This window comes from Ranitomeya variabilis, chromosome 5, assembly GCF_051348905.1.
Source record: "Ranitomeya variabilis isolate aRanVar5 chromosome 5, aRanVar5.hap1, whole genome shotgun sequence".
NCBI lineage: Eukaryota > Metazoa > Chordata > Amphibia > Anura > Dendrobatidae > Ranitomeya > Ranitomeya variabilis.
In genome coordinates, this window is record NC_135236.1 from 478,125,297 (window position 1) to 478,197,385 (window position 72,089).

The 72,089-nt window shown below is 44.0% G+C and overlaps 1 long non-coding RNA gene across 1 annotated transcript; it reads right to left on the reverse strand.

Annotated features, from left to right (window-relative positions):
* Nucleotides 1-16,417: 16,417 nt before the first annotated feature.
* LOC143776287 (uncharacterized) lies at nucleotides 16,418-26,749 on the reverse strand. The gene is made up of 3 exons (XR_013215800.1): nucleotides 26,650-26,749; nucleotides 24,420-24,647; nucleotides 16,418-16,635 (listed from the first exon to the last, which is right to left on the reverse strand). It is a non-coding gene; the product is annotated as an uncharacterized LOC143776287 (long non-coding RNA).
* Between the last annotated feature and the right edge of the window lie 45,340 nt (nucleotides 26,750-72,089).

Genomic DNA, 72,089 nt, shown 5'->3' on the forward strand with positions numbered 1-72,089 from the left:
CTTTACATGGTCAGCAAGACCCCTCCAAAAAACGGGGATCAGGACCTTATCTGACCACTCCAGCTCGGAAGCTAAAGTCCGGAACTGGATGGCAAACTGACTGACCATGGAAGAGCCCTAGGTTAATACCAAGAGTTGGAGCGCGACATCATGGGTAATCCAAGGTCCCAAAAAGACCTGTTTTAGAGCACCCAGAAAACAAGAGATGATCTGGACCACCTGATCATTACGCTCTCATAATGGCGTAGCCCACTCCAACGCCCTGTCAGGCAAAAGGAACACCACAAATCCCACCTTGACCTGCTCGGATGGGAATCGTGAGGTCAGTAGCTCTAACTGAATTGAGCACTGATTCACGAAAACCCTGCAATCCTTGCTGTCCCTGAGAACTTATTGGGCAGCGAGTAATGAGAAAACGGTGGGACAGGTGTAGCAGCAGAAACCATAGTAGCGGCTTTGCTGGCTGCTTTTGCTGTCACAGCTGTAGTCATCAGCTCAAGAAAGGACAACCTGCCCTCTATCTGCTGGATAAAACGCTGGAGTCACTGCTTGTCCGGCATTTGCTAGCCAGACCCTGGCGCTAATGTACTATTAGGGGTGGCGGATTGCACTATGTGAAATATAAAATAAAGTGCAATAGCAACACGGGGTCCATCGTGCAGAAATGAACCTGCTGCTAGTGTGAACAATGACGGAACAAACCAGCAAGCATTACCTCAAACAATGCGATAACGCCACACAGTGCGAATGGAACCCTGTGTGTCATGCCTTTATACAAATGCATATAATCAGTTTTGCTATGCTTTGTATTGAACTGTGGTTCTCATTCCTAAAATCTCTAATAAGAGCTTTCACATGCTTAGAGAATTGAGAGACCTCTTGACAGAACTCCAAGTCGCCAAGACAGAAGGAGACTTACAAGGCCTCACGTCCCTAGACACAGCCAGGGGCATCAAACCCATAGTTAAGAAATTACCTTACAGTTTGCAAGAAAAATGGAGCAACAGAGGTTCAGATTACAAACAGAAACACAACGTGCTGTTCCCTCCATTCTGCTTCTTTGCAGATTTTGTGCACCAGCAGGACAAGATCAGGAATGATCCCAGCTTCGACCTTTCCACCGCAGATCCTGTCAACCCAAGAACAGATAAGCCTGCTCCAGTCCGTAACCCAAGAGGTACGCCTACCACCATGCACAAAACGAACGTGTCTTCTACAGATTCATCACACAAGACCCACAGTACAGCAGAAGCCGAAGAGTCACTGAGAATAGACCCAGACAAGGAGTGCCTCCTGCATAAGAGGCCTCACCCATTACAAAAGTGCAGGAGGTTTAGGGAAAAATCCCTTAAAGACCGTAGAACCTTCCTCAAATATCTATATCTCACTTAGCTAGACACTGCAAAGTTAGCATTACATGTTCAGAGTGAAACAGCCAAGAGCACAATACAACCCAGGGCTAGCGCAACAGACTCCCTCTCCCATAGACTGACCTACAGAGCATGGTGGGGAGGAGAAAGCAGCTTACCTCCTGAAGTGTCACCCCAGTGCACTCAAGTTTGCGGAAAAGGTCTTTGGAACAAATTGTGTTCAAAGATTTGTCTTGTTACAGTTTACCTTACAGGCCATAGAGAAAAGGCTGTCAAACTCTATACTATCCTCAATGTTCAAAGCAATAGATCGCTTGCCAGCTCAGCTTTCTTTGACATCTTTAAAATCGACAGACTCAGCTCATCCTACTCACTTAAAACATGCACAGGAGTGAATGAAGAATCTTGGAGAAGAGCCACAGGTTATCAGATTGAATCCCTGGATGGCCAAATATCCTTACCCCTTCCTACATTGATTGAGTGTAATTCTATCCTGAACAATAGAGAAGAAATTCCCACACCAGAAGCATCTTTACATCATCCTCACTTGAAAAGCATAGCGCATCTCATTCCCACTCATAATCCTCAAGCCAAGTTGGTCCTTTTGCCATGGAGAGATATCATCAGAGTCCACAAGGTGAGGAAGCAGATAAACGGTCCTCATAACTCGCCCTGTGCTCAGAGGCTAGATCTGGGATGGGTCATCATAGGGGATGTTTGCCTAGGAAATGCTCACAAACCAAACAACGTGAACTCTCTCTACACGAACACATTAGAGGGTGGGTATCCATCTCTTTTCCTACCCTGTCCCAACAAATTCCTTGTAAAGGAGAAGCTCGTCAACTCGGGAAACTTGAATGACAGGGAAGACAGGTATGCCAAGGAGTACCTATGCGATCACCTAGGGTGTGCTGTCTTTCAAAGGACTAAAGAAGATTATAAATTAGCCCATTCCATCAAAGATGAGACATTCCTGGAAATAATGGATCAAGGATTTCACAAGGATGAAAACAACAGCTGGGTGGCTTGGCTACCGTTCAAGCCACAGAGACCCTGTCTTCCTCACAACAAAGAGCCTGCACTAAAGCACCTTGCTCTTTTGTATCTCAGCTTCTCTCTTCCTCTACAATGCAGTTTAAAGCTCATTTGGGACTTAAAGTATGATACCTTTACATTTCAGGTCAATCTAGAGCAAAAACCCTTCACAAACGAGGCGTCCTGTCTACAATAAGTAGTCTATATGATCCCTTTGGATTCGCAGCATCGGTGATCATTCAAGGTATGACTTTGCTACGCAAATTAATTGTAGACTCGGTTGATTGGGACACCCCACTTTCTCAAGAGAAAGAAATGTAGTGGGTAATCTGGAGGAATTCTCTAAAGTCATTATCTGATCTGCAAATACACAGCCCATACACATATATCTCCTCAGAAGAAGTTTTTCTAGGAAGCTGTATGTATTTTGTGATGCCTCAGTGAAAACCATAGCCGCAGTCGCCTACTTGAGAGCTATAGATGTTTTGGGTAATGTCCAAATAGGGTTTGTCATGGGTAAAGCCAGGCTGGTACCATGTCCTGCATCTACCATACATACCTAGACCAGAACTCTGCGCTGCTCTTCTTGCCGTAGAACTGGTGAAACTTATCACATCAGAACATGACCTACAGCTTGAAGACACAGAATTCTTCACTGATAGCAAAGTAGTGTTAGGCTACATTCATAATTAGTGTTGAGCTTTCCGATACCGCAATTATCGGGTATCGGCCGATATTTGCTGTATCGGAATTCCGATACCGAGATCCAATACTTTTGTTGTATCGGGAATCGGTATCGGGATCGATATAATGTGTAAAATAAAGAATTAAAATAAAAAATATTGATATACTCACCTCTCCGACGCAGCCTGCACTTTACCGAGGGAGCCGGCAGCCTTCTTTGCTTAAAATGCGCGCGTTTACTGCCTTCCGTGACGTCACGGCTTCTGATTGGTCGCGTGCCGCCCATGTGACCGCGACGAGACCAATCACACAAGCCGTGATGTAATTTTCAGGTCCTGAATGCCTAATTCTAGGCATTCAGGACCTGAAAATTACGTCACGGCTTCTGATTGGTCGCGTGCCGCCCATGTGACCGCGACGCGACCAATCACACAAGCCGTGACGTAATTTTCAGGTCCTGAATGCCTAGAATTAGGCATTCAGGACCTGAAAATTATGTCACGGCTTGTGTGATTGGTCGCGTCGCGGTCACATGGGCGGCACGCGACCAATCAGAAGCCGTGACGTCACGGAAGGCAGTAAACACGCGCATTTTAAGCAAAGAAGGCTGCCGGTTCCCTCGGTAAAGTGCAGGCTGCGTCGGAGAGGTGAGTATATCAATATTTTTTATTTTAATTCTTTATTTTACACATTAATATGGATCCCAGGGCCTGAAGGAGAGTTTCCTCTCCTTCAGACCCTGGGAACTATCAGGGATACCGTCCGATACTTGAGTCCCATTGACTTGTATTGGTATCAGGTATCGGTATCGGCCGATACTTTCCGATACCGATACTTTCAAGTATCGGACGGTATCGCTCAACACTATTCATAATGAGACTAGGAGATTCTACGTTTATGTAAACAACTGAGTACTCAGAATTAGGAATTCTTCACAGCCTTCTCAGTGGAGATATGTCCTGACTGACCAAAATTCTGCAGACCAGAGCGGTACCAGCATCAAGTCTTAAAGACACTACCTGGCTCATCGGGCCTGTATTTCTGTATCAACCAGTACCCACTGCTCACGAGACACATACACATGAACTCTTCGAGCCCGAATCAGATGTAGAGATTCGTCCTCAAATTTATACACTTAACACAACAGTTATCAAAAGGCACCTTGATTTCAGCCACTTCCTCAGATTCTCCACCTGGAGGTCAATTTACAGAGCATTAACTTGCCTGATTCATGTTGTTAAATCCTTTGAAATTACACAAACAGGGTCAGTTCTATGCAAAGTCTGGCATCATTGTCATAAAGCTTACACAGTGGACGAGTTCATGCAAGCGAAACATGCTATCATCCGTTGTGTCCAGCATGAGGCTTATACCCAGACTCTGGAGTCCCTCCGAAATCACAGAGATGTCCCTAAAGATAGTCCTCACTCATCTCATATGGGAAGCGTGTGGGAGTGCATGATCAACATTGCTCGCAGAATCCTCGATTCTGTCTTTCTACAACTAGGTTCTTCAAAGCTCACCCATGAGACTCTCGCTACCTTCATGGCAAAGGTAGTAGCCATTATAAATTCTAGACAACTGGTTACCATATCCAAAGATCCTGAAGACTCATCTCTGCTTACTTCCCCAGAAATTGAATGTAATACGCATACTCCTGGGGAGCTTTCTACGAAAGGCTTGTACAAACCCCAGAGAAAGAAAGTACAAATGCTAGCTGACCTTTTCTGGACCAAGTGAAAAAATCAATACCTATCTACATTACAGACAAGAGACAAATGGCAAGCTAGTAAGCCCAACATAGAACCTGGAAATATTGTCCTAGTAATGAACACTCAGTCTGAAAGGAACCAGTGGCCTCTAGGATTGGTAACCAAAGTCTTCCGAAGGTGGAGATCAAGATCCCCAAGCAAAATGGAAAACTGTTTCTTAGACCTGTTTCTGAATCTATTCTCTTGCTCTCTAGCTAAAGTTTATTTGGCATCCCCTGGATACCAGACGGGGAGTGTCATGCCTTTATACAAATGCATATAATCAGTTTTGCTATGTATTGTATTGAACTATGATGTATTGTGGTAACTTATCCAACATCGCAATCTATTGACAATGTTCTCATTACAGTTTACTTTCTATTTCATTGCTTACTGTGCAATTTAATCTCTAAGGCTCATCAAGGCTTCCGTAGTTTCCCATCAGTCTCTGCATTAGTCTTGCCCCCTTCTTCTCCAGCAGCCATTTTGGCTTCATGGATACTGACATGCTGATTATCTCTCCCTGATTTTCAGCCCATCTGGTTGTTTACCTCCACATAGCACAGTCAGTGAGTTATTTTCCCCTTGTTAGAGCTCACCATATTGTATTATGTAGCTACTCTGTTCCATATGTTTTATATCAAAGTAGTCTTTTGCCATTACAGATATTTACACTACAGCCATGCTGTGCAATTACACTGTGAATATCCTGTATCATCCATAATGCTATGTATTTAGATATGTTGTATGCCTTGTACTGAGTACTTTCATTTTTTCTTATAGTTTTTCACTATCCTATTAATAAAAGTTGTAAAGGACCCCCTGCGTCTACCTCAATGCATCGATAGGAAAGAGTTTAGCTGTCTGTCAACTCGTTTTTCTTAAGCACAAAGTTGAGGGTGCTAGAACACTGAGAATGCTTAGTACTATACCCTGTTAATGTTAAAGAGATGTTTGTACGTGGATAGAGCTTGCTCTGCAACTAAACTGTGCTAAGCGCACATGCAAATGAAGCAGATGCTGTGCCCAGAGAAGGGACTCTTATCTCTTATGACGCTAGGTACAATATCCTGTCGCATTCACTTGGAGGAAGGATATTGGTTGAGCTTGCTCTGTGGTTCAAGTGTTTTTATTAAACTTTTAAACATAACAACAAACTTTATGCATTAATTTTGTATTGATATATGCTTCATCTATAGATACATATGAAGGAACATGGGGAAGGGAAGTGGTGAGATGGGGGAAGGGGGGAGAAAGGGGGAGGAAAGGTAAAAGAAATAACCGTAGTGTAGACAGACTATTATTGCTTGTAAAGATTTGTCTCCTAATCTGTCTTGTTGTCACCAGCTTCGATTTTCCTATATTAAAGGTAAACTTATATACACGTAAGGAATGCATCAACATTCCGTAACTCCACAATTAACAATTAACTTTGGTATATGGTGTTCCAAATATTCCACTTTTTTTTATATTTATGTATACAATCGTTCATTATAGCAAATTTAAGATCAAGCGCATTGTGTTTTTGTAGCCTGTCCACAACGTCATGGAGCTTTGGGGGTTCAAGTCTCTTCCAGAATGCAGCAATCAGATTTTTTGCAATCAACAGGATATGGATGATGACATGTCTTGTGGAAGGGTGGATGTCTTCCAAGTTCAATGAGAACAGTAGGCCTAGCGAAGAGAGAACAAAGTCTCTGCTAATCAGTTTGCTGATGTATTCCGAAATTTCTCTCCACAAACCCCCAAGTTTCGGGCACGACCAAAAGACATGCAACATGTCACCTTTTCCTCCACAACCTCTCCAACATAATGGGGACTCGTCCTCCCTGAAATGTGCAACTCTGGAAGGTGTGAGATACCACCTGGTTAGAATCTTGAGATAGGACTCATGCAGAGGAATCGAAATTGTTGACGCATAAGTGTAGTTAATGGCAATCTCCCACTTTTTCCTAGACACCCTAAACTGTAATTCCTTCTCCCATTTTTGTATGTACCGATTTTTCCCAAACTCACTGTCCTTATTAAAAAACCTGTATATGAATCTTGTACTCCAGAAAATCTTATGTGTAGTATTTTTGAGGAGGTGGGAAATTTCTGATTTAATAGTAGCTCTACCCAAGAATTTTTTTATTAAATCCTTTATTATGAAGAACTGCATGATTTCTTCCGATGGGATGTTAAATTTTTTCTTTATTTCTGAAAAGGTCTTGATCTTATTATCACAGACCAGATCACCCATCTTGTCTATACCCCCCTTTATCCAGTTTTCTGGGAAAGTGGTCCCGAAGGCAGTAGCTATTAAAGTCAATGGAAGTTTGTCTCCAGGGTTCCCCTCTGTTTTGTCCTTTTGGTTGGTCAGGGATCCCCAAGCACATACAATTGCCGATAAGATAGGATGTTTTGATTTATGAATATTTAGATTAAATATATGTTCAAGGAGGATTCTCTTTATTGGTTTGGTATCATGAATCTGTGCCTCCAAATCTATCCATGCAGGTGTTATACCCTCCATTAACCAAAATTGGCTCTGTTTGATTAAATTTGTTAAGTAATAGGCATGTATGTTTGGGACTCCCATTCCTCCACTGGACTTACTTTTGTGCATTATGTCCCTGGAGACTCTAGCTCTCTTCCCCTTCCAGATGTATTCAAAGATTTTTTTATTGCAGTCTCTGAAGAAGGTTGCTGGAAAGTTCAAGGGTAAAGTTCTGAATAAATATAACAGCTTAGGTAGAATTATTGTTTTGATTGCCAAAAGTTTTCCGAACCAAGATAATCCCACATTTTCCCATGCCAGTAGATCCTTTGTAATAGTGGACAATAATGATCTGCAATTCGCGCTGACAGTATCTGCCATATTCCTCCTAAATGCAACCCCCAAGTAGCTGATTTCCTCCCTCTCCCAGCAGAAGTCCGATACCTTCTTAACAGACTCTATCAAATCGTCAGTCATGTGGAACTGCAAAATTTTAGATTTATGATTGTTGATTTTAAAGTCAGAAATCAGGGAAAATTCTCTGAGAGTTTCCATTAAAGCTTTGGTAGAGTTAAGTGGGTTTGTGAGAGTCAACAACATGTCGTCTGCAAACAGTCTAATCTTGAACTGTCTGAGTGTGGATTCAATTCCCGAGATATTAATATTTTGTCTCACTGCCTCCGCCAAAGGCTCAATTGCCAGTGCAAAGAGCAGGGGTGACAATGGGCATCCCTGTCTCGTACCGTTTCCTATCTCAAAAGGCCTGGAGAGGCTATTGTTAATGTAGACTTTAGCACTTGGGCTGGAGTAGAGGGAAAAGACCGAATCCACCCATGAGTTATCAAAGCCAAATTTCAGAAGGACTCTTTTTAGATAAGGCCAATTAATTCGGTCGAAAGCCTTCTCAGCATCCAAGGCTACCAGTATTGACGGGGTATGAGTGGAGTTAATTTTATGAATAATATTTATAAGCCTTCTAGTCCCATCGGATGTTTGCCTGTCTTTTATGAAACCTGTTTGGTCACTGTTGATTAACTTGGGGAGTATAACTCTCAACCTTGTGGCCATGATTTTGGAGTAAATCTTGATATCCGTGTTGATGAGAGATATTGGCCTGAAATTTCCGACCTCCTCCGCATCACTCTGAGACTTCGGGATCATTATAAGAGTAGCTTCTAGCATCTCCCCTGGGAACTGTCCGGATTGTGAAGCCCGATTAAAGACTCTAGTTAAACATGGGACAAGAGCTTCCGTAAATTTCTGATAATACTCATTAATCAGACCATCCGGGCCTGGGGATTTCTGGGATTTTAATGATTTGATTGTTTCCCTAATCTCTGATTCATTAAAGGGTTGGTTAAGAGTGAGCAAGTCTGTTTTGTCAATTTGATGGAGACTTAATCTGTCCAGGAATTCTATTGTTTGTTGGGTTCTTGTTGGAAAATCTGACTTTATATTGTACAATTCCCTATAAAAATTAGCAAATTCCTCTGCAATATCCTGCGGATGGTATTTTATGTCCCCATTGGGAGTTCTGATTTTGAGCACCCTGTTTTTTATTCTTTCTTTCTTCATTTTTGCCATCATGAATTTAGTGGGGCTATTCGTTTCAGCATATGTTTTAAATTTAAATTTATTTGAAATTTTTTCAAAGTCTTCCATGATCACCCCATTCAAATCCTGTTTTAATCTAAGAGTGTCAGTGTATATCTGTTGGGAGTTGGGGTCTTTGTTATTGATAAGGGTTTCATTTGTCCTAATCTGTGTCTGAATGGTTTTAATCCTTTCCCTCCTCTTTGAATTATTTTGTGCTGTCAGTTGGATCATCTTTCCCCTCACCACCGCTTTGTGGGCGCACCATATTGTAAGAGGGCTCATTCCCTCAGTTTCGTTCTCCTTAAAGTATAATTTCAGAGAGGACTCAATCTCTTTTCCGCACTCTGGCGTGTTCAACAAATAATTGCTGCACTTCCAAAGAGCGCTGTTTTTGAAAATAGGTCCAACCACAACTTCTGTTATGATGGGAGAATGATCTGAGAACGTCTTGTCTATAATGACTGATTTTTTTATGTTGGTGAGTGAGAAGATGTCTGTGAGAAAAAGGTCTATCCTTGATGAGGTTTTGTGAACAGAGGAGAAATGTGTGTATTCTTTTGATGATGCATTCAGACATCTAAACGTGTCGTATAATTCATTGTTTAATAGCCAATTTCCTAGGTCTCCAGATAGGTGTCTAGTCAGTGATGAAGAGTCTATTTTACTATCAGGCACCATATTGAAGTCTCCCATTATGTATAATTTCCCTTTTCTATTTTTTTGAATTTTTTTGGCAATCTTATTAAGGAAGTTCATTTGCTTTTTATTAGGGCCGTATATATTGACAATCGTGCACGTAGTTGAATTTAACTCGCAAACCAAAATGTGATATCTACCCCCTGGGTCAGTGTGTTCCTCAATGAATTTGAAGGGGACTGTGTTTTTTATTAAGGTGATCACCCCTGCCTTTTTCTTTGAGGCTGACGACTTGAATGAGTGTGCAAAGTCTCTGCTGGAGAGGTGTGGATAGTTATCATTCTGAAATTTCGTCTCCTGTAAACATGCGACATCAACCTGAAGCTGTTTCAATTCCCTCAAAAGCGTATATCTCTTCCAGGGACTGTTAAGCCCCCTGACGTTGTAGGACGCGAACCTGATCATTACCGTGTGGAGATGTAAAACCTATTGGAACACTTAAACTTAGAACAAAGAAGTTAGTGAACAAGAAATTGAACAAAATAATACAATACGATCAACTGTAATATATTAACTCTAACTGTTCAGTTTCAGATCTAGATCCGAATAGGGATCTTGACCTATGGGGAAAGTTCGTGTGTGTTTCAACTCTCCCATTTCTCCCATTTCTTGTATGGGGACTAAATTTATTCAACAGCCTTCTTCTTTAGAAAATAAAGTCCCGGGGAAGAAGGACAAAAAGAATCACACTGCCTAACATGAACGCAAATTTTCAAACATTAGATGTAAAGAATGATCTTACCTCCTCAACAGAATTAAGCACTATGAGTTTTTCTTTATGATAAAACAGGAGCTTGGTCGGGAAACCCCACTTATATCTGATGTATTTCTCCCTTAGGATATCCGTGATAGGTTTGAAGGACCTGCACAGGTCCAATGTGTGCTTAGATAAATCCGTGTAGATTTTAAGCTGATGGTAAGGATCTGGTAGTGCGCGATTGTCTCTGACGTAGTTCTGAATTTTTTCTTTGGTACTAAAGAAGTGAAGCCTCATAATTGTATCCCTAGGCTTATCGACATGAATTCCCTTTGGCTTAGGGAGCCTGTGAATCCTGTCAATACATAGATCCATGTTGGTAGCCTTTGGAAGAGTCTTCTTAAAGACAGTCTTAACGAAGTCCGCCAAATCCTCCTGCTTGACCTCCTCTGGAATACCCCTGATCTTGATGTTGTTACGGCGGCTTCTGTCCTCTATATCCGCCACTTTGGATCTGAGCTCATTGATTTCCTGCTTAAGTATAGTGTTCTGAGAAGCTAAAGCGTCAGTCTTTTGCGTTAGTTCATCAATCTTTTTTTCATTTATCTCTAGTTTTTGTACTATTCCTGCACATACTTCCTCAATTTTGGTATTATATTTTGTAAATCCTTCCTCCATTTTGGTATCTATCAGAGTGATAACCTTCTGAAAAAATTCCTCCTCAGGGGTCTTTTTTACCCTTATTTGTTCTAGATCGGAACGCTCTCTTTTGAGTTTAGGATCAAATTCTTCGGATGACCTATGGTCTGGGGCACCCCTTTTAGCAGAAATGGATGAGTCCATTGCTGGTTCCTCTGATGAGTCTTTTTCAGTTAATGAGAGAGGGTCTTTGTTTATTGTGTCAGGTTTAGTTTTTCCACTAGAACGTTGTGCAGGGATAATCCTTTGGGGAAGCATTATTGATGGTTTGATAACTTTAGCTGTGTTCCCCTTTTGAGGTGATGTGGATTTGACAGGACTTAGTAAATTAGAAATATCTACGTAAGATTTAGATGCTAATTTCCTGGATGAGCTCATTGGTGCAGTTTGTTGGTATAATCACTTTATTTAGGATTCTATGGGAGTATCTATGCAGACTCCTGATACTTGTCTCAGAATGGGTTAATAATTGAACTTGAGCTAGGACTCAGTCTCTGTGTCTCAGTACGATGTTACAGCTTTGGCTCCTATCCCTCTGTAGTAATAAAGCTCTTCCCTTTTCCCGTTTCTCTTCTCCTTTTAATATGGGGAATTAACCCTTACTCAACTGCTGTTCTTCTGCCCGGGAGTTATAGGAAAGAATGAAATTCCCCAGATCCACTGCCCTGGCTCCTGCTGTGATTCTACTTGATCTGCTAGTGGGGAGCACTGATGCTTAATAATTAAGTGGTGACCCCTAATGGGTTAATAACCTGGATGAATCCAGTGATGCTAAATGTATTATCCCTTTATGGGGGTTTATGACAGATACCCGCTGACTAAAGAGGTATAGAATGAGTTAATTAGCTGCAGGTTCCGGCTCAATGCTGTGCCTATGTCTGATAAACTTGCATTCCACAGGCGCCGCTCACAATCAGAGGTTCAGACCCAAAATGAGGGTTAATCCCAATCCCCCTAGCAGTCCTAGGACTATACCCCTGGTATCAGCAGGGTTTATGATTTGTGTGACAGTTGTTCCACAGCTTAGCTCTCGCTGCAGTTCGGGCAGTATGATAGGCTCGTTGTTGACTATGTGGGACTTTGAGGTCTGCTTACCTCCGGGCCGATAGGTGTGAGATGCTCCAGAGTCGTTGGGCACCTGTCAGCTGTGTCCTCCCTCCAACTGCGGGTCACTGTCGGTTTTCGGTCGCTCCTCAGCGGTATCAGGTATCAGGTAAAGCCAACACTGCAGGCGATGAGCTGCAGACGATGAGCTGCTAGGGCCACTGTGTTAATATGGAGGAGATGCGTGGTCAAGATGGCGGCTCCAGACTCCCTCAGGCTGACAGAGAAGGGCCGGTAGGAGTAAACACCTCTGTGCTTCAGCCAGAGGTCCGTCCCTGGTCTTCAATGAAAGCCTATGTATAAAGGCTGCTTGATATCTTCAATAAAAGCGTTTTAGTCCCAATATAAAGCTTTTTAGTCGCTTTTGAAGGGAAATCTGAGAGAGCTCCAAGCTCCTGCTTCTTTACATGGCAAGAGCTAGGCCACGCCCCAAAAAGTTGAGCTTGCTCTGTAACTGAACTGTGCTAACCGCACACATGAACGAAACAGATGCTAAGCCAAGAGGCTAGTTACCCTAGTCCTGAAGCTACAGAGCTCGTGCCTGACCGGCACCCTAAGCATGTAGCAGACTAGAGACTCAGGTGTAGATTCATGGGACGAAACTGCACAAGTGTGCTACCTGCCTACCAACATGTACAGTCTTTGAGCATAGACAGAACCACACAAATGTGCAGACAGAGTGGTAGAGTAACCACCCACTCACACCAAAACATAAATGACACTAGCGAGCCTGCGTGCACCGCTGAGAGCCTTTTATACGCTGGGCTCTTCCCCAAACACTCATGCCCAGTCGGCCGAGACATCGCCCATTGGCCAATCTGGAACTGCCACATCACCAGAGCAGGTAAAGTCCGACCACCAACAAGAAGATGCTACATCACGGACATGCTCAGTAAGGTGATCTGTGGACGTAAACTCCAGAGCTTAAGGCTGCACCGGCATAACACTGGTTACCATAGACTTGGCTGAAAAGCCAGCAGTAACCAAATGCATAGCATGAGCCTAAGCAAGACGCTGGGACTGATGTATGTGGTAAGCAGTAATTTCAGTGGCTGGTCCTGAATGGGAGACCACAGTAGCAGATAATGCTTGGGATCTATCCCACACAGTGGGAGAATCCTGATGCCTAACACATAGGCTTTCTCTATATCCCCTCAAAACTTACTTTCCATCAACAATATAAGTCTGTTATCTACCAGGTTTTAATTTTGACTTATTCAAAACACACCTGGACACTAACAGATGTGTAAGATCCTTTACCATTACATTGCATTTTTTGGAGTTGAATAGGAATAGTTCCACCTTTCCTGCCCAATCTCATTTGTTACCAAAGGATAATATGTCTTCAGACCTCCTGGTTTGTGAGCAAAATGCATTACTTGCATTAGTCTCTCTTCAGCGAAAATACACATGCTAAGTAGATAGATGTTACATATAGTAAATGAATCCCTCTGGGAATTTATCTACAGCGATTATTCAGCAAGCTGAATAGCTTAGAGGGAAGAGTTTCTGTTTGGTGCACAGGAGCTTCTAGGTTCAAATACAGACAGTAACTGCCTTATTACTATGTTACATAGCCATGCACTTAATCCTACTTAGTACCTTGTTGAATTGCGTATCTCTGCATTGAATCTATTTCAATCCTTATTTGAAAGTGATTTAAAAATCATATTTTCTGACATTGCTGTTTGCCCAATGTAATGCAATAACTCATCAGAAATAAAAGCCGTCCATAGTTTAAAAAACAATTAAAATATTATCATTAAAAAAATTTGATGAAGAGCTGCATAGTTGTAATGGATGTAGCTTTATATGAGAGGCAGGATTATAATATTTTGGACAATAATGACACCTATAGAAGGATCCTATTTTATCCTACGATACTTGTAAAAATATTTTTAGGCAACTTGTTCAAGAAATGGAAAATATGGATATTTGTGACCATAAAGTAAAAAAAATCCTTATAAAATATGTTCAGTGCCAAAATTTCATGGTGTACCTAAGACTCAAAATCAGCTATAGTGTATTACCTTGGAATTCACTATTCAGTACCCTCAGGGTTAAATTGGAGTATAGCTTGGAGAGTCTCCCTTAAATAAATTGTAACCTTTAATTTATAAGTATTTAAAATAACTCTGGACAAAAAAGTGACACAAAACTATAACAGCCCATACATAAAGTGCTTCTGCATACCTGTGCTCAATTAAAAAATGGTTTGATCTCACTAGTAGAGGTTCTCTGTAGCAGGTTCACATTAGAAAGGAGCAAGGTGTATGGTCCATATGTGGGGGGGAAGGTTCCTCTCATTCCCTGTCATGCCCCTGCATTGCTCCTGTCCTCACAAGGACAGTCCCCAAGTGTATGCTGCAACTGGCTACCCAATCAATGTACAGGGTATATCTCCCTAGGCGTTTCTTCCCCAATGGAAGGGATTCATCAGGGGAGCCAAAATATAGTATAGTATAGTGGGTAAAAAGTATATGTGTATATATATATATATATATATATATATATATATATATATATATATATATATATATATATATATATAAAATGGGACCCTGCAGTGGCAGGAGACCCCTGCTTTAGGTGTGACCAATTGTATCACTACCCCTATTATACAAGTGGATGGTACCTAAGACTCACAAGCTTATTTTTACACCGCCCCGTGCCTCATTATCTCTGGAATCAATTCCCTTAATGAGAATTTAAGCACTTGGATAGATCGACATCTACAGCCACTTGTGGTCATAACTCTGGATTTTCTCAAAATCTGTCCCTCTGTGCTTAGAATCGTTGAAGATATATTGTATATACTGTATACAGCTACTTTTCCAAAATTATCAAAAAACAGGTGATTGCACACCATAAAAGAAACTGAAAAACAAATATATAGGCCTCCTCCATATCCCCTCAAAGCCTCCTTTCCGTCACTAATGCAGGTGTGTTTTCTCCCATTTTAGTAGAAAAAAAACTCAGGGACTTGCTGATAATTTAGGAAAAGTAGAAGAAGAATGTACACAGCTCCACAATGTCTACTGCAGAGATCTGTCTGGCATAAATATCTTTAAATGTAACCACATAATGCAAATTACAAAGTAGGCAAATCTTATCCACATTTACAGAATGGGCTGATTTTAGTCTATTGTGTATCAGCTATTCTCGTTGAATTCCCTAAACAGAAGCATCCTCGGTTGGTCCAAATATGTATGTGTTGTGAATAGGGAGAAGGGAATCACAGGCACACACCTCTGGCTACAGCTTATCTCAATTGGGGACAAAATGATGGGTCATATTGTAATTCAACTGTGACACTGGCTATTGTTACTTCTCATGGGCAAGCTGGGAGGCAAGAGGAGTCAAGAAGTCTAGACTGCACATAGAGTGCACATCTAAGGCAGAGGGCCAAGACAGAAAAAGTAAACAAGTCACAGTACGAAGTCAGCAGTCCAAAACGGTGCAGATTAAGACAAAAGGGCTGGGCAAACTGATAGTTAAAGGCATGGAACAGCAGAACACTAGAGCATAAGTCAGGCACTCCACGGCGCAAAGATACAACTAACAATGGTCTGACAATTGCCAGCCAGCTAAATAGCCAAGCGATCACCCTGAAAGGGAGAGACCTGGAGAAAGCCTTGCAGGCCCAGCCTTTGATTGGACTGCTTGGCAATCATAAATTTACATGGGGACAGCTCAGCACGCCGAAGCCCATGACAGGGACAGCCCAGCAAGCCCCAGCCCATGTCAGGGCAGCTGAAACATCCCTAATTAGCATGAGGATAGTCAGCACGCTACAGTCTTTGATTGAGTGCTTGGGCTATCCCATTCATATTATTGACAGCCCAGTATGTCCCTGCCATCTATTGGGTAACTGAGCTGTCACTCACTGTGTCCCTAGGATTCAACTTCAAATTGAACATTCAATATTTTTTCCCCAGCATAGAATAAATGTCATCAAAGCACATAATGCAAATTGCTAGGTATGCTGTGTTTTCTCAAATCTGTAAAAGCTGCTGAATCTGAATGGTTCAATGTATATGGCAATGTCTACTTAAGAGGTCCGTGTGACATATATTTTTGAAAGTGACCTTATAACTCAAATAGACCTAAAAGGTGGAGAGACACATAATGCAAATTACAAGGTAGGCGAATCTTATCCAAATTTAAAGAATCGGCTGATTTTAGTCTATTGTGTATGGGAACCTTTAAGAGGAACCTGTCCGACATTTTTATCCCCCCCTAAACAACTAATATAAATGTGTAGCCTTTTAAAAGATTCACAAGTTGATCCCTTTATTACCCCAAAGTGCTGCTCCAGCATTGAAAAATCATATTTTGAAACTGTGTGTGGAAGAGCATTGAGCCGAAATGATGATGAACATCTACCGTCTCATACTGTATGTCCTATCTAGCAGAAGAAATATTCTGCTGCCTCGAATCTTTGAGATAATGTTTTACTTACCTGCTACTCTTCAAGAGAATTTCTTCCATATATCCTGAATCTGCTTTCTGAAGTATGTCCATCTGAGCAAAAATTATAGAATAAAAAATCATTTTAGGGTTGTAAAGTGAGAATATTGCGACTAATGAATATAAGAACTCTAATACTGCTGTAAACATTAGAAAACGTTCATGTCAACCATTAACATCATGTAACCACGTCAAGGTGTACTTTTTTTAACCCCTTCATGACCCAGCCTATTTTGGCCTTAATGACCTTGCCGTTTTTTGCAATTCTGACCAGTGTCCCTTTATGAGGTAATAACTCAGGAACGCTTCAATGGATCCTTGCGGTTCTGAGATTGTTTTTTCGTGACATATTGGGCTTCATGTTAGTGGTAAATTTAGGTCGATAATTTCTGAGTTTATTTGTGAAAAAAACGGAAATTTGGCGAAAATTTTGAAAATTTTGCAATTTTCACATTTTGAATTTTTATTCTGTTAAACCAGAGAGTTATGTGACACAAAATAGTTAATGAATAACATTTCCCACATGTCTACTTTACATCAGCACAATTTTGGAAAGAAATTTTTTTTTTGCTAGGAAGTTATAAGGGTTAAAATTTGACCAGTGATTTCTCATTTTTACAACAAAATTTACAAAACCATTTTTTTTAGGGACCACCTCACATTTGAAGTCAGTTTGAGGGTTCTATATGGCTGAAAATACCCAAAAGTGACACCATTCTAAAAACTGCACCCCTCAAGGTGCTCAAAACCACATTCAAGAAGTGTATTAACCCTTCAGGTGTTTCACAGCAGCAGAAGCAACAAGGAGGGGAAAAATTAACATTTAACTTTTTAGTCACAAAAATGATCTTTTCGCAACAATTTTTTTATTTTCCCAAGGGTAAAAGGAGAAACTGGACCACGAATGTTGTTGTCCAATTTGTCCTGAGTACGCTGATGCCTCATATGTGGGGGTAAACCACTGTTTGGGCGCACGGCAGGGCTCGGAAGGGAAGGAGCGCCATTTGACTTTTTGAATGAAAAATTGGCTCCAATCTTTAGCGGACACCATGTCGCGTTTGGAGAGCCCCCGTGTGCCTAAACATTGGAGCTCCCCCACAAGTGACCCCATTTTGGAAACTAGACCCCCCAAGGAACTTATCTAGAAGCATAGTGAGCACTTTAAAGCCCCAGGTGCTTCACAAATTAATCCGTAAAAATGAAAAAGTACTTTTTTTTCACACAAATTTTCTTTTAGCCTCAATTTTTTCATTTTCACATGGGCAACAGAATAAAATGGATCCTAAAATTTGTTGGGCAATTTCTCCTGAGTACGACAATACCTCATATGTGGGGGTAAACTACTGTTTGGGCACATGGTAAGGCTCGGAAGGGAAGGAGCGCCATTTGACTTTTTGAATGAAAATTATCTCCATCGTTAGCGGACACCATGTCAGGTTTGGAGAGCCCCTGTGTGCCTAAACATTGGAGCTCCCCCACAAGTGACCCCATTTTGGAAACTAGACCCCCCAAGGAACTTATCTAGATGCATAGTGAGCACTTTAAACCCTCAGGTGCTTCACAAATTGATCCGTAAAAATGAAAAAGTACTTTTTTTTCACACAAAATTTGTTTTTGCCTCAATTTTTTCATTTTCACATGGGCAACAGGATAAAATGGATCCTAAAATGTGTTGGGCAATTTCTCCTGAGTACGCCGATACCTCATATGTGGGGGTAAACCACTGTTTGGGTGCACGGCAAGGCTTGGAAGGGAAGGCGCGCCATTTGACTTTTTCAATGGAAAATTAGCTCCAAACATTAGTGGACACCATGTTGCGTTCGGAGAGCCCCTGTGTGCCTAAACATTGGAGCTCCCCTACAATTGACCCCATTTTGGAAACTAGACCCCCCAAGGAACTTATCTAGATGCATAGTGAGCACTTATAACCCCCAGGTGCTTCACAGAAGTTTATAACGCAGAGCCATGAAAATAAAAAAATATTTTTCTTTCCTCAAAAATGATTTTTAGCCCGGAGTTTTTTATTTTCCCAAGGATAATAGGAAAAATTGGACCCCAAATATTGTTTTCCAGTTTGTCCTGAGTACGATGATACCTCATATGTGGGGGTAAACCACTGTTTGGGCGCACGGCAGGGCTCGGAAGGGAAGGCACGCCATTTGGCTTTTTGAATGGAAAATTAGCTTCAATCATTAGCGGACACCATGTCGCGTTTGGAGAGCCCCTGTGTGCCTAAACATTGGAGCTCCCGCACAAGTGATCCCATTTTGGAAACTAGACCTCCCAAGGAACTAATCTAGATGTGTGGTGAGCACTTTGAACCCTCAAGTGCTTCACAGAAGTTTATAACGCCGAGCCATGAAAATAAAAAATTATTTTTCTTTCCTCAAAAATGATTTTTTAACCCACAATTTTTTATTTTCCCAAGGGTAACAGGAGAAATTGGACCCCAAAAGTTGTTGTGCAGTTTCTCCTGAGTACGCTGATACCCCATATGTGGGGGTAAACCACTGTTTTGGCACACGTCGGGGAGCGGAAGGGAAGTAGTGACGTTTTGAAATGCAGACTTTAATGGAATGCTCTGCGGGCGTCACGTTGTGTTTGCAGAGCCCCTGATGTGCCTAAACAGTAGGAACTCCCCACAATTGACCCCACTTTGAAAACTAGACCCCCAAGGGAACTTATCTAGATGTGTGGTGAGCACTTTGAACCCCCAAGTGCTTCACAGAAGTTTATAACGCAGAGCCGTGAAAATAAAAAATGTGTTTTCTTTCCTCAAAAATATTTTTTTAGCCCAGAATTTTTTAATTTTCCCAAGGGTAACAGGAAAAATTTGACCCCTAAAGTTGTTGTCCAGTTTCTCCTGAGTACACTGATACCCCATATGTGGGGGTAAACCACTGTTTGGGCACATGGCGGGGCTCGGAAGGGAAGTAGTGACGATTTGGAATGCAGACTTTGATGGAATGGTCTGCGGGAATCATGTTACGTTTGCAGAGCCCCTGATGTGCCTAAACAGTAGAAACCCCCCACAAGTGACCCCATTTTGGAAACTAGACCCCCCAAGGAACTTATCTAGATGTGTGGTGAGCACGTTCAACCCCCAAGTGCTTCACAGAAGTTTACAACGCAGAGCCGTGAAAATAAAAAATAATTTTTCTTTCCTCAAAAAAGATGTTTTAGCAAGCAATTGTTTATTTTCACAAGGGTAACAGGAGAAATTGGACCCCAATATTTGTTGCCCAGTTTGTTGTGAGTACGCTGATACCTCATATGTGGGGGTAAACCACTGTTTGGGCGCACGTCAGGGCTCGGAAGGGAAGTAGTGACATTTGAAATGCAGACTTTGATGGAATGGTCTGCGGGCGTCACGTTGCATTTGCAGAGCCCCTGATGTGCCTAAACAGTAGAAAAAACCCACAAGTGACCCCATTTTGGAAACTAGACCCCAAAAGGATCTTATCTAGATGTGTGGTGAGCACTTTCAACCCCCAAGTGCTTCACATAAGTTTATAACGTAGAGCCGTGAAAATAAAAAATAATTGTTCTTTCCTCAAAATTATGTTTTAGCAAGTAATTTTTTATTTTTGCAAGGGTAACAGGAGAAATTGGACCCCAATAGTTGTTGCCCAGTTTGTCCTGAGTACGCTGGTATCCCATATGTGGGGGTAAACCACTGTTTGGGCGCACGTCGGGGCTTGGAAGGGAGGGCACACCATTTGACTTTTTGAACGCAAGATTGGCTGGAATCAATGGTGGTGCCATGTTGCGTTTGGAGACCCCTGATGTGCCTAAACAGTGGAAACCCCTCAATTCTAACTTCAACACTAACCCCAACACACCCCTAACCCTAATCCCAACTGTAGCCATAACCCTAATCACAACCCTAACCCCAACACACCCGTAACCCTAAATCCAACCCTAATCCTAACCCTAATCCCAACCCTACCCACAACTGTAACCCCAACACAACCCTAACCCTATCCTTAACCCTAACCACAAGCCTAATCTTAACCCTATTTCCAACCCTAGCCCTAATTCCAACCCTAAGGGTACTGTCTCACATAACGATTTACCAACGATCACGACCAGCGATACGACCTGGCTGTGATCGTTGGAAAGTCATTGTGTGGTCGCTGGGGAGCTGTCACACAGACTGCTCTCCAGCGACCAACGATGCCAAGGTCCCGGGTAACCAGGGTAAACATCGGGTTACTAAGCGCAGGGCCGCGCTTAGTAACCCGATGTTTACCGTGGTTACCAGCGTAAAAGTAAAAAAAAAAAAACGTACATACTCACATTTCGGTGTCCTTCAGGTCCCTTGCCGTCTGCTTCCCGCTCTGACTGAGTGCCGCCGTACAGTGAGAGCAGAACGCAGCGGTGACGTCACTGCTGTGCTGTGCTCTCACTTTCCGGCCGGCAGACAGTCAGAGCGGGAAGCAGACGGCAAGGGACCTGAAGGACACCGAAATGTGAGTATGTACGTTTTTTTGTTTTTTTTTTTACTTTTACGCTGGTAACCACGGTAAACATCGGGTTACTAAGCGCGGCCCTGCGCTTAGTAACCCGATGTTTACCCTGGTTACAAGTGAACGCATCGCTGGATCGCTGTCACACACAACGATCCAGCGATGACAGCGGGAGATCCAGCGACGAAAGAAAGTTCCAAACGATCTGCTACGACGTACGATTCTCAGCAGGGTCCCTGATCGCTGCTGCGTGTCAGACACAGCGATATCATATGGATATCGCTGGAACGTCACGGATCGTACCGTCGTAGCGACAAAAGTGCCACTGTGAGACGGTACCCTAACTCTAATTCCAACCCTAACCCTAAGGCTATGTGCCCACTTTGCGGATTCGTGTGAGATTTTTCCGCACCATTTTTGAAAAATCCGCAGGTAAAAGGCACTGCGTTTTACCTACGGATTTTCAGCGGATTTCCAGTGTTTTTTTTGTGCAGATTTCACCTGCGGATTCCTATTGAGGAACAGGTGTAAAACGCTGCGGAATCCGCACAAAATTGACATGCTGCGGAAAATACACAGCGTTTCCGCACGGTATTTTCCGCACCATGGGCACAGCGGATTTGGTTTTCCATAGGTGTACATGGTACTGTAAACCTGATGGAAAACTGCTACGAATTCGCAGCGGCCAATCCGCTGCGGATCCGCGGCCAATCCGCTGCGGATCCGCGGCGGATCCGCTGCGGATCCGCGGCCGATCCGCGGCCGATCCGCGGCAATCCGCTGCGGATTCGCAGCCAAATCTGCACTGTGTGCATATGCCCTAACCCTACCCCTAACCCTACCCCTACCCCTAATTCTAACCCTAGTTCTAACCCTAACCCTAGCAGAAAAAAAAAAAAAATATTTTATTTATTTTTATTATTCTCCCTATGGGGGTGATAAAGGGGGGGGGGGGGGTCATTTACTTTTTTTTATTTTGATCACTGCGATAGGCTATATCGCAGTGATCAAAATAGATCTGGAACGAATCTGCCAGCCGGCAGACTCTGCGGGCGCAGTGCGCAGGCGCCCGCCATATTGGACAATGGCGGCGCCCATGGAGAAGCCGGACGGACACCGGGAGGCCAGGTAAGTATGTAGGGGGGGGTGATCGGATCACGGGGGGGGGACCGGAGCACAGGGAGGGGGGACCGGAGCACAGGGAGGGGGCACCGGAGCACGGGGGGAGCGGACAGGAGGACGCAGGAGCGGACAGAACTAATTAGGGGGGCGGACCGCGCACCGGAGCACTGGGGGGGCGATCGGTGGGGTGGGGTGGGGGCAGATTAGGTTTTCCAGCCATGGCCGATGATATTGCAGCATCGGCCATGGCTGGATTGTAATATTTCACCGTTTTTTTGGGTGAAATATTACAAATCGCTCTGATTGGCAGTTTCACTTTCAACAGCCAATCAGAGCGATCGTAGCCACGAGGGGGTGAAGCCACCCCCCCTGGGCTGAAGCACCACTCCCCCTGTTCCTGGAGATCGGGTGAAATCGGAGTTAACCCCTTCACCCGATCTGCAGGAGCGCGATCCCTCCATGACGCATACGCTGCGTCATAGGTCGTTTTGGCACCGACTTTCATGACGCAGCGTATGCGTCAAAGGTCGCTAAGGGGTTAATATGGATGGTCTCTAACCACTATATATACCTCTGGCACCTTCCACGGTTCAGCACCCATACCCATCCATCATTTCCGTACAAGGTTTAAATTCCAAGCTAGGTTTTTCCGAGCTACAGTTTCATTTTCTCTCCCGATTCAGATGAGGACTGGTTTGGTAAAAGAAGAGGTAAGATACTGTATATAGTGGTTAGGGACCATTCATATTAAAAGGTACACCTTGACGTGGCTGGATGGCTTTTGTACTCTTTGTTCAAAAAACTCTAACTAAGTACTTTACATTTTTAACATTTACAGCAATATTGGAGTTCATGTATTCATGTATGGGAATACATTGTGCCCCTGTGCATTAGTTTACTAGGCCCTATTTATTTATTTTTTTTGTAAATTGAGCATACATCATATAAGATAAAGACTATTGTGCTGCTGCAATAAGTACTTTTCACTAAAGAAGAAATACGGAAATGGGTTATTATAATAACAGCTGCAGTCATTGATTACGTTGGTAATTGTGTTACAAAATTGAGGTTTGATAACAGAAAGCAAAATGAGTTTTCCAAATGAGAGATACTGTCTGATTATTTCTTAGGGGTTTCATTTATGCTTTGCTTAATTTTTTTCATTATATATTATTGATAAAAAATCAAGCAAGTGCATAACAATGCTGTAATACTTTATGAATGTTTTTCAATGTTCCTTATAGGGTAATTATCCAAGATCCCCTGTATTAATATTAGCAAAGGATGGACTTTGTGCTATATACCATGCGGCTTTTGGCTGATGGTGCAGGACTCATGTCATTACATTCCAAATGGGACAGTGGCTTATTTATTTAAAGTAAAACATTTCTGCCAGGAATACGTTCCTGTATCAATTTTGTCATGTCATAGATGTAGTAAGGGGCAAAAACTCTCCTTGTAGAAAGTCAGTGTACAGAGACTTATAGGCCATGCAAAGCAACTCTGGAAATGTAAATGTGCAAACAGTCTCTTCTTAGTGGCTATGACTGTATTTGCTATTTTAAATTTCCAGGGAACCATTGCATGTCTATAATTCTCCCTAGTCATATTTGGCACCCTCCTCGAGGAGAAACTTTACCCCTAAAATGCCTATCAGGGCTCTCACACAGTCAAATCAGTTTTCCTGGTTTGCTCTAATGAGGGGTAAACACTCCAAAACGCATGTCTGTAAACTGAGTTTCTGCTTTGGCTGCTTATACTAAGACATTTGGCAAGCTTTGTAAAGCATTGCTATTGACTTTTAGGATTTCCACACCCCATAGATTGTACTAGAGTTCCAGTCTATTTGCTATATACATTTTTAGCATAGTTTTCTGTGTATGATTTCTTATACTTATTTAGTTACAATGGGGTATACGACTTCCTGTAATACATGTGATATCCCCCATAATATCCCCTCGTATAAGCCATATTTGATGTTACTAAAATCAGAGGTGCATCAGGCTAATATGTAAAGGTTATATGAACTCCCAAAAATGCTGTTTTTCTACCATATAACTGTTTGCAGGGAGAGCTATCAACTTTAGCTAAGTGTATAAAGAAAGTGAATCCCTTGCAATATACAGCCTGTAACTGTACTGTGAGTCCTTGACATTTACCCTACAATGGAAACCCGTCCAGTCAAGAAAAAGTCAACATGTCACACCGATCTAACAAAACAGAATGGAAAACTGGAATGATCCTTACCTGCTGTTCTAAGGTGAGATTTTCTTGAAGAACCATCTAGGATTATCACCTAAAGATCTTCCACGTATGGAGAACATGCTAGTCTTGTCTGAGATCTGTCTGATGGAATGAAGACTGCATGCTGCAGACATCATAGTTAGTTCTACATTCCATTAGCTGTGATGTCATAAAGGAAGGAAGATGCCTATGATGTCATCAACTGAAGGTAGAAGCCTGAGAGTGATGTAGCTGAAAATCAAGAAAAATTCCTAATTTATACTGCACCGACTAATGTGCTTCATTTGACTTCTAAAATGAACAGAAAGATCTAAACTGTCAAAAAACCCCAAAACTGATTTACTGTTCATAGCCAACAATTGCAACTCAGCTTCCATTTTTTTATCATCTTTGTGTCATCTACTTTAGGCCTCATTCACATGTCATTATTTTGTCAGTATTTTTCATCAATGTTGTATGCCAAAACAGCAAAAAAGAAAGATTGACACCTGTTCTGTGTTTTGGGGACACTCATGGTTTTGACATACAAATACTGATGAGATACTGATGAAAAAAAAAAACTGATGTGTGAACATAGACTTACATTTACGATGATGAAAGTTAATTATTAGCACCCTGGACAATACATTTATGGCACTATCACAGCAGGGTGTAGGTGTTGTACCCATTTTATCACCCATGGGGCAATGTCGGGATATCACCAAACATACAGATAGCTGCCATGTTTTGCATGGTGTGTACAGTAAGGCAGCATTGTCTAGGATTACATAGGAAAAAAATATTCTTTTGATAAAATACTATTTCAATAACTGCACTAGAGACTAATAATGTTATCTTCCTATAAATATTACATAAGACACACAGCCATGTACAATACATGGCTATTAGGTTGATGATCTTGTAGTTTCAAAGTTCAGTAAATTTCCATATTTAGGGCTATTCCTCAGTGGCTTTGCCAGAAAAGTAGTGTAAAACATATTGAAAAGTCAAAGAAAACTCTTATTTAATAACATTGGTAAAAAATATATCAAGCAAGTTCATATCAATATACTAAATGCTATATTACTTTATGTATCTTTTTCAATGTTCCCTATAGGGTAACTATCCAAGATTCGATCCCCTGTATAATAACAAAGGTTCTATATACTATGTGGCTTTTGGCTGACAGTGCAGGACTCATGTCATTACATTCCAAATAGGGCAGTGGCTTTTATATTTATTATTATTATATCATTATTATTATTATTATTATTTATATAGCACCATTCATTCCATGGTGCTGTACATGAGAAGGGGTTACATACAAATTGCACTAAATAAACTAACAATAACAGACTGATACAGAGTGCCCTAAGTCAAACATTTCTGCCAGGAACATATTCCTGTATCAATTTTGCCCTGTCATAGATGTATTAAGGGGGAAAAACTCTCCTTATGGAAAGTGGCAAGTGGACTTACAGAGACTTATAGGCCATGCAATGCAACTCAGGAAATGTAAATGTGCAAGCAGTCTCTTCAGAGTGGTCACAACTGTGTTTGCAATTTTAAATTTCCAGGGGACCATTGCATGTCTATACTTCTCCCTAACGCTACATGGCACTCTCCACGAGAAGAAACTTTGCCCCTTAAAATGCCTGTCAGAAGCCTCTCACACAGTCAAATCAGTTCTCCTGGTTTGCTCTGATGAGGGGCAAACACGCCAAAACGCATGTCTGTAAATTGAGTTTCTGCTTTGGCAGCTTACACTAAGACATTTGGCAAGCTTTGTAAAGCATTGCTATTGACTTTTAGGATTGCTATACCCCATAGATTGTACTAGAGTTCCAGTCTATTTGCTATGTACATTTTTAGCATAGTTTTCTGTGTATGATTTCTTACACTTATTTAGTTACAATGGGGTATACGACTTCCTGTAATACATGCGATATCCCCCATAATATCCCCTCGTATAAGCTATGTTTGATGTAACTAAAATCAGAGGTGCATCAGGCTAATATGTAAAGGTTAGATGAACTCCCAAAAAAGCTATTTTTCTACCATATAACTGTTTGTAGGGAGAGTTATCAACTTTAGCTAACTGTATAAAGAAAGTGAATCCCTTGCAATATACAGCATGTAACTGTACTGTGAGTCCTTGACATTTACACTACATTGGAAACCCGTCTAGTTAAGAAAAAGTCAACATGTCACAAGGATCTAACAAAACAGAATGGAAAACTGCAATGATCCTTACCTGCTGTTCTAAGGTGAGATTTTCTTGAAGAACCATCCAGGATTGCCACCTAAAGATCCTCCATGTATGGAGAACATGCTAGTCTTGTCTGAGATCTGTCTGATGGAATGAAGACTGCATGCTGCAGACATCATAGTTAGTTCTACATTCCATTAGCTGTGATGTCATAAAGGAAGGAAGATGCCTATGATGTCATCAACTGAAGGTAGAAGCCTGAGAGTGATATAGCTGAAAATCAAGAAAAATTCCTAATTTATACTGCACCGACTAATGTGCTTCATTTGACTTCTAAAACGAACAGAAAGATCTAAACTGTCAAAAAAACAAAAACTGATTTGCTGTTACTGACTTATCTCAAACATCAGAATCAGAAGGTTTTTCAGATACCCTCAATACAGTACTTAAATGGTTCATCTCATAAGCAAAGAAAAGGATCCTTTCACTGCCATTTGATCTACTGGCTGAGTGGTTAAGCTCCTGGCTTAAGGATCAGTAAAGCTTGACTTCAAGTCCAGTGAAAGTAAACCTTGTTTTTTAACTTATGCTGCCTGGTACACAAACTCCAGAGATGTTTCACTTTGGTGTGTGAAGAAAGTCACATATCATATATCAGAATGAAATATTTCATAGCCAAAGAAAATCAGTGCTAGGTTTCACCGGAATGGTAAGGCTGCTAGGAGCTGTCTCTAAAGTGGAGCTTTTTCTGGGTTCAAATCCCATATTTGAATTTTTTATTTTATTTATTTTTTTTAGTTATGGAGGTTACTACACAAATTCCAATCATGTTCCACTATTAATATGTAACATTCTTATTATCCTCCTGATGTGCTAGCAAAGAGTTTCAGACATGCTGTGTATTTACGTAGTAAATCACATGGCCAAAGAAATTGGGTTGGAGGCATTAATTTACTATATACAGTGGGTATGGAAAGCATTCAGACCCCTTTACATTTTTCACTCTTTCTTTCATTGCAGCCATTTGGTAAATTCAAAAATGTTCATTTTTTCTCATTAATGTACACTCTGTATTTCATCTTGACTGAAAAAAAGAAATGTAGAAATCTTTTGAAAAAGAAAAACTGAAATATCACAAGGTCATAAGTATTCAGACACTGTTAGGTGTTGAGTTCCCACCGCTGCACAGAGGGAATCTCGAGCCACTTCCGCTGTGGTCTCCCATTCTTCTCCAGCCACAGTGGAGCCTGCTCAGCAGAGACGTCGGTCCTAGCGTCTGGCTCAGGCAGATACTGTGCGCTTGGTTACTGCTGACCTTCCAGGTTCAGCCATTGTAACCAGCACTGATCAGCGGCGAGCAGACGCTTCTGGGATAAGTCCTGCTTTTCCTCTACTGAGCATGCCCAAGGGACGACCTCTCATTGGAGGTCGGGGGTCACATGCTCAGGTCCTGTAGCAGCTCTTATTGGACCACTAGGAAGGTCCCGGAGAGCTTCCTCTATAAAAGGTTCGCATGGCCGCACGGCCATGCGCTAGTATAAATCAGTAATTGTGTGTGTGTGGATGTATGCCTGTTCTGGTGAAAGCTCCAAATCATTCCCATCCCTAGAGTTGATGAATGTTCATGAATGTTGGAGCTGTCTAGCGCCAGATAGTGCCATCCAGCACCAGGCACAATCTATACTGCGTCTAACCAGCAGTGACCACCAGTGCAGTGCTGTACGCACTCTGTGTGGCTATCTCCAGTTTCTCCTGACAATCCGTCAGTGTAGGGTGGGAACTCCCGCTTGATCCCAGCATCTGACTCAGGGCGTCCTCAGGCGCGGGCTCAAAAGCCACCGAGGGTCAGAGCGGGATCAATCACCAGCATAGTGGGGGTGAATTGCAGGGATCCCACTAGTATCCATTTGTTGCACCCTGTGACTGCTAACGGGGCACAGCATTACCTTTATTGCCTATTCTGTGAAGCAACAGAGTTTGCTCTTATACAGACTGGGTGATGGAACCCATGTCTATTCTGGCGCAGTGCCACCATATAGTGCCGCCATTAACAAGCAGCAGGTTCCACTCCTGCACGGTGGACCCCGGGCTGCGAACGCACCTTTGCTATCATTATATTTACTTGGTACGTTCCGCCAGCCCTAACAGACACTTTGCTCAGTCATATTTAAGTCACATGCTGTCCATTTCCTTGTGATGCTCCTTGAGATGGTTCTACTCCTTCATTGGAGTCCAGCTGTGTTTAATTAAACTGATGGGATTTTATTTGGAAAGGCACACACCTGTCTATATAAGACCTCACAGCTCACAGTGCACATCAGACCAAATGAGAATCATGAGGTCAAAGGAACTAGCTAAGGAGCTAAGAGACATAATTGTGGCAAGGCACATATCTGGCCAAGGTTATAAAAGAATTTCTGCAGTACTCAAGGTTTCTAAGAGCACAGTGACCTCCATAATCCTTAAATGGAAGGAGTTTGGGACCACCAGAAGTCTTCCTAGACCTGGCCATCCAGCCGAACTGAGCAATCGTGGGATAAAGGTAAAGAAGAACCCCAAGATCACTGTGGCTAAGCTCCAGAGATGCAGTAAGGAGATGGGAGAAAGTTCAACTAGTCAGCTATCACTGCAGCCCTCCACCAGTTGGGCCTTTATGGCAGAGGCGCCTGATGGAAGCATCTCCTCAGTGCAAGACATATGAAATCCCACATAGAGTTTGCTAAAAAAAAAACACATGAAGGACTCCCAGACTATTAAAAATAAGATTCTCTGGTCTGATGAGAAGAAGATAGACCTTTTTGGTGAACATTCTAAGTGGTATGTGTGGAGAATACCAGGCACTGCTTATCACCTGCCCAATACAATCCCAACAGCGAAATATGATGGTGGCAGCATCATGCTATGGGGGTGTTTTTCAGCTGAAGGGACAGGATGACTGATTCCCATTGAAGGAAACATGAATGCGGCCAAGTACAGAGATATCCTGGATGAAAACCTCTTCCAGATTGCTTTGAACCTCAGACTTGGCCAAAGGTTCACCTTCCAACAAGACAATGACCCTAAGCACACAGCTAAAATAACAAAGGAGTGGCTTCAGAACAACTCTGTGACCATTCTTGACTGGCCCAGCCAGAGCCCTGACCTAAACCCAATTGAGCATCTCTGGAGAGACCTGAAAATGGCTGCCCACAAATGTTCACCATCCAACCTGACGGAACTGGAGAGGATCTTCAAGGAAGAATGGCAGAGGATTCCCAAATCCAGGTGTGAAAAACTTGCTGCATCATTCCGAAGAAGACTCATGCCTGTACTAGCTGAAAAGGGTGCTTCTACTAATACTGAGCATAGGGTCTGAATACTTATGACCATGTGATATTTTAGTTTTTCTTTTTTAATAAATTTGTTATTAGAGGCAGCAGGTGTAGGTTAATGGGAGTAATATTCCCAAAAGCCCCCACCTGCTGTCATTGTTCTGACTTGAATATAACTCTCATCATTCTCCTCTACTCATGCAAATCAGAGCAGGGGAGAATGATGAGAGCCGTCTTCAGCACCCAGTGCCGGGGAACAGCGCTTACTGTAGCGCTTCTTCCCTTACTTCCGTCCTCGTGATACTGATGCGGCACACAGGCGGCACCCATTTGCCACACGTGTGCTGTAAGTATTAGGCACATGGAGACACGGACATGGATATCTCCGTTACCGGTTTTTCAGGTACCAAAAATAAAGAGACGTGTGAAACCATCCAAATAGATATATAGTAAATTAGTGCCTCCCACCCAATTTCTTTGGCCATGTGATTTACCATGTAAAAACACAGAATGCCTGAAACTCTTTGCTAACATCTCAGGAGGATAATAAGAATGTCAGATATTAAAAGTGGAACATGATTGGAGTTTGTGTGGTAACCTGCATAACTAAAAAAAAAAATCAAATACGGGATTTGAACCAAGAAAAAGCTGCACTCTAGAGAGGGCAGCCAGGAGCCTTTCCATTGTACCACAAGTTCAAGTGATGCCAAGTGCTGATTTTCTTTGGCTATGAAATCTCCTTTGCAAACTCTCAGTGAGAGGAAAAATCATTTTGATTTTCATTCTGACATATGATATGTGACTTTCTTTACTCATCAAAGTGAAACATCTCTGGAGTTTGTGTGCCAGACAGCATATGTTAAAAAGCAAAGTTTACTCAAGCTTTACTATTCCATAAGCCAGGCACTTAACCACTCAGCCATTAGCTCAAATGGCAGTGAAACGATCCTTTATCTTCTCTAATGAGATGAACCATTCAAGTACTGTATTGAGAGTATTTGAAAAACATTCTGATTCTGATGTTTGATATGTCAAGTATCAGGTATCAAAGTCATGTATCAGAATCAGGTATCAGACTCATGTATCAGACTCAGTCATCTGACACAGGTATTAAAGTCAGGTATCAGACTCAGGTAAAAAACTGAGGTATCAGAGTCAGGTATCAGAGTCAGGTTTCAGAGTCATGTATCAGACTCAGGTATCAAAATCAGGTGTCAAAGTTATGTATCAGATTCAGTTATCAGACTCAAGTATCAAAATCAGGTATCAGACAGAGTATTTCTGATGTTTGACTTTGGTATATGATCATGTCCAGTATCAGAATTAATCAGTTATCAAACAAAGCATTTCTGATGTTTAACTTTGATATATGATCATGTCCTAAAATTGACACTGTACTGTTGGACAACTGTATTAGATGATGAGATGCAGAAGTACAAGAGACAAGCATAAAGGAGTTGTCACAGAATGAGGACCAAATTTCTTTAACTGTTTTTTCTTTAACTGTTTATAATTCGCAATAGTGTTTAGTAATGTTTTAGTTATTTGATTTGTTGCTAAGTTTCCTATAAATAAAAAATGGAAAATTGGCATGACAAAATTTTCTGCATCTTTATATTTGCAAAAATAATGTTTCAAAGAACTGAAACTTTTATGCATTTATTATATGTAGCAGTAAAAGGAAAACTCTTTGCAATAGAAACAACAGCCAACTTAAAATTTTCTTTGTCAGATTTGTATTCAGGTGGTCAAAATCATTAAGAAATGGTTTTCATAACTGAACCTGGCAACTTTTAAAAATATGTAGAACAGTGTAATCACTGGATGTAACAAGTTGTTTACCATTCTCATTTTGTTGGACACAAATCTACAGTCTGTGCCTTTGTTGACCCAGGTCACAGGAAAGTTCTTGGTGTCTTCATGGATACACCTGATATCCAACACCTTCCCGGGGACTGACACATGTAGAAGTGTGGCCCTTACCAGTCCAGGAGACCAGACACTTTCCCTTCATTCAGTTACTTAGCACATCTGAGACCCCTCATCAGGATGTGGTTCAGCACTACAGGCAGGGTAGGAAAAATAGGAGCAGCGCTAACCTAGACTATAGTCCATTGACTCTGAGGTGTGAGACAACTGTTTGATATTTGCCCCAGGGCACAACATCACCAACAGATAATGCCCCGTGATTTACCCTACAAACCCAGCTCAGATGCCTTATAGACTTCTGAATGCCCCCCAGGTGAGGATTTAGTCCCTTTCTTTTGGGTGTCAGCCTCCCTTTCGGAAATTCTAGTGAGATGACCTTGAACTCCCTTGACTGCACAGGGAATTTTTGAGTGCTAGTCCCACCAAATCATCTGTGTTCTGGGGATCTCCCTGGGCAACCCAACATTGAACTGGCTTTGGCAGAGTGTGAATGAACCAGTCAAGGTTCTCCAGTCAGATATGGCACCAGAACCTCTGCCACCCTCTAAACAACATCAGAAATTACTCAACGTCATCATCCAGCATCATTTTCTGCAATGCCCCTCTTACCATCTTGATCACATAAGACTCATCCCTTCGGTTTGGGGAAGGTGTGATTTTCTTGCCACGGACCCCCTTCATTTTTTCTGACTGTACTTGCACTGCTGCAGTTGCTTTTAACCGGAACATACAGTCTTTCCAGCAACCATCTGTGCTCCTTGGGTTTCACTTTCCACACTGTAACACCAATTATAAGAATGTATTCACTCTGGCAACTAGGGTTGAGCGAAACGGGTCGTTCATTTTCAAAAGTCGCCGACTTTTGGCAAAGTCGGGTTTCATGAAACCCGATCCGACCCCTGTGCGGGGTCGGCCATGCGGTACGCGACTTTCGCGCCAAAGTCGCGTTTCAATGACGCGAAAAGCGCCATTTCTCAGCCAATGAAGGTGAACGCAGAGTGTGGGCAGCGTGATGACATAGGTCCTGGTCCCCAGCATCTTAGAGAAGGGCATTGCAGTGATTGGCTTGCTGTCTGCGGCGTCACAGGGGCTATAAAGGGGTGTTCCCGCCGACCGCCATCTCACTGCTGCTGGGATAGCGTTAGGCAGGGTCCATTAACCACCAAACCGCTTGTGCTGTAGCGATTTCCACTGTCCAACACCACCTTCGGTGTGCAGGGACAGTGGAAGCTACATTTTTTTTTTTTTTCCTCAGCGCTGTAGCTCATTGGGCTGCCCTAGAAGGCTCCCTGATAGCTGCATTGCTGTGTGTACGCCACTGTGCAAACCAACTGCTTTTTTCAAAGCACAAATCCTCTTGTTCCTTCCTTTCTGCACAGCTATCTTTTTTGTTTGTCCACACTTTTTATTTAATTTGTGCATCAGTCCGCTCCTTATTGCTGCCTGCCATACCTGGCTGAGATTACTGCAGGGAGATAGTAATTGTAGGACAGTCCCTGTTTTTTTTTTTTTGTGGGAGATTAAGATTGGCATTTCTGCTAGAGTGCCATCCCTGTGTGTGCCATCTCTCACTCAGTGGGCCATAGAAAGCCTATTAATTTTTTTGCTTGATTTGGGTTCTAAAATCTACCTGAAAAAAAATCACTACATCAATCATTGGGAGAAAAATATTGGCCTCAGGGCTTGTGTGCCACTCCTGACTCCTGTGTGTGCCATCTCTCACTCAGTGGGCCATAGAAAGCCTATTAATTTTTGTGCTTAATTTGGGTTCTAAAATCTACCTGAAAAAAAATCACTACATCAATCAGTGGGAGAAAAATATTGGCCTCAGGGCTTGTGTGCCACTCCTGACTCCTGTGTGTGCCATCTCTCACTCAGTGGGCCATAGAAAGCCTATTAATTTTTTTGCTTGATTTGGGTTCTAAAATCTACCTGAAAAAAAATCACTACATCAATCAGTGGGAGAAAAATATTGGCCTCAGGGCTTGTGTGCCACTCCTGACTCCTGTGTGTGCCATCTCTCACTCAGTGGGCCATAGAAAGCCTATTAATTTTTTTGCTTGATTTGGGTTCTAAAATCTACCTGAAAAAAAATCACTACATCAATCAGTGGGAGAAAAATATTGGCCTCAGGGCTTGTGTGCCACTCCTGACTCCTGTGTGTGACATCTCTTACTCAGTGGGCCATAGAAAGCCTATTAATTTTTTTGCTTGATTTGGGTTCTAAAATCTACCTGAAAAAAAATCACTACATCAATCAGTGGGAGAAAAATATTGGCCTCAGGGCTTGTGTGCCACTCCTGACTCCTGTGTGTGCCATCTCTCACTCAGTGGGCCATAGAAAGCCTATTAATTTTTGTGCTTGATTTGGGTTCTAAAATCTACCTGAAAAAAAATCACTACATCAATCAGTGGGAGAAAAATATTGGCCTCAGGGCTTGTGTGCCACTCCTGACTCCTGTGTGTGCCATCTCTCACTCAGTGGGCCATAGAAAGCCTATTAATTTTTTTGCTTGATTTGGGTTCTAAAATCTACCTGAAAAAAAATCACTACATCAATCAGTGGGAGAAAAATATTGGCCTCAGGGCTTGTGTGCCACTCCTGACTCCTGTGTGTGACATCTCTTACTCAGTGGGCCATAGAAAGCCTATTAATTTTTTTGCTTGATTTGGGTTCTAAAATCTACCTGAAAAAAAATCACTACATCAATCAGTGGGAGAAAAATATTGGCCTCAGGGCTTGTGTGCCACTCCTGACTCCTGTGTGTGCCATCTCTCACTCAGTGGGCCATAGAAAGCCTATTAATTTTTGTGCTTGATTTGGGTTCTAAAATCTACCTGAAAAAAAATCACTACATCAATCAGTGGGAGAAAAATATTGGCCTCAGGGCTTGTGTGCCACTCCTGACTCCTGTGTGTGCCATCTCTCACTCAGTGGGCCATAGAAAGCCTTTTTTTTTATTATTTGGTTTCTACATTGTCCCTGAAAAAATCATTTTATCTTATTTGGTTTCTAAAGTCTCCCTGAAAAAAATAAATAAATAAAATAGATGGGAGATTAATATTGACATTTGTGCTTGAGTGACAGTCCTGTGTGTGTGGCATCTCTGTGATTTGGTGCCACAGAAAACAGAGTGTGTAACATTGGGCCTGATTTTCCTTGTGGTCTCACCAACCTGTAAAGGGATATTGAAATCATACTGAAGTTATAGCTCACCGTGCAAGTTGTTTGACAGCAACAAATAAAGTTACTTTGGTTAAGTTTTTAAAACAATGAGGAAGTCTTGTGCAAGAGGTCGTGGCCGTGGGCGTTCATTGTCAGCTGGTAATGATGGTAGTGGTAGTGGAGCATCAGGTGGTCGTGGGAATAAAAATATTCCACCTAAGTCTGGAGCTGTGGAGCCAGGTTCGTTGTCTCGCTACACAAGGCCTCAAACGCTCTCTTTTCTGGGAGTAGGAAAACCGCTTTTAAAGCCGGAGCAGCAACAGCAAGTTTTGGCTTACCTTACAGACTCAGCCTCTAGCTCATTTGCCTCCTCTTCTGAAACTGGTAAATGTAAAAACAGCGCGTCGCTTGTGGATGTTCACGGTCAGGGACAAGTCGCTTCCTTGTCCTCTTCAGCAAAAACAACAACAAGAGAGAAGGATGCAGCAGGCGACACAACGGGTTATGTTGTGAATTTGCTTTTTGCTCCCTCTAGTGGTTACTAGTTTTTTGACTCTGGTTTTTCTGTTATTCCTTTTATCCGCACCTGGGTCGTTAGTTAGGGGTGTTGCTATATAAGCTCCCTGGACCTTCAGTTCAATGCCTGGCAACGTAGTTATCAGAGCTAGTCTGCTGTGCTCTTGTCTACTGATCCTGGTTCCAGTTATATCAGCTAAGTCTGCCTTTTGCTTTTTGCTATTTGTTTTGGTTTTGTATTTTTGTCCAGCTTGTTCCAAATCTATATCCTGACCTTTTCTGGAAGCTCTAGGGGGCTGGTGTTCTCCCCCCGGACCGTTAGACGGTTCGGGGGTTCTTGAATTTCCAGTGTGGATTTTGATAGGGTTTTTGTTGACCATATAAGTTACCTTTCTTTATTCTGCTATCAGTAAGCGGGCCTCTCTGTGCTAAACCTGGTTCATTTCTGTGTTTGTCATTTCCTCTTACCTCACCGTCATTATTTGTGGGGGGCTTCTATCCAGCTTTGGGGTCCCCTTCTCTGGAGGCAAGAAAGGTCTTTGTTTTCCTCTACTAGGGGTAGCTAGATTCTCCGGCTGGCGCGTGTCATCTAGAATCAACGTAGGAATGATCCCCGGCTACTTCTAGTGTTGGCGTTAGGAGTAGATATATGGTCAACCCAGTTACCACTGCCCTATGAGCTGGATTTTTGTATTCTGCAGACTTCCACGTTCCTCTGAGACCCTCGCCATTGGGGTCATAACAGTTTGCCAGGCCAGTATTAAATGTTTAATGCATTGCAGAAGAGGGATTATAAGAAAGAAGATTCTGAGTTTTTTTTTTTTTTTTTTTTTTTCTTTCTCCTTCCCCTTTACCTCAGAGTGGCTATGCTTGCTGCAGACATGAATGTCCAGACCTTGATTACAAGTGTGGACCAGCTGGCTACTCGTGTGCAGGGCATACAAGACTATGTTATCAGAAATCCTAGGTCAGAACCTAAAATACCGATTCCTGAACTGTTTTCCGGAGACAGGTTTAAGTTTAGGAATTTCGTGAATAATTGTAAATTGTTTTTGTCCCTGAGACCCTGTTCATCTGGAGATTCTGCTCAGCAAGTAAAAATTGTTATTTCGTTCTTACGGGGCGACCCTCAGGTTTGGGCTTTTTCGCTGGCGCCAGGAGATCCGGCATTGGCTGATCTTGATGCGTTTTTTCTGGCGCTCGGTTTACTTTATGAGGAACCCAATCTTGAGATTCAGGCTGAAAAGGCCTTGCTGGCTATGTCTCAGGGGCAGGACGAGGCTGAAGTGTATTGCCAAAAATTTCGGAAATGGTCCGTGCTGACACATTGGAACGAGTGTGCACTGGCCGCTAATTTTAGAAATGGCCTTTCTGAAGCCATTAAGAATGTTATGGTGGGTTTTCCCATTCCCACAGGTCTGAATGATACTATGGCACTGGCTATTCAAATTGACCGGCGGTTGCGGGAGCGCAAAACCGCAAATTCCCTCATGGTGTTGTCTGAACAGACACCTAATTCGGTGCAATGTGATAGAAAAACCGCAAATTCCCTCATGGTGTTGTCTGAACAGACACCTGATTTAATGCAATGTGATAGAATCCTGACTAGAAATGAGCGGAAAATTCATAGACGCCGGAATGGCTTGTGCTACTACTGTGGTGATTCTACACATGTTATCTCAGCATGCTCTAAACGTATAGCTAAGGTTGTTAGTCCTGTCACCGTTGGTAATTTGCAACCTAAATTTATTCTGTCTGTAACTTTGATTTGCTCACTGTCATCTTATCCTGTCATGGCGTTTGTAGATTCAGGTGCTGCCCTGAGTCTCATGGATCTCTCATTTGCTAAGCGCTGTGGATTTACTCTTGAACCATTAGAAAATCCTATTCCTCTTAGGGGTATTGATGCTACACCATTGGCAGCAAATAAACCGCAGTATTGGACTCAGGTTACCATGTGCATGACTCCTGAACACCGCGAGGTGATACGTTTCCTGGTTTTACATAAAATGCATGATTTGGTTGTTTTAGGGCTGCCATGGTTACAGACCCATAATCCAGTCCTGGACTGGAAGGCTATGTCAGTCTCAAGTTGGGGCTGTCGTGGTATTCATGAGGATTCCCTGCCTGTGTCTATTGCTTCTTCTACGCCTTCGGAAGTTCCGGAGTATTTGTCTGATTATCAGGATGTCTTCAGTGAGTCTGAGTCCAGTGCACTGCCTCCTCATAGGGACTGTGACTGTGCTATAGATTTGATCCCAGGCAGTAAATTTCCTAAGGGAAGACTGTTTAATCTGTCGGTACCTGAACATACCGCTATGCGTTCATATATCAAGGAGTCTCTGGAAAAAGGACATATTCGTCCGTCTTCTTCCCCTCTTGGTGCGGGATTCTTTTTTGTGGCAAAAAAGGACGGATCTTTGAGACCTTGTATTGATTATCGGCTTTTGAATAAGATCACTGTCAAATTTCAGTATCCTTTACCGCTGTTGTCTGACTTGTTTGCCCGGATTAAGGGTGCCAAGTGGTTCACCAAGATAGACCTTCGTGGTGCGTACAACCTTGTGCGCATTAAGGAAGGTGATGAATGGAAAACCGCATTCAATACGCCCGAAGGTCATTTTGAGTACTTGGTGATGCCTTTTGGGCTCTCCAATGCGCCTTCAGTTTTTCAGTCCTTTATGCATGACATTTTCCGGAAGTATCTGGATAAATTTTTGATTGTTTATCTGGATGATATTTTGGTTTTTTCTGATAATTGGGATTCGCATGTGGAGCAGGTCAGGTTGGTCTTTAAAATTTTGCGTGAAAATTCTTTGTTTGTCAAGGGCTCAAAGTGTCTCTTTGGTGTACAGAAGGTTCCCTTTTTGGGGTTCATTTTTTCCCCTTCTGCGGTGGAGATGGACCCAGTCAAGGTCCGAGCTATTCTTGATTGGACTCAGCCCACGTCAGTTAAGAGTCTTCAGAAGTTCTTGGGCTTCGCTAACTTCTACCGTCGTTTTATCGCTAATTTTTCTAGCATTGTGAAACCTTTGACGGATATGACCAAGAAGGGCTCCGATGTAGCTAACTGGGCTCCTGCTGCCGTGGAGGCTTTCCAGGAGTTGAAACGCCGGTTTACTTCGGCGCCTGTTTTGTGCCAGCCTGACGTCTCACTTCCCTTTCAGGTTGAGGTGGATGCTTCGGAGATTGGGGCAGGGGCCGTCTTGTCGCAGAGAGGCCCTGGTTGCTCTGTTATGAAACCTTGTGCCTTTTTCTCTAGGAAGTTTTCGCCTGCCGAGCGAAATTATGATGTGGGCAATCGGGAGTTGTTGGCCATGAAATGGGCATTTGAGGAGTGGCGTCATTGGCTCGAGGGTGCTAAGCATCGTGTGGTGGTCTTGACTGATCACAAAAATCTGATGTATCTCGAGTCTGCTAAACGCCTTAATCCGAGACAGGCCCGCTGGTCATTGTTTTTCTCCCGCTTTGATTTTGTTGTCTCGTATTTACCAGGTTCAAAGAATGTGAAGGCCGATGCTCTTTCTAGGAGCTTTGTGCCTGATGCTCCTGGAGTCGCTGATCCTGTTGGTATTCTTAAAGATGGAGTTATCTTGTCAGCTATTTCTCCGGATCTGCGACGTGTGTTGCAGAGATTTCAGGCTGATAGGCCTGAGTCTTGTCCACCTGACAGACTGTTTGTCCCGGATAAGTGGACCAGCAGAGTCATTTCCGAGGTTCATTCCTCGGTGTTGGCAGGTCACCCGGGAATTTTTGGCACCAGAGATCTGGTGGCCAGGTCCTTTTGGTGGCCTTCCTTGTCAAGGGATGTGCGGTCATTTGTGCAGTCCTGTGGGACTTGTGCTCGAGCTAAGCCTTGCTGTTCTCGTGCCAGCGGTTTGCTCTTGCCCTTGCCTGTCCCGAAGAGACCTTGGACACATATCTCCATGGATTTCATTTCTGATCTTCCGCTATCTCAGGGCATGTCCGTTATCTGGGTGATATGTGATCGCTTCTCCAAGATGGTCCATTTGGTTCCTTTGCCTAAGCTGCCTTCCTCTTCCGATCTGGTTCCTGTGTTTTTCCAGAACGTGGTTCGTTTGCACGGCATCCCTGAGAATATTGTGTCAGACAGAGGATTCCAGTTCGTTTCCAGGTTCTGGCGATCCTTTTGTAGTAGGATGGGCATTGATTTGTCGTTTTCGTCTGCTTTCCATCCTCAGACTAATGGACAGACGGAGCGAACCAATCAGACTTTGGAGGCTTATTTGAGGTGTTTTGTCTCTGCTGATCAGGACGATTGGGTGACATTCTTGCCGTTGGCTGAGTTTGCCCTTAATAATCGGGCTAGTTCCGCCACCTTGGTTTCGCCTTTTTTCTGCAACTCTGGTTTCCATCCTCGCTTTTCTTCGGGTCATGTGGAGCCTTCTGACTGTCCTGGGGTGGATTCTGTGGTGGATAGGTTGCAGCAGATCTGGAATCATGTGGTGGACAACTTGAAGTTGTCACAGGAGAAGGCTCAGCGCTTTGCCAACCGCCGCCGCGGTGTGGGTCCCCGACTACGCGTTGGGGATTTGGTGTGGCTTTCTTCCCGCTTTGTTCCTATGAAGGTCTCCTCTCCCAAATTTAAACCTCGTTTTATTGGGCCTTACAAGATATTGGAAATCCTTAATCCTGTATCTTTTCGTCTGGATCTTCCTGTGTCGTTTGCTATTCACAATGTATTTCATAGGTCCTTGTTGCGGCGGTACATTGTGCCTGTAGTTCCTTCTGCTGAGCCTCCTGCTCCGGTGTTGGTTGAGGGCGAGTTGGAGTACGTGGTGGAGAAGATCTTGGATTCTCGCCTCTCCAGGCGGAGGCTTCAGTACCTGGTCAAGTGGAAGGGCTATGGTCAGGAGGATAATTCCTGGGTGGTCGCCTCTGATGTTCATGCGGCCGATTTAGTTCGTGCCTTTCATGCCGCTCATCCTGATCGCCCTGGTGGTCGTGGTGAGGGTTCGGTGACCCCTCACTAAGGGGGGGGTACTGTTGTGAATTTGCTTTTTGCTCCCTCTAGTGGTTACTAGTTTTTTGACTCTGGTTTTTCTGTTATTCCTTTTATCCGCACCTGGGTCGTTAGTTAGGGGTGTTGCTATATAAGCTCCCTGGACCTTCAGTTCAATGCCTGGCAACGTAGTTATCAGAGCTAGTCTGCTGTGCTCTTGTCTACTGATCCTGGTTCCAGTTATATCAGCTAAGTCTGCCTTTTGCTTTTTGCTATTTGTTTTGGTTTTGTATTTTTGTCCAGCTTGTTCCAAATCTATATCCTGACCTTTTCTGGAAGCTCTAGGGGGCTGGTGTTCTCCCCCCGGACCGTTAGACGGTTCGGGGGTTCTTGAATTTCCAGTGTGGATTTTGATAGGGTTTTTGTTGACCATATAAGTTACCTTTCTTTATTCTGCTATCAGTAAGCGGGCCTCTCTGTGCTAAACCTGGTTCATTTCTGTGTTTGTCATTTCCTCTTACCTCACCGTCATTATTTGTGGGGGGCTTCTATCCAGCTTTGGGGTCCCCTTCTCTGGAGGCAAGAAAGGTCTTTGTTTTCCTCTACTAGGGGTAGCTAGATTCTCCGGCTGGCGCGTGTCATCTAGAATCAACGTAGGAATGATCCCCGGCTACTTCTAGTGTTGGCGTTAGGAGTAGATATATGGTCAACCCAGTTACCACTGCCCTATGAGCTGGATTTTTGTATTCTGCAGACTTCCACGTTCCTCTGAGACCCTCGCCATTGGGGTCATAACAGGGTTACTCCATGGAGCTCTTTACACATACCGTCCCTGGCTTAGAAAGTGAAACACTTAACAGGCCATGCCCATTACAAGTAGATTCTGACATGGAGTGCACTGATGCACAGCCACAGCCAGAGTACTATGCTGCTCCTTTGACTCAGACCACAACATTGCCCTCTCAGGGTACTGATCCACAATCAGACCCTGATGAGACTATGTTGCCCCGCCACGAACGCTATACCACCGACCGACACGGTGACACAGACGAAGTTGCACATGAGCTCGACGAGGAGGTAATAGATGACCCAGTTGTTGACCCCGATTGGCAGCCATTGGGGGAACAGGGTGCAGGCGGCAGTAGTTCTGAAGCGGAGGTGGAGGAGGGGCCGCAGCAGGCATCAACATCGCAACAGGTTCCATCTGCCGGTCCCGTATCTGGGCCGAAACGCGTGTCAAAGCCAAAACCTGTTGGAGGACAGCGTGGCCATCCAGTTAAAGCTCAGTCTGCAATCCCTGAAAAGGGATCCGATGCTAGGAACAGTGCAGTCTGGCATTTTTTTAAACAACATCCAATTGATCAGCGCAAAGTCATCTGTCAAAAATGTTTAACTAGCTTAAGCAGAGGTCAGAATCTGAAAAGTCTCAATACTAGTTGCATGCATAGACACTTAACCACCATGCATTTTCAAGCCTGGACTAACTACCAAACGTCCCTTAAGGTTGTAGCACCCTCGGCCAATGAAGCTAGTCAGCAACGCAACATCCCTTCCGTCACTGTAAGGCCACCATTTTCCGCACCACCGGCAGTATCTGTGCAGGTTTCTTTGCCAGCCAAAAGCAGTCAGGGTCAGGGAATCACCAGTTTTGTAGGAGGAAATATTGCATCTAGGGCACCGGCGGAAACAATACCGTCTCCAACCGTCTCTCAGTCTGCCATGTCCACCGGCAAACCCGAAAGTTCCACGATCTCCAGCTCTCCAGTCCAGCTCACCCTACATGAGACTCTGGTTAGAAAAAGGAAGTACTTATCCTCGCATCCGCGTACACAGGGTTTTAACGCCCACATAGCTAGACTAATCTCGTTAGAGATGATGCCCTACCGTTTAGTTGAAAGCAAAGCTTTCAAAGCCCTGATGGAGTACGCTGAACCACGATACGAGCTACCCAGTCGACACTTTTTTTCCAGAAAAGCCATCCCAGCCCTGCACCAGCATGTTAAGCAGCGCATCGTCCATGCACTCAGGCAATCTGTGAGTACAAAGGTGCACCTGACTACAGATGCATGGACCAGTAGGCATGGCCAGGGACGTTATGTGTCCATCACGGCACACTGGGTGAATGTGGTGGATGCAGGGTCCACAGGGGACATCAATTTCGGGACAGTTGTGCCTAGCCCACGGTCTAGGAAACAGTTGGCTGTAGGCGTTCGCACCCCCTCCTCCTCCTCCTCGTCCTCCTGCAGAAGCGACAGCTCTTCCACAGACCGCAGTCGGCCAACCACTCCATCGGCAGATGACACTCTTGCACACCAGTTGTCCCATTATGGGCCAGCTACTGGCAAGCGTCAGCAGGCTGTATTGGCTATGAAGTGTTTGGGCGACAACAGACACACCGCGGAAGTTCTGTCCGAGTTCTTGCAACAAGAAACGCAGTCGTGGCTGGGCACAGTAGATCTTGAGGCAGGCAAGGTAGTGAGTGATAACGGAAGGAATTTCATGGCTGCCATCTCCCTTTCCCAACTGAAACACATTCCTAGCCTGGCTCACACCTTAAACCTGGTGGTGCAGTGCTTATTGAAAACTTATCCTGGGTTCTCCGACCTGCTCCTCAAAGTGCGTGGACTTTGCTAACATATCCGACGTTCGCCTGTACACTCCAGCCGTATGCAGACCTATCAGCGGTCTTTGAACCTTCCCCAGCATCGCCTAATCATAGACGTTGCAACAAGGTGGAACTCAACACTGCTCATGCTTCAGAGACTGTGCCAACAGAGGCGGGCTGTTATGTTTTTGTGGGAGGATACACTTACACGGGCAGGCAGTAGGATGGCAGACATGGAGTTGTCTGGTGTGCAGTGGTCGAAGATACAAGACATGTGTCAAGTCCTTCAGTGTTTTGAGGAATGCACACGGCTGGTTAGTGCAGACAATGCCATAATAAGCATGAGCATCCCCCTAATGTGTCTGCTGATGCAAAGTTTGACGCACATAAAGGATCAGGCGTCTGCACCAGAGGAAGAGGAAAGCCTTGATGACAGTCAGCCATTGTCTGGTCAGGGCAGTGTACAGGACGAGGTAGCGGGCGAAGAGGAGGTGGAGGACGAGGAGGATGATGGGGATGAGTTTATTTTTAATGAGGAAGCTTTCCCGGGGGCACTGGAAATTGGTTGCGTGGCAAGGCCGGGTTCTGGTTTTTTGAGGGACACAAGGGACGTAGATTTGCCTGAAACTGCCCCTCAACCAATCACAACCGGAGATTTGTCAACTGGAACTTTGGCCCACATGGCGGATTATGCCTTACGTATCCTAAAAAGGGACACACGCATTACGAAAATGATGAACGATGACGATTACTGGTTGGCCTGCCTCCTTGATCCACGCTATAAAGGCAAATTGCAAAATATTATGCCACATGAGAACTTGGAACTAATATTAGCAACCAAACAATCAACTCTTTGTTGACCGTTTGCTTCAGGCATTCCCAGCACACAGCGCACGTGATCGTTCTCACACGAGCTCCAGGGGCCAGCAGACTAGGAGTGTTAGGGGTGCACACATCAGAAGTGGCGTTGGACAGAGGGGTTTTCTGACCAGGTTGTGGACTGATTTTGCTATGACCGCAGACAGGACAGGTACTGCTGCATCAATTGAAAGTGACAGGAGACAACATTTGTCCAGTATGGTTACTAACTATTTTTCATCCCTTATCGATGTTCTCCCTCAACCGTCATTCCCATTTGATTACTGGGCATCAAAATTTGACACCTGGCCAGAATTGGCAGAATATGCATTGCAGGAGCTTGCTTGCCCGGCAGCTAGTGTCCTATCAGAAAGAGTATTCAGTGCTGCAGGTTCAATATTAACCGAAAAAAGGACTCGTCTGGCTACCCAAAATGTTGATGATCTAACATTCATTAAAATGAACCACAACTGGATTTCGAAATCTTTTGCCCCACCTTCCCCGGCCGACACCTAGCTTTCCTATGAAAAGCTCTTGCCTGTGGACTACTGTGAATTACTTTTCTAATGTCTAATTTGCTGCAGCTGATTGTCCAGCATACGACATGTTTACACCTCCCTAAATGGCCAAACTCCCCACACGGGGCCGTGGTATCGCGACTAGGCGCAAGCACCCGTGAGACTGCTGTTTGTCTGAAGAGGTGGGTGTGCTCGCTTTTGGTCGACGGCATTGCTACTGGGTTCCTCATAGTACAATAAAGTGTCTCTGGCGGTGGTGGTGCGCACCCAACGTCAGACACACTGTTGTAACATGAGGGGCCCTGGGCCTGTACCGCCGGCCACAAGAGAGTTCACCCACCCCCAGGTCAAACATTGCTCTACCACTTCCACAGTTATCTCTCACACTTCCACCAATGTTTAGTCTATGCGCTGACATCCTTCCATACCTGCCACTGACAATACCATTGTGTTGACATGTATGATGGTACTTAACATAGTCAGGGGCAGTGTCCTCTATTTACCACAGTAAATACTTTGCGCTAAATTAGTAGGTCTGAAACAACGCAGAGGATCCCACCCCTGAACCTAATGATTGCACCCTTTAGTGTTTTTGTTTTGTTTTAATGCGAGACATTCACATTTATTTGTTGTTTTGGACTACTAACTGGCAGACACTCATTACAATCGGCCTCCGTTGACCAGACCACTGCTGCCCGTGTACCCCTGGAACCAATTATAAAGTGCCTACAGCCAGCCCATTTTATTATGTTAGGCCTTCGAAGCCTGTCTGCGGTCCCTCCTTCCACTAGGCCTCCAATGACCAGACTACTGCTGCCCGTGTACCCCTGGAACCAATTATAAAGTGCCTACAGCCAGCCCATTTTATTATGTTAGGCCTTGGAAGCCTGTCTGCGGTCCCTCCTTCCACTAGGCCTCCACTGACCTGACCACTGCTGCCCGTGTACCCCTGGAACCTATTTTACAGTGCATAGAGCCTATTTTTTTATTTTATTTAATATTAATAAAGCCATGATGGACTACGCTGTACGACGCTATGAGCTACCCAGTTGACAATTCTTTTGTGAGAAAAGCCATCCCACCCCTCCACCAGCATGTTAAAGACCACATTGTCCTTTCATTCTGTCAATCTGTGAGTCCAAAGGTACACCTGACAACAGACACATGGAGCGGTAGGCATGGCCACGGAAGGTTACGTGTCCTTTGTGGCGCAATGGGTTAATGTATTGGATGCATGGTCCACACAGGGGACAGTGTCATGTTCCCAATGGCACGGAATTAAACACATAACACGGGCAAAAACAGGACGAGCTCTAGGGTGATGGAACCTGAGCTGACCGCGATCCTGAACCTCAACACTCAACTAACAGCAGCCGGGGAACGTTCCTGGGGGGACTCTAGACGTCTCGCGCCAGCCGGAGATATAGCTTCCCCTATCAGAAGAATCACAGACCTATCTTGCCTCCAGAGAAATATTCCCACAGAAATAGCAGCCCCCCACATATAATGACGGTGAAATGAGAGGAAGGCACAAACATAGTTATGAAAACAGATTCAGCAAAATGAGGCCCGCTTAAGCTAGATAGCAGAGGATACAAAAGGTGAACTGCGCGGTCAGCTTAAAACCCTTCAAAATACCATCCTGAAATTACTTGAACTCATGTGCCAACTCATGGACATGGTACATGAGTGGTAATTTCAGCCCACTAGAGCAACCAGCAGCAGAGAATTACATATCTGCAAGCTGGACTAAAAACATGAAAGCAAACATGAAACAGGGAAATCCAGACTTAGCTTGTCTTGAAGGCCTAGGAGCAGGTAGCAAAGGTAACAGAGACACACTGATACATTGATAGCCGGCAAGGGAATGACAGGAAAGCCAGATTAAATAGGAAACACCCAGCCTCTGATGGACAGGTGGAAACCAGAGACCGCAACCCACCAAAGTCACCCAGTACCAGTTGTAACCACCAGAGGGAGCCCAAAAACAGAATCCACAACAGTACCCCCCCCTTGAGGAGGGGTCACCGAACCCTCACGAGAACCCCCAGGGCGATCAGGATGAGCTCTATGGAAGGCGCGGACCAAATCAGTCGCATGAACATCAGAGGCGACCACCCAGGAATTATCCTCCTGACCATAACCCTTCCACTTAACCAAATACTGGAGTTTACGTCTGGAAACACGAGAATCCAAGATCTTCTCAACAACATACTCCAATTCTCCCTCCACCAGCACCGGAGCAGGAGGCTCAACCGAAGGAACAACGGGCACCTCATACCTCCGCAATAACGACCGATGGAACACATTATGAATAGCAAACGATGCTGGGAGATCCAAACGAAAAGATACAGGGCTAAGAATCTCCAAGATCTTATAAGGACCGATGAACCGAGGCTTGAACTTAGGAGAAGAGACCTTCATAGGTACAAAATGAGAAGACAACCACACCAAGTCCCCAACAAGAAGTCGGGGACCCACGCGGCGACGGCGATTAGCAAACTGCTGAGTCTTCTCCTGAGACAACTTCAAATTGTCCACCACCTGATTCCAAATCTGATGTAGCCTGTCCACCACCACGTCCACTCCAGGACAATCCGAAGGCTCCACCTGACCAGAGGAAAAACGAGGATGAAACCCCGAATTACAAAAGAAAGGAGAAACCAAAGTAGCAGAACTAGCCCGATTATTAAGGGCAAATTCGGCCAGTGGCAAAAAGGCAACCCAGTCATCTTGATCAGCAGAAACAAAACACCTTAAATAAGTTTCCAAGGTCTGATTAGTTCGCTCCGTCTGGCCATTCGTCTGAGGATGGAATGCAGACGAGAAAGACAAATCAATGCCCATCTTAGCACAAAACGTCCGCCAAAATCTAGACACAAACTGGGATCCCCTGTCAGAAATGATATTCTCCGGAATCCCATGCAAACGAACCACGTTCTGAAAAAATAAAGGGACCAACTCAGAGGAGGAAGTCAACTTAGGCAAGGGTACCAAATGAACCATCTTAGAAAAGCGGTCACACACAACCCAGATAACGGACATTTTCTGTGAGACAGGGAGATCTGAAATAAAATCCATGGAAATGTGCGTCCAAGGCCTCTTCGGGATAGGCAAGGATAACAACAACCCACTGGCCCGAGAACAGCAAGGCTTAGCCTGAGCACACACTTCACAAGACTGCACAAAGGTGCGCACATCCCTTGACAAGGAAGGCCACCAAAAAGACCTGGCCACCAAGTCTCTAGTACCAAATATTCCAGGATGACCAGCCAACACAGAAGAATGGACCTCGGAGATGACTCTACTGGTCCAATCATCCGGAACAAACAGTCTTTCTGGTGGACAACGATCAGGTTTATCCTCCTGAAACTCCTGCAATGCACGTCGCAAGTCTGGGGAGACGGCGGACAATATTACCCCATCCCTAAGGATACCAGTAGGCCCAGAGTCTCCAGGAGAGTCAGGCACAAAACTCCTGGAAAGAGCATCTTCCTTCACATTCTTTGAACCTGGCAGGTATGAAACCACAAAATTGAAACGAGAAAAAAACAACGACCAACGAGCCTGTCTAGGATTCAGACGCCTGGCAGACTCAAGGTAAATCAGATTTTTGTGATCAGTCAAGACCACCACACGATGTCTAGCACCCTCAAGCCAATGACGCCACTCCTCAAATGCCCACTTCATGGCCAAAAGCTCCCGATTACCCACATCATAATTGCGCTCGGCGGGCGAGAATTTTCTAGAAAAGAACGCACATGGCTTCATCACCGAGCCATCGGAACTTCTCTGTGACAAAACCGCCCCCGCTCCAATCTCGGAAGCATCAACCTCAACCTGAAAAGGAAGTGAAACATCTGGTTGACATAACACAGGAGCAGAAGAAAACCGGCGCTTAAGTTCCTGAAAGGCCTCCACAGCCGTAGGAGACCAATTAGCAACATCAGCACCCTTTTTAGTCAAATCAGTCAAAGGTTTAACAACACTGGAAAAATTAGTAATGAACCGACGATAAAAATTAGCAAAACCCAAGAACTTCTGAAGACTCTTAACAGATGTAGGTTGTGTCCAGTCACAAATCGCCTGAACCTTGACGGGATCCATCTCAATAGTAGAAGGAGAAAAAATGTACCCCAAAAAAGAAATCTTCTGGACTCCGAAGAGACATTTTGAGCCCTTCACAAACAGAGAATTGGCCTGCAGGACTTGAAACACCTTCCTGACCTGTAGAACATGAGACTCCCAGTCATCAGAAAACACCAAAATATCATCCAAATACACAATCATAAACTTATCCAGATATTCACGGAAAATATTGTGCATAAAGGACTGAAAGACTGAAGGAGCATTAGAAAGTCCAAAAGGCATTACCAAATACTCAAAATGGCCCTCAGGCGTATTAAATGCGGTTTTCCACTCATCACCCTGCTTTATCCGCACAAGATTATACGCACCGCGAAGATCTATCTTAGTGAACCACCTAGCCCCCTTAATGCGAGCAAACAAATCAGTCAATAATGGCAATGGATACTGATATTTGACTGTAATCTTATTCAGAAGGCGATAATCTATACAAGGCCTCAGGGAACCATCTTTTTTTGCCACGAAAAAAAAACCTGCTCTTAGAGGGGACGAAGATGGACGAATATGTCCCTTTTCCAAGGACTCCTTAATATAATTCCGCATAGCAGTATGCTCTGGCACTGACAGATTAAATAAACGACCCTTAGGGAACTTACTGCCAGGAATTAATTCTATAGCACAGTCACAATCCCTATGAGGAGGGAGCGAATTGAGCTTAGGCTCCTCAAAAACATCCCGATAGTCAGACAAAAACGCAGGGACCTCAGAAGGAGTAGATGAAGCGATTGAAATCAGAGGTGCATCATCATGAACCCCCTGACATCCCCAGCTTAACACAGACATTGTTTTCCAATCCAGGACTGGATTATGAGTTTGTAACCATGGCAGACCAAGCACTAGTACATCATGTAAATTATACAGTACAAGGAAGCGAATCACCTCCTGATGAACGGGAGTCATGCGCATGGTCACTTGTGTCCAGTACTGCGGTTTATTCATAGCCAATGGTGTAGAGTCAATTCCCTTCAAAGGAATAGGAACTTCCAGAGGCTCCAGACTAAAACCGCAGCGTTTGGCAAATGACCAATCCATAAGACTCAGGGCAGCGCCCGAATCCACATAGGCATCGACGGAAATGGATGACAGTGAACAAATCAGAGTTACAGACAAAATGAACTTAGACTGCAGAGTACTAATGGCAAAAGATTTATCAACCTTTTTTGTGCGTTTAGAGCATGCTGATATAACATGAGCTGAATCACCACAATAAAAACACAATCCATTTTTCCGCCTATAATTTTGCCGTTCACTTCTGGACTGAATTCTATCACATTGCATAGTCTCAGGTGCCTGTTCAGAAGACACCGCCAACTGGTGCACAGGTTTGCGCTCCCGTAAACGCCGATCAATCTGAATGGCCATAGCCATAGACTCATTCAGACCTGTAGGCGCAGGGAACCCCACCATAATATCCTTAATGGCCACAGAAAGACCATCTCTGAAGTTTGCAGCCAGGGCGCACTCATTCCACTGAGTAAGCACCGACCATTTCCGAAATTTTTGACAATATACCTCCGCTTCATCATGCCCCTGAGAGAGGGCTAATAAAGCCTTTTCAGCCTGAATCTCCAGGTTAGGTTCCTCATAGAGCAATCCCAGTGCCAGAAAAAACACATCCACACTGAGCAATGCAGGATCCCCTGGTGCCAATGCAAATGCCCAATTCTGAGGGTCGCCCCGCAGGAAAGATATTACAATCTTGACCTGCTGAACAGGGTCTCCAGAGGAGCGAGATTTCAAAGAAAGAAACAATTTGCAATTGTTCCTGAAATTCAGGAAGGTAGATCTATCTCCAGAAAAAAACTCTGGAATAGGAATTCTAGGTTCAGACATAGGAGTGTGAACAACAAAATCCTGTATGTTTTGAACTTTTGCAGCAAGATTATTCAGGCTGGAAGCCAAACTCTGGACATCCATGTTAAACAGCTAAGGTCAGAGCCATTCAAGGGTTAAGAGGAGGTAAGAAGCAGCTAGACAGCAATTAAGGGCTAGGCAGCAAAACTCTGAGGGAAAAAAAAAATTTCCCTTCAACACTTCTTTTTCTCCTGCTTCAGCCCAAACAATTAACACTTTGTGGGCCGGCTATACTGTCATGTTCCCAATGGCAGGGAATTAAACACATAACACGGGCAAAAACAGGACGAGCTCTAGGGTGATGGAACCTGAGCTGACCGCGATCCTGAACCTCAACACTCAACTAACAGCAGCCGGGGAACGTTCCTGGGGGGACTCTAGACGTCTCGCGCCAGCCAGAGATCTAGCTACCCCTATCAGAAGAATCACAGACCTATCTTGCCTCCAGAGAAATATTCCCACAGAAATAGCAGCCCCCCACATATAATGACGGTGAAATGAGAGGAAGGCACAAACGTAGTTATGAAAACAGATTCAGCAAAATGAGGCCCGCTTAAGCTAGATAGCAGAGGATACAAAAGGTGAACTGCGCGGTCAGCTTAAAACCCTTCAAAATACCATCCTGAAATTACTTGAACTCATGTGCCAACTCATGGTACATGAGTGGTAATTTCAGCCCACTAGAGCAACCAGCAGCAGAGAATTACATATCTGCAAGCTGGACTAAAAACATGAAAGCAAACATGAAACAGGGAAATCCAGACTTAGCTTGTCTTGAAGGCCTAGGAGCAGGTAGCAAAGGTAACAGAGACACACTGATACATTGATAGCCGGCAAGGGAATGACAGGAAAGCCAGGTTAAATAGGAAACACCCAGCCTCTGATGGACAGGTGGAAACCAGAGACCGCAACCCACCAAAGTCACCCAGTACCAGTTGTAACCACCAGAGGGAGCCCAAAAACAGAATCCACAACAGGACAGCCTGGTAAGTCTGTCTGCAGTCCCTAATTCAAGTTGTCCTCAAATGAATAAATCTGAGCTTCCACCTTCTGGCTCTCATTAAGTGCTGTTTTTTAAAAGATTGTTGGTTCCGGCCTACTAACGGTGTCTGCCCCTGCCTGGTGTTGACCTCAACTGAATAAAGCTGAGCTTCTACCTTCTGGCTCTCATTAAGTGCTGTTTTTTAAAAGATTGGTGGTTCCAGCCTACTAACGGTGTCTGCCCCTCCCTGGTGTTGTCCTCAACTGAACAAAGCTGAGCTTCCACCTTCTGGCTATCTTTAAGTGCTGTGTTTTTAAAAATAGGTGGTTATGGGCCTACTAACGGTGTCTGCCCCTGCCTGGTATTGTCCTCAACTGAATAAAGCTGAGCTTCTACCTTCTGGCTCTGATTAATTTTTTTATTTTTTTTTTAATTGCTGGATGGGGCCTAATACCTCTGTTTGCTGCTCCCTGGTGTTTGTCCTCAACTGAATAAAGCTGAGCTTCTACCTTCTGGCTCTCATTAAGTGCTGTTTTGTAAAAGATTGGTGGTTCCGGCCTACTAACGGTGTCTGCCCCTGCCTGGTGTTGTCCTCAACTGAATAAAGCTGAGCTTCTACCTTCTGGCTCTCATTAAGTGCTGTTTTTTAAAAAATTGGTGGTTCCGGCCTACTAACGGTGTCTGCCCCTCCCTGGTGTTGTCCTCAACTGAACAAAGCTGAGCTTCCACCTTCTGGCTCTCTTTAAGTGCTGTGTTTTTAAAAATAGGTGGTTATGGGCCTACTAACGGTGTCTGCCCCTGCCTGGTGTTGTCCTCAACTGAATAAAGCTGAGCTTCTACCTTCTGGCTTTTGGCCTACAGTAGCAAATATTAAACTGCATTTGGCCTATTAGTGTGTTTGGGCACTTAAAACAGTGTCTGCTGCTCCTGGGTTTGCTACTCCACTCAACAAAGCAATGCCGCCTGTTTAGTCCTGTTACCAATTTTGAACTGCATTTAGCCTACTTTATTCTTTGGCCCTATATCTGTTTCCTCCTCATCCTGCCCATTCCCCAGCCACTGCTAGATGAGTCTGCTGGTACATTGACCTAGACCACTACATTCCCCTTGCACTCTACACAGCCAGAATCTGACCCTGCTGAAAGTAAGGTTCCCCTTCCCGCATGTTATACCACCTTACACAGGGACAAAGAGGAAGGTGCAGATGAAAGTGCAGGTTCCTTCATCAGGTGGGGGGGGCATACTCGTTGGCGACGTCACTGGCACAGGGCCCCTCAGAGTACGCAAAAGTGTCGCTGCTGGTGGGAGGCGCCCCCGCCGTGCAAACACACCGCTGTACTTTGAGGGGCCCTGTGCCAGTGCCAATGCCAACGAGGGGGCCTCCCTGCTTGCTTAGGATCACAGCACTTGCAAACTTGACATGCTTACCTCTCACTGCTCCACCGCCGTGACATAGTCCACGTTTCCTGGGCCCACTAAAAGCTTGAACCAGCCCTACCCTCCACAACTTTTGCAAAATGACCCCCAAGTTCCAATGCCCAACTATTATTATAAAGTTAATTAAGATTGACAAGCTTCAGAAACAAGAGTGGATGTTTTTGGCATTAAAATGGGCACTGTAGGTGTTTTCCTGGCCTCCACTCACTGCCGACTATGCTTCCCCATTGACTTGCAATGGGTTTCGTGCTTCGGTCGATCCCCGACTTTTAGCGATAATCGGCCGACTGCACTCGACTCGACTCTGGACAAAGTCGGGTTTCACAAAACCCGACTCGACCTTAAAAAAATGAAAGTCGCTCAACCCTACTGGCAACGATTGCAGTAGGCACAGACATGAAGTTAGTTTCTTGATGCAAAATGGGTAGATTTATTACTGTCCATAAATCATCAAAACAATGAAAGCAAACAGCATTTCTCTGGCATAAATATCAAGGAAAGAAAATGCAAACCATTTATGCAGCAGCCAGTCCCACACAGCTCTCCCAGCTGGTCCTAAAACCTGTACCCATGCTGCCCTATTAATCTAATATATAAAGCTGAATGTGTGTATGTATGTGTGTATGTATGTCCGGGATTGGCATCTGCACCGTCGCAGCTACAGCCACAAAATATTGCACAGTCACACGTCTGGACCCTGAGACCGTCATAGGCTATATTGTGAAGCAAAATTTTAACCCCGTGCGTTCCAATTCACCAAACAATTTTGCCCCTATCTACATAATGGGGAAAAAGTGAAAGGAAAAGTGTTGGAGGCAAATTGACAGCTGCCAGATGTGAACAAGGGGGACTTAAAGAGTGAGAGAAATGGCGCCAAAGAGTATATACCGTACAGTTGCTAAAGTGGGGCCCTAACATGGGATACTCACCACACACGGGGATATGAACACACACACAAAATGAGCCACACACTACCACGTGCATGAACACATATACCACCCTCAGCACACATTTCATCACACATACACCAACCTCGCCACATAAAAGTCGAAACACAAAAGTCACCACGTAAAACTCACCACGCGCAAAACTCGCCACGCGCAAAACTAGGCTCACGCAAAACTCGCCACACGTGCAAAACTCACCTCATGGAAAACTCACCACACGCAAAACTTGCACACGCAGAAAAATTGCCACATGCACAAAAGTTGCAACACATGCAAAAGTTGCCTCACACAAAACTCGCACATACTCAAAAGGCACCACACATAAAACTCGCCACGGGCAAAACTCGCCATGCGCAAAACCTGCTGCACACAACTTGCTACACTAACCTGTAACATGCAACTTCACACACAAAAAGTTTCTACACACATGTCGCCACACAAAACTCATCTCACAAAAGTTGCTACATGCATGTCGCCACATGCAACTCAACACACACAACTTGACACATGAAACTCACCCTAAAACACACACAAGTCTGGTATTATCCTTCAAAAATAAAAATCTGATTAATAAGCAGACAAACTACAAGAGCAACAACTGTACCGTATAGGAAATACGGCAGCTGTCAATCACATGACCTGTCTATTATGTGTATGTGTGAGTTAATATATACTGCCAGGGGGGAGGGCTTCCTGTTGGCTGGGGATTTATCAGGCTGCCAATTTAGCTTACAAATACTGAGGTAAAAATACTGAGCAAATAACGTGTGAACGAGGTCTAATACAGGAGGAGATGACACACAGATATATACTATATACAGGAGGAGATGACACACAGGTATATACTATATATACAGGAGATGACATACATATATTCTATATACAGGGGAGATGACACACAGGTATATACTATATACAGGAGGAGATGACATACAGGTATATACTATATACAGGAGAAGATGACACACACATATATACTATATACAGGGGAGATGGCACACAGGTATATACTATATACAGGGGAGATGACACACAGGTATATACTATATACAGGGGAGATGACGAACAGATATATACTATATACAGGAGGAGATGACATACAGGTACATACTATATACAGGAGGAGATGACATACAGGTACATACTATATACAGGGGAGATGACACACAGATATATACTATATTCAGGAGGAGATGACACACAGGTATATACTATATACAGGAGGAGATGACACACAGGTATATACTATATACAGGAGGAGATGACACACAGGTATATACTATATAAAAGAGGAGATGACACATAGGTATATAGAGGAGGAGATGACATACAGCAGGTATATACTATATACAGGGGAGATGACATACAGGTATATACTATATACAGGAGATGACATACAGGTATATACTATATATAGGAGGATCACTGAACAACACCCCTCATCATTAATGAAGGGAAAATTAGAGGCAACAGCCAAAATTACGGGTATATTATAAAATTTATTAATTTATTTCATACACAAAAATTAAAATTGACAAGAGAACATCACCAGAAGTTCCGAGGATAGTACAAAAATTATATGTATTGAGGAAAAAAGGACACACCTAATGTAATAAAGCAATGCTAAAATGCCCGATTAGCCTGATAAATGGTTACCTATAAACCAGGGTAGAAAACTACTAAATAGTAGAATGCTATACCTAAAGTGACCGTGCAAAAAACATATAACGGGCAAAAATAGAGCTGTGTGTCTATGTGCCAAATAACTCTCAATAGAAACTGCTCAATGTCAGAGTCCTAGTTAAAAATGGCAAAAAACATATAAAGAACAAAAGCAAAGCTGTATGTCTGTGTGCCAAATAACTCTCAATAGAAACTGCTCAATGTCAGAATCCTAGTTATAGGATGGCCATGCTGATTGCAAAAAGTACCAACATACAGCAGCCTATATCAGATACACAATATTAAGGCATGCTACTTACATGTGACTTTTAAACCTTTAAACCTCGTATGTACTACCACGGACACCCCGACAGCGCCGTTTCGCCATGTGGCTTCCTCAACAGGGGGCATATGTGTTAATGGTGCAGCTACGGTCTAAATATACTAGCGGTCACAGCTGTCTGCAATGTCCGTATCACCGGTATCACACTGCGCATGCGCCGGTCCATGCGTCTCCTCACAGAAGTGAAACATGGACTTCCTGCTCTTCGCATCTGGAACGCAGGCATCAGACGCTCTGCGTAACCATGGTGAGCGAAGCAGGAAGTCACGAGGAGGCAGCTGACCTGCGCATGCGCCAACCGGGCACGGAGAAATGCATGAGGGCTGCACAGAGATAATGCACGCCAGTACTAAGTGCTGAATGTTAAAATCAAAAACAACAAAATGAATCTAAACAACAGGAAACTCAAGGGACTACAACTAATGAAATATACAATGATATGATATACCGATATAAATAGGTATAGGTGACAAAAGTAAATATACAAAGGATGCTACAATAAGAATTCATAAAATATACAAAAAACATATAATTTAACACTAATATATAACATACCATATATCTCATATATATTAAATACAACATCAGTGTAAAAATGGTGAAAAATAGCAAAATATTTATAAAAATTAAATACTACAATTACCTTCTAATATAATAAATATAATAAATACAACCCCGTATAATGTACATAGTGACCAATAATACATAATACAAAATACAATTAAGAATATAATCCCAATATACCCATTATAACCCAGTATAATAACATAGTGACCAATAAATACATATAGGTAAAGGTTAAAAATATAGTCCCTCAATACATCAGCACAAATAACAATAATACCCATAACAGACTAAATAAAACAACACTAGAGAAGCTAATCCCTCCCACAATAATACATGCATTATACATCTTGATGAATAGATTCATGACGACAATCTCTGCATGTTGGAGCTGATTCATGTCCATAGAATAACAATAGTGGGCAAGGATTAGATTCCACTCTAGTGAGAAATCAAAATAAACAGTTAAAACCACAAACACACATAATTAAAATACAGAAAAATACCCACATGGAGATTGCGTACCAGTTATAAAAATGCAGAGAAACCCGAGGTCTCATTGAGGCCTTGAGGAGCCAAGGTCTTTAATAAGTAGATCCATCTACTTTCTTTCTGCGCCAAGGCCCTGCCAAGATTACCCCCCCTAAAACCCAGGTCAATTTGATCAATGGCCTGGATCCTAAGTTCTTTGGGGTTACAATTATGATAAAGTCTAAAGTGTCTTGGCAGTGTCTTAAGCCCACTAATATCTTCAACAGTCAGAGCCTTTTCAATATCTCTTATATGTTCCCTGGTCCTGATCTTAAGTTCCCTAGTAGTCATCCCAATATATATTTTTTTACAAGGACATTGAGCATGGTAGATCACCCCTTTTGACACGCAGGTAAGTCTTTTACGAATGTCGTATATTCTAGATCCGTCATGGTTTCCAAATGTTTTACTCTTGAAGTGATTTTGACAAGCTTTGCAAGCATTGCATGGAAAAAACCCATGTAATTCAATGTCAGGCTGTTTTTTTAGGAGTAACTGTGTAATGACTATGAACTATCAGATCTTTCAAATTTTTTGAACGTCTTGGTGTCATCATTAATGGTTTATTAGGTAATATTCTCCTGAGAATAGGGTGAGATTGCAATACCCCCCAATGTTTTTGCATGATTCCAACCATTTCTGACCATTGCTTATTGTAGCCAGTAATGAATCTAACATGATTGGCTTTTTGAAATGTCTTCTGTTTCCTCCTATCTCCATATAGAAGTTCATTCCTGCTAGAGCGTTGAGCCGACCTGAACCCATTCTTAATTTGTCTTTTACTATAACCCCTATCAAGGAAACGATGGGCTAAATCTGAGGCCTGGTTATGGAAATCTGTATCTAATGTGCAGATACGTTTTACCCTCATAAATTGCCCAACGGGAATGCCTTTGATAGTTGATTTATGGTGGGCTGAAGAGGCATGTAATAATGTGTTGGTAGCAGTTTGCTTCCTAAACACATCTGTGATAAGCCCACCGTCCCTGAGTGCCTCAATACTCAAATCTAAAAATTCGACTTTTCTTCCAAAATGAAAGGTTAATTTTATGTTCAGATCATTATGATTCAGCTCTCTCATCAACACTTGTAGGTCTACAATGGGACCCTCCCAGATGAACAGGATGTCGTCGATATATCGACTCCATCCATGTATTGAACTAATTCCCACAATCTCCTTCTCCTGGAAGATCATCCTCTCCCAGTACCCCATAAACAAATTGGCATACGAGGGGGCACAAGTGGCCCCCATCGCAGTACCCTGTTGTTGCAAATAAATGTCGTTATTGAAAACAAAAACATTGTGTTCTAATATAAATTTAAGTAAAGTGAGAATCAGTTCAATGAGAGTTGGATCAAGATTACTCTCGTACAAATAATGTGCTGAAGCATTCAAACCATCTTGGTGTTTAATGGAGGAATACAGGGCTTCCACGTCCGCTGTAACCAAAACTGCATTATCCTCTAGATGTATAGAATCCAACCTTTGCAGCATCATAGTAGTATCTTTGATATACGACGGTAGGCCTTGTACTAGGGGTTGCAGGTAATGGTCAATGAACTTACATGAAATTTCACACAGACTACCCATCCCTGACACAATGGGCCTCCCGGGCGGGTCTAACAGGTTTTTGTGCACCTTAGGTAATAAGTAAAAGGTGGCCAGTTTTGGTTGTAATTTGCTAATCACTTCCACCATGCGTGCATTATCTCTGTGCAGCCCTCATGCATTTCTCCGTGCCCGGTTGGCGCATGCGCAGGTCAGCTGCCTCCTCGTGACTTCCTGCTTCGCTCACCATGGTTACGCAGAGCGTCTGACGCCTGCGTTCCAGATGCGAAGAGCAGGAAGTCCATGTTTCACTTCTGTGAGGAGACGCATGGACCGGCGCATGCGCAGTGTGATACCGGTGATACGGACATTGCAGACAGCTGTGACCGCTAGTATATTTAGACCGTAGCTGCACCATTAACACATATGCCCCCTGTTGAGGAAGCCACATGGCGAAACGGCGCTGTCGGGGTGTCCGTGGTAGTACATACGAGGTTTAAAGGTTTAAAAGTCACATGTAAGTAGCATGCCTTAATATTGTGTATCTGATATAGGCTGCTGTATGTTGGTACTTTTTGCAATCAGCATGGCCATCCTATAACTAGGATTCTGACATTGAGCAGTTTCTATTGAGAGTTATTTGGCACACAGACATACAGCTTTGCTTTTGTTCTTTATATGTTTTTTGCCATTTTTAACTAGGACTCTGACATTGAGCAGTTTCTATTGAGAGTTATTTGGCACATAGACACACAGCTCTATTTTTGCCCGTTATATGTTTTTTGCACGGTCACTTTAGGTATAGCATTCTGCTATTTAGTAGTTTTCTACCCTGGTTTATAGGTAACCATTTATCAGGCTAATCGGGCATTTTAGCATTGCTTTATTACATTAGGTGTGTCCTTTTTTCCTCAATACATATAATTTTTGTACTATCCTCGGAACTTCTGGTGATGTTCTCTTGTCAATTTTAATTTTTGTGTATGAAATAAATTAATACATTTTATAATATACCCGTAATTTTGGCTGTTGCCTCTAATTTTCCCTTCATTAATGATGAGGGGTGTTGTTCAGTGATTTAGGTGTGGGGGTGTTGCCTCATAGTTTGGATTTTGTAATGTATATATAGGAGGAGATGACATACAGGTATATAGTATATACAGAAGAGATGACATACAGGTATATACTATATACAGGAGGAGATGACACATAGGTATAAACAATATACAGGAGGAGATGACATACAGCAGGTATATACTATTTACAGGGGAGATGACATACAGGTATATACTATATACAGGAGATGACATACAGGTGTAGACTATATATAAGGGAGATGACAAACATGTATATACTGAGGGGAAAATGAGAGGTGTGAGGTGAAAATGAGGGGTGAGAGGGGAAAATGAAAAGGTATGAGTGCAAAATGAGAGGAGTGAAGGAAAATAGTGGAGTGATCGGAAAATGACAGATGTGAGGTCGAAATGAAAAGTGTTAGGGGGGAATGAGAGGAGTGAGGGGGAAAATAAGAGGAATGAGGGGGAAAATGAGAGGTGTAAGGGATAAAATGAGAGATGTGGAGGGGAAAATGAGAGGCTTGATGGGAAAATAAGAGAAATGAGGTGCTATAACTAACCACAGATATTTACTATGCCCAGGCAACGCCGGGCTCTTCAGCTAGTTTTTAATAAAAATTCTCAGCACTAAAATTCTCTCCAGGTTTCACATCACCGAGACCAGGCACCTTGAAGATACACATACTACATCCTGGACTTGTCCAGCTTCCACCTTAAACTCTGTATAACTTTGGTCGAGTGGGTACCTCTACTCCAGATTTTAAACTTTTTTACAGCATTACACTTTAATGGGAAAATTGACATTGGTTACATTGTTATGGATGCCCTTAATACATTTTAATGTCTTTCCAAAAGCCAAAAATAGTACAAGCTAAACAGAAGCTAATATGTTACTCAGAATTACGAATTCTTCTCACCATTTTAACTTCTTCCCACTGTGGCCAATTTTGCTTTTCCTCTCCTTCGTCCAAGAGCTATGCATTTTTCATTGATATAGTTGTATGAGGGCTTGTTTTTGTGGACAAGTTGACTTTTGACAGCATTAATTTTACCATATATTTTACTGAAAAAAGGTAAAAACAATTCTAACAGCAATGAAATTATGAAAAAAGATGTCATTCTTTCATTATTTTGGGGTCTAATTTTGATGGTGCTCCGTGTGAGGTAAAAAAAGACCTGCCAGTAAGATAGTCACCTTACATAGTGCTCTCCGTTTTCCCTCAATTGCCTCTGCTCAGTTTGGCTGACCATTCCTCCTGTGTACAGCAGTAAATCTAAATCATGCCTCCCTTCCTTTCCTATCTTTCAGCATGGGAAAGCCAGTGAGGCATAGTTTAGACTTGGCAATGCACAAGGCATGCCACTGAGGTAGTCACAGTAGAAGCAATAGGAATGGAACATGATATGAGTAGAGGAGCAAGCGGGAAGCAAACCAAAAAGGGTGACTGTACATGTCAACTATATAGTCACTTTTCAGTGTCAGGGTGGAGGGCACTTCAAATGAATACAATTTTTGGATTTTAAATGCTCCAAATGGATTATGTACACAACCATATGTAACACCATACAACTTTCTTGTTGTACTGAGCCATGATATGGCACCCTTAGTCATTTTATGGACAATGCTGTTCCCCCATGCAATATATTTCCACTGGAAACACAAGGAGCACAAATCATGCCAAATTCTACCAGACACTATATTTGTACTATTCCCTGTAATATTGTGGGTAAGGGATGAACTGTTTAACATCATATAGACTGTTAACAGCTCTTAGTTATCTATATACCTATTGGGAAGCAATGGAGTACTGTATGTGAAAAAGTGAGGACTCCATTAAAAAAAGCTCAAAATGGGCTCCTAATTAGGGTTGAGCGACTTTCATTTTTTTAAGATCGAGTAGGGTTTTGGGAAACCCGATTTTGTCCAGAGTCGAGTCGAGTGCAGTCGGCCGATTATCGCTAAAAGTCGGGGATCGACCGAAACACGAAACCCAATGCAAGTCAATGGGGAAGCATAGTCGGCAGTGAGTGGAGGCCAGGAAAACACCTACAGTGCCCATTTTAATGCCAAAAACATCCATTCTTGTTTCTGAAGCTTGCCAATCTTAATTAACTGTATAATAATAGTTGGGCATAGGGAATTGGGGGAAAGTTGTGGGGGGAGTAGGGCTGGCTCAAGTTTTTCGTGGGCCCAGGAAATGCGGACTACGTCACGGCGGTGTTGCAGGGAAAGGTAAGTATTTAAACGTTGCAAGTGCTGTGATCCTGAGCAAGCAGGGGGGGGCCCACTCGTTCGCATTGGCACTGGCACAGGGCCCCTCAAAGTACGGCGGTGTGTTTGCATGGCGGGGGCGCCTCCCACCAGCAGCGACACTTTTGCGTACTCTGAGGGGCCCTGTGCCAGTGACGTCGCCAACGAGTATGCCCCCCCACCTGATGAAGGAACCTGCACTTTCATCTGCACCTTCCTCTTTGTCCCTGTGTAAGGTGGTATAACATGCGGGAAGGGGAACCTTACTTTCAGCAGGGTCAGATTCTGGCTGTGTAGAGTACAAGGGGAATGTAGTGGTCTAGGTCAATGTACCAGCAGACTCATTTAGCAGTGGCTGGGCAATGGGCAGGATGAGGAGGAAACAGATATAGGGCCAAAGAATAAAGTAGGCTAAATGCAGTTCAAAATTGGTAACAGGACTAAACAGGCGGCATTGCTTTGTTCAGTGGAGTAGCAAACCCAAGAGCAGCAGACACTGTTTCAAGGGCCTAACCACACTAGTAGGCCAAATGCAGTTTAATATCTGATAGTATAGGGCGAAAGCCAGAATGTGGAAGCTCAGCTTTGTTCAGTTGAGGACAACACCAGGGAGGGGCAGACACCTTTAGTAGGCCGGAAAAGCCTATTGCATTTTTTAAAATGGTAATTTGGAGCAGAAGGTTGAAGCTCAGCTTTATTTAGTTGAGGACAACACCAGGCAGGGGCACACAGACAGACACCTTTAGTAGGCTGGAAAAGCCTATTGCATTTTTTAAAATGGTAATTTGGAGCAGAAGGTTGAAGCTCAGCTTTATTTAGTTGAGGACAACACCAGGCAGGGGAACACAGACAGACACCTTTAGTAGGCCGGAAAAGCCTATTGCATTTTTTAAAATGGTAATTTGGAGCAGAAGGTTGAAGCTCAGCTTTATTTAGTTGAGGACAACACCAGGCAGGGGCACACAGACAGACACCTTTAGTAGGCCGGAAAAGCCTATTGCATTTTTTAAAATGGTAATTTGGAGCAGAAGGTTGAAGCTCAGCTTTATTTAGTTGAGGGCAACACCAGGCAGGGGCACACAGACAGACACCTTTAGTAGGCCGGAAAAGCCTATTGCATTTTTTAAAATGGTAATTTGGAGCAGAAGGTTGAAGCTCAGCTTTATTTATTTGAGGACAACACCAGGCAGGGGAACACAGACAGACACCTTTAGTAGGCCGGAAAAGCCTATTGCATTTTTTAAAATGGTAATTTGGAGCAGAAGGTTGAAGCTCAGCTTTATTTAGTTGAGGACAACACCAGGCAGGGGCACACAGACAGACACCTTTAGTAGGCCGGAAAAGCCTATTGAATTTTTTAAAATGGTAATTTGGAGCAGAAGGTTGAAGCTCAGCTTTATTTAGTTGAGGGCAACACCAGGGAGGGGCAGAAGCCGTTAGTAGGCCCTAACCACCATTTTTTTTTTTAAAAACCACTTAATGAGAGCCGGAAGGTTGAAGCTCAGCTTTATTTAGTTGAGGACAACACCAGGCAGGGGCACACAGACAGACACCTTTAGTAGGCCGGAAAAGCCTATTGCATTTTTTAAAATGGTAATTTGGAGCAGAAGGTTGAAGCTCAGCTTTATTTAGTTGAGGACAACACCAGGCAGGGGCACACAGACAGACACCTTTAGTAGGCCGGAAAAGCCTATTGAATTTTTTAAAATGGTAATTTGGAGCAGAAGGTTGAAGCTCAGCTTTATTTAGTTGAGGGCAACACCAGGGAGGGGCAGAAGCCGTTAGTAGGCCCTAACCACCATTTTTTTTTTTAAAAAACACTTAATGAGAGCCGGAAGGTTGAAGCTCAGCTTTATTTAGTTGAGGGCAACACCAGGGAGGGGCAGAAGCCGTTAGTAGGCCCTAACCAAAGTTGAAGGCCAAATGCAGTTTAATTTCTGATACTATAGGCCGAAAGCCAGAAGGTGGAAGCTCCAATTTAGACAGTGGAGGACAATTTGAATTAGGGACTGCAGACAGACTTAGTAGGCTGTCCCCTGTGGACCATGCATTCACCACATTAACCCATTGCGCCGTAATGGACACGTAATCTTCCGTGGCCATGCCTACAGGTCCATGCGTCTGTTGTCAGGTGCACCTTTGTACTCACAGATTGCCAGAGTGCATGGACAATGCGGTCTTCTACATGCTGGTGGAGGGTTGGGATGGCTTTTCTCGCAAAAGAAGTGTCGACTGGTTAGCTTGTAGCGTGGTACAGCGTAGTCCATCATGGCCTTATTAATAGTAAATAAAATATATAACTAGGCTCTATGAACTTTTAAATAGGTTCCAGGGGTACACGGGCAGCATTGGTGTGGTCAGTGGAGGAGTATTGCAAGTAGGGGCTGCAGACAGGCTATCAAAGGCCTAAAATACCAAACAGTAGGCACTCATGGCAGTTTTACATCGGTTACATGGATACACAGGCAGGCACTCCAGGCAGCATTGTGGTCAGTGGAGGAGTATTGCAAGTAGGGGCCGCAGACAGGCTATCAAAGGCCTAAAATAACAAACAGTAGGCAGTCATGGCAGTTTTACATCGGTTACATGGATACACAGGCAGGCACTCCAGGCAGCATTGTGGTCAGTGGAGGAGTATTGCAAGTAGGGGCCGCAGACAGGCTATCAAAGGCCTAAAATAACAAACAGTAGGCAGTCATGGCAGTTTTACATCGGTTACATGGATACACAGGCAGGCACTCCAGGCAGCATTGTGGTCAGTGGAGGAGTATTGCAAGTAGGGGCCGCAGACAGGCTATCAAAGGCCTAAAATAACAAACAGTAGGCAGTCATGGCAGTTTTACATCGGTTACATGGATACACAGGCAGCTAGGTGGTGAGTGGAGGAGTATTTAAAGTAAGGACAGCAGACAGGCTATCAAAGGCCTAACATAACAAACAATAGGCTCATGGCAGTTTTACAGCGGTTACATGGATAGACGGGCAGGCAGCTTGGTGGTGAGTGGAGGAGTATTTAAAGTAGGGACCGCAGACAGGCTATCAAAGGCCTAACATAACAAACAATAGGCTCATGGCAGTTTTACAGCGGTTACATGGATACACGGGCAGGCAGCTTGGTGGTGAGTGGAGGAGTATTTAAAGTAGGGACCGCAGACAGGCTTCAAAGGCCTAACATAAGAAAATGGGCTGGCTGTAGGCACTTTATAATTGGTTCCAGGGGTACACGGGCAGCAGTGGTCTGGCCAGTGGAGGACTAGTGGAAGGAGGGACCGCAGACAGGCTTCAAAGGCCTAACATAAAAAAATGGGCTGGCTGTAGGCACTTTATAATTGGTTCCAGGGGTACACGGGCAGCAGTGGTCTGGTCAGTGGAGGACTAGTGGAAGGAGGGACCGCAGACAGGCTTCAAAGGCCTAAAATAAAAAAATGGGCTGGCTGTAGGCACTTTATAATTGGTTCCAGGGGTACATGGGCAGCAGTGGTCTGGCCAGTGGAGGACTAGTGGAAGGAGGGACCGCAGACAGGCTTCAAAGGCCTAACATAAAAAAATGGGCTGGCTGTAGGCACTTTATAATTGGTTCCAGGGGTACACGGGCAGCAGTGGTCTGGTCAGTGGAGGACTAGTGGAAGGAGGGACCGCAGACAGGCTTCAAAGGCCTAACATAAAAAAATGGGCTGGCTGTAGGCACTTTATAATTGGTTCCAGGGGTACACGGGCAGCAGTGGTCTGGCCAGTGGAGGACTAGTGGAAGGAGGGACCGCAGACAGGCTTCAAAGGCCTAACATAACAAACAATAGGCTCATGGCAGTTTTACAGCGGTTACATGGATACACGGGCAGGCAGCTTGGTGGTGAGTGGAGGAGTATTTAAAGTAGGGACCGCAGACAGGCTATCAAAGGCCTAACATAACAAACAATAGGCTCATGGCAGTTTTACAGCGGTTACATGGATACACGGGCAGGCAGCTTGGTGGTGAGTGGAGGAGTATTTAAAGTAGGGACCGCAGACAGGCTTCAAAGGCCTAACATAAGAAAATGGGCTGGCTGTAGGCACTTTATAATTGGTTCCAGGGGTACACGGGCAGCAGTGGTCTGGCCAGTGGAGGACTAGTGGAAGGAGGGACCGCAGACAGGCTTCAAAGGCCTAAAATAAAAAAATGGGCTGGCTGTAGGCACTTTATAATTGGTTCCAGGGGTACACGGGCAGCAGTGGTCTGGCCAGTGGAGGACTAGTGGAAGGAGGGACCGCAGACAGGCTTCAAAGGCCTAACATAAAAAAATGGGCTGGCTGTAGGCACTTTATAATTGGTTCCAGGGGTACACGGGCAGCAGTGGTCTGGCCAGTGGAGGACTAGTGGAAGGAGGGACCGCAGACAGGCTTCAAAGGCCTAACATTAAAAAATGGGCTGGCTGTAGGCACTTTATAATTGGTTCCAGGGGTACACGGGCAGCAGTGGTCTGGCCAGTGGAGGACTAGTGGAAGGAGGGACCGCAGACAGGCTTCAAAGGCCTAACAAAAAAATGGGCTGGCTGTAGGCACTTTATAATTGGTTCCAGGGGTACACGGGCAGCAGTGGTCTGGCCAGTGGAGGACTAGTGGAAGGAGGGACCGCAGACAGGCTTCAAAGGCCTAACATAAAAAAATGGGCTGGCTGTAGGCACTTTATAATTGGTTCCAGGGGTACACGGGCAGCAGTGGTCTGGTCAGTGGAGGACTAGTGGAAGGAGGGACCGCAGACAGGCTTCAAAGGCCTAAAATAACAAACAATAGGCTCATGGCAGTTTTACAGCGGTTACATGGATACACGGGCAGCTTGGTGGTGAGTGGAGGAGTAGTGCAAGGAGTGTCTGTCCCAGTACTCCCAAAATATAAATAGATGTTAATGTCTCGCAAAACAACCAAAACAAAAAAAAAGGTGGCATACTTAGGTACAGGGGTGGGCTCATCTGCTGAGTTTCTGACATAGTAATTTGGCAGTAACTATTTAATGGTGCCAATATAGGACACAGACACAGACTACTTTAAGTTGCATCATAGATGTCTACAAATTTGTATTGTCAGTGCCAGACATTGAATGATGTCAGCGAATAGACTAAAGATTGGTGGAGCTGTGCGACATAATTTTGCACGTGGTAGAGCACATTTTGAGCTGGGGTAGGGGGGAACTCTCTTGAGGCCGGCGGGACCGCCCCAGGGCCCCTCATGTTACAACGGTGTGTCTGACGTTGGGTGCGCACCACCACCGCCAGAGACACTACATTGTACTATGAGGGACCCAGTAGCAATGCCGTCAACCAAAAGCGAGCACACCCACCTCTTCAGACAAACAGCAGTCTCACGGGTGCTTGCGCCAAGTCGCGATACCACGGCCCCGTGTGGGGAGTTTTGCCATTTAGGGAGGTGTAAACATGTCGTATGCTGTACAATCAGCTGCAGCAAATTAGACATTAGAAAAGTAATTCACAGGCAAGAGCTTTTCATAGGAAAGCTAGGTGTCGGCCGGGCAAGGTGGGGCAAAAGATTTCGAAATCCAGTTGTGGTTCATTTTAATGAATGTTAGATCGTCAACATTTTGGGTAGCCAGACGAGTCCTTTTTTCGGTTAATATTGAACCTGCAGCACTGAATACTCTTTCTGATAGGACACTTGCTGCCGGGCAAGCAAGCTCCTGCAATGCATATTCTGCCAATTCTGGCCAGGTGTCTAATTTGGAGGCCCAGTAATCAAATGGGAATGACGGTTGAGGGAGAACATCGATAAGGGATGAAAAATAGTTAGTAACCATACTGGACAAATGTTGTCTCCTGTCACTTTCAATTGATGCAGCAGTACCTGTCCTGTCTGCGGTCATAGCAAAATCACTCCACAACCTGGTCAGAAAACCCCTCTGTCCAACGCCACTTCTGATGTGTGCACCCCTAACACTCCTAGTCTGCTGCCCCCTGGAGCTCGTGTGAGAACGATCACGTGCGCTGTGTGCTGGGAATGCCTGAAGCAAACGGTCAACAAGAGTTGATTGTTTGGTTGCTAATATTAGTTCCAAGTTCTCATGTGGCATAATATTTTGCAATTTGCCTTTATAGCGTAGATCAAGGAGGCAGGCCAACCAGTAATCGTCATCGTTCATCATTTTCGTAATGCGTGTGTCCCTTTTTAGGATACGTAAGGCATAATCCGCCATGTGGGCCAAAGTTCCAGTTGTCAAATCTCCGGTTGTGATTGGTTGAGGGGCAGTTGCAGGCAAATCTACGTCACTTGTGTCCCTCAAAAAACCAGAACCCGGCCGTGACACGCAACCAATTTCCTGTGCCCCCGGGAAAGGTTCGGCATTAAAAATATACTCATCCCCATCATCCTCCTCGTCCTCCACCTCCTCTTCGCCCGCTACCTCGTCCTGTACACTGCCCTGACCAGACAATGGCTGACTGTCATCAAGGCTTTCCTCTTCCTCTGGTGCAGACGCCTGCTCCTTTATGTGCGTCAAACTTTGCATCAGCAGACGCATTAGGGGGATGCTCATGCTTATTACGGCGTTGTCTGCACTAACCAGCCGTGTGCATTCCTCAAAACACTGAAGGACTTGACACATGTCTTGTATCTTAGACCACTGCACACCTGACAACTCCATGTCTGCCATCCTACTGCCTGCCCGTGTATCCTCCCACAAATAAATAACAGCACGCCTCTGTTTGCACAGTCTCTGAAGCATGTGCAGTGTTGAGTTCCACCTTGTTGCAACGTCTATGATTAGGCGATGCTGGGGAAGGTTCAAAGACCGCTGATAGGTCTGCATACGGCTGGCGTGTACAGGCGAACATCGGATATGTGAGCAAAGTGCACGCACTTTGAGGAGCAGGTCGGAGAACCCAGGATAAGTTTTCAATAAGCACTGCACCACCAGGTTTAAGGTGTGAGCCAGGCAAGGAATGTGTTTCAGTTGGGAAAGGGAGATGGCAGCCATGAAATTCCTTCCGTTATCACTCACTACCTTGCCTGCCTCAAGATCTACTGTGCCCAGCCACGACTGCGTTTCTTGTTGCAAGAACTCGGACAGAACTTCCGCGGTGTGTCTGTTGTCGCCCAAGCACTTCATAGCCAATACAGCCTGCTGACGCTTGGCAGTAGCTGGCCCATAATGGGACAACTGGTGTGCAACAGTGTCATCTGCCGATGGAGTGGTTGGCAGACTGCGTTCTGTGGAAGAGCTGTAGCTTCTGCAGGAGGACGAGGAGGAGGAGGAGGAGGGGGTGCGAACGCCTACAGCCAACTGTTTCCTAGACCGTGGGCTAGGCACAACTGTCCCTAAATTGATGTTGCCTGTGGACCCTGCATCCACCACATTCACCCAGTGTGCCGTGATGGACACATAACGTCCCTGGCCATGCCTACTGGTCCATGCATCTGTAGTCAGGTGCACCTTTGTACTCACAGATTGCCTGAGTGCATGGACGATGCGCTGTTTAACATGCTGGTGCAGGGCTGGGATGGCTTTTCTGGAAAAAAAGTGTCGACTGGGTAGCTCGTATCGTGGTTCAGCGTACTCCATCAGGGCTTTGAAAGCTTCGCTTTCAACTAACCGGTAGGGCATCATCTCTAACGAGATTAGTCTAGCTATGTGGGCGTTAAAACACTGTGTACGCGGATGCGAGGATAAGTACTTCCTTTTTCTAACCAGAGTCTCATGTAGGGTGAGCTGGACTGGAGAGCTGGAGATCGTGGAACTTTCGGGTGTGCCGGTGTACATGGCAGACTGAGAGACGGTTGGAGACGGTATTGTTTCCGCCGGTGCCCTAGATGCAATATTTCCTCCTACAAAACTGGTGATTCCCTGACCCTGACTGCTTTTGGCTGGCAAAGAAACCTGCACAGATACTGCCGGTGGTGCGGAAAATGGTGGCCTTACAGTGACGGAAGGGATGTTGCGTTGCTGACTAGCTTCATTGGCCGAGGGTGCTACAACCTTGAGGGACGTTTGGTAGTTAGTCCAGGCTTGAAAATGCATGGTGGTTAAGTGTCTATGCATGCAACTAGTATTTAGACTTTTCAGATTCTGACCTCTGCTTAAGCTAGTTGAACATTTTTGACAGATGACTTTGCGCTGATCAGTTGGATGTTGTTTAAAAAAATGCCAGACTGCACTCTTCCTAGACTCGGATCCCTTTTCAGGGATTGCAGACTGAGCTTTAACCGGATGGCAACGCTGTGCTCCAACAGGTTTTGGCTTTGACACGCGTTTTGGGCCAGATACGGGCCCGGCAGATGGAACCTGTTGCGATGTTGATGCCTGCTGCGGCCCCTCCTCCACCTCCGCTTCTGAACTACTGCCGCCTGCACCCTGTTCCCCCAATGGCTGCCAATCGGGGTCAATAACTGGGTCATCTATTACCTCCTCTTCGAGCTCGTGTGCAACTTCGTCTGTGTCACTGTGTCGGTCGGTGGTATAGCGTTCGTGGCGGGGCAACATAGTCTCATCAGGGTCTGATTGTGGATCTGTACCCTGAGAGGGCAATGTGGTGGTCTGAGTCAAAGGAGCAGCATAGTACTCTGGCTGTGGCTGTGCATCAGTGCACTCCATGTCAGAATATACTTGTAATGGGCATGGCCTGTTAAATGTTTCACTTTCTAAGCCAGGGACGGTATGTGTAAAGAGCTCCATGGAGTGACCCGTTGTGTCGCCTGCTGCATCCTTCTCTCTTGTTGTAGTTTTTGCTGAGGAGGACAAGGAAGCGACTTGTCCCTGACCGTGAACATCCACAAGCGACGCGCTGCTTTTACATTTACCAGTTTCGGAAGAGGAGGCAAAAGAGCTAGAGGCTGAGTCTGCAATGTAAGCCAAAACTTGCTGTTGCTGCTCCGCCTTTAAAAGCGGTTTTCCTACTCCCAGAAAAGAGAGCGTTCGAGGCCTTGTGTAGCCTGACGACGAAACTGGCTCCACAGCTCCAGACTTAGGTGGAATATTTTTATCCCCACGACCACCTGATGCTCCACTACCACTACCATCATTACCAGCTGACAATGAACGCCCACGACGACCTCTTGCACCAGACTTCCTCATTGTTTTAAAATCTTAACCAAAGTAACTTTATTTGTTGCTGTCAAACAACTTACACGGTGAGCTATAACTTCAGTATGATTTCAATATCCCTTAACAGGTTGGTGAGACCACAAGGAAAATCAGGCACAATGTTACACACTCTGTTTTCTGTGGCACAAAATCACAGAGATGACACACACGCAGGACTGTCACTCAAGCACTAATGTCAATATTAATCTCCCACCTAATTTATTTTTTTTTTTTTCTCAGGGAGACTTTAGAAACCAAATAATATTAAAAAAAAAAAAAAAAAAAAAGGCTTTCTATGGCCCACAATTAGAGAGAGAGAGGTGGCACACCCAGGAGTCAAGACTGGCGCACAAGCTGAAAGGGCAATATTACTCTCCCACTGTTTTTTTAAGTTTTTTTTTTATTTCAGGGAGACTTTAGAAACCAAATAATATTAAAAAAAACAAAAAAAAAAATAGCCTTTCTATGGCCCACTGAATGAGAGAGAGAGGTGGCACACCCAGGAGTCAAGACTGGCACACAAGCTGAAAGGGCAATATTACTCTCCCACTGTTTTTTTATGTATTTTTTGTTTTTTAAGGGAGACTTTAGAAACCCAATAATATTTTTTTTAAAAAATAAATAGGCTTTCTATGGCCCACTGAATGAGAGGGAGAGAGGTGGCACACCCAGGAGTCAAGACTGGCACACAAGCTGAAAGGGCAATATTACTCTCCCACTGTTTTTTTATGTTTTTTTTTTTTTTTTAGGGAGACTTTAGAAACCAAATAATATTAAAAAAACCAAAAAAAAAAATAGCCTTTCTATGGCCCACTGAATGAGAGAGAGAGGTGGCACACCCAGGAGTCAAGACTGGCACACAAGCTGAAAGGGCAATATTACTCTCCCACTGTTTTTTTAGGTATTTTTTTTTTTCAGGGAGACTTTAGAAACCAAATAATATTAAAAAAAAAAAATAAATAAATAGGCTTTCTATAGCCCACTGAATGAGAGATAGCACACACAGCAGTGGCACACAAGCCCTGACTGAGGCCAATATTTTTCTCCCACTGATTGATGTAGTGTTTTTGTGTTGAGGTAGAATTTAGAACACAAATCACGGAAAAAATAAATAGGCTTTCTATGGCCCACTGAATGAGAGAGAGGTGGCACACCCAGGAGTCAAGACTGGCACACAAGCTGAAAGGGCAACATTACTCTCCCACTGTTTTTT